Source organism: Ostrea edulis, chromosome 9, assembly GCF_947568905.1.
Source record: "Ostrea edulis chromosome 9, xbOstEdul1.1, whole genome shotgun sequence".
In the NCBI taxonomy this organism is placed as follows: Eukaryota; Metazoa; Mollusca; class Bivalvia; order Ostreida; family Ostreidae; genus Ostrea; species Ostrea edulis.
The window spans coordinates 66174263-66246351 of record NC_079172.1 but is presented as its reverse complement, the minus strand read 5'-3'; the positions used below and the strand labels follow the sequence as shown (position 1 = coordinate 66246351).

Sequence of the window (72089 nt, the reverse complement as noted above, 5' to 3'; positions counted from 1 at the left end):
CTAGACACGCTTCAAGACGCGAATCGGTCTGCTGTCGAAATGTTCTTAATTTCTGATTCTTTTAATTTTGTCGTTATACATTTCGTCAAAGCCTGTGTAGTAGCAACTATGAACCCACGAAAACAAAATATAGCAGTCGATCTAAGAGACAGGAAGTAAGCATTGCGTTGCATTATGGTTGGTTGGTTGTATATTCTGCTGGTGGACTGTTATTTCCCGAGGGTCTCTACAGCCCAGTAGCTAAGTACTTCGTTACTAGCTTGAAAATACGGATGTATATTTAATTGCTGTTATAAAATTTAGAAATTCATTTCAAAATTAAGGATTATCTCCCTCATGCATAACTCTTATCCTTGGACGAATTTGGCTCCACTTGTTTGGCACGCTGTTTTTGGCTACATTTAGATCTAAAACTTCATAGTTATTTCGGATTTCAAACATTTCGGTTGAACATCACTGAAGAGGCATTATTTGTCGAAATGCGCATCTGGTGCATCAAAATTGGTACCGTATAAGTTTTACATTCTTTAACGTCCCTCTCGAGAAATGTTCACTCATATGGAGACGTCACCATAGCCCGTGGAGGGCTGGAAAATTTAGACCTAAGCTCGGAGCTTACGCACTTTGAGCAGGAAGCGATCTTTATCGTGCCACACCTGCTGTGACACGGGTCTTCGAATTTCGCGGTCTCATCCGAAGGACCATCCCCTTTAGTATTACGACAAGCAAGGGGTATTAACGACCTACTCTAACCTGGATCCCCACGGGATCGTTGCATTATGTTATTGTTATTAAACGGTAATTCTTAATTAATGAGAGTTTTTATATTTAATAGCACATTAGCTAATTCGAGTTAATAAAGGTTTCACGCAACAATATTTAATGAATCCATTAACTTATGCCACATTAAGGATTTAATAACTCATAAGGGTTGATGTCACATTAAACTTTGATATAGTCGAGTCCCTGTCATAAACTGTATATAGTTTAGGTGAAGAATACCGGTATATTTCTAGCTTATAGTAACGATGGATTCCCATTGTAACCAATGAATACCCATCTAACATGTTTTGGATGACAAAGAACCGTTGCGTTAGATTACCGAGGTTCCTAGTGGACAGTTTTCATTCAAACTTATTCCCCTCACCAGTAAACGGCTGTAGATTAAAGTTATTCTAGATTATAATGGTTGTCTCCCTTATTGGTAAATCGTTATTATGAAATGCGAATATAACGAACAGTGATTAATATCATGACTACTATAATCAATATAACATATAAAGTTAGGCAAACAACGGACCATATTAAACTTCCTATCCCGCTTACTAGTGAACATCTCATATTAAACTTCTTATCCCGCTTACTTGTGAACAACTCATATTAAACTTCCTCTCCCGCTTACTTGTGAACAGCTCAGATTAAACTCCTTACCCTGCTTACTTGTGAACAGCTCATATTAAACTTCCTATCCCGCTTACTTGTGAACAGCTCAGATTAAACTCCTTATCCCGCTTACTTGTGAACAACTCATGTTAAACTTCCTATCCCGCTTACTTGTGAACAGCTCATATTAAACTTCTTACCCCGCTTACTTATGAATAGCTCAGATTAAACTTCTATCCCGCTTACTTGTCAACAGCTCAAGATTAAACTTCTTATTCTGCTCAAGGAAACAAACATTTTCGAATAATTTAATCATAAATCATAATGATGTGTTCTTCCGTCTCTTATTCTTGATAATGACATTGTCTATTTGGGAAATTCGTCTTTTAACATCAATTCATTTATATTTCTTATGAACATTTTTTGATAATTAAAGAATGACCATTTTCCTTCTAAATTAGAGAAAGAAAAAACTGTTGGTATGATTATAGTGATTTTAACAAATCAGACTAAACTTGTCTACCGTCTGGTAAGTAATAGATATTTTTTTTAATAAATGGTTGTCTCGCTTGCTATTGTACAGGTCTATAAACTTGCTGGTGAACAGCTCTTGATTAAACTTTATCTCCTCACTTACTAGGGTACAGTTTTAAATTAAACTCGTATCACTTACTAGTAAGTTGTCTATCTTGCTTAGGAACATCAGTAGATGTTTTTAAAAGATTGTCACATCACTTGCTGGTGATCAGGTTGAAATTTAACTTGTTGTCTCGTTTGCTTGTGAACAGCTCTAGATTAAATTTCTCATCTTACTTGCTTTTGACTAGGTCTAGATTAAATTGTGTTCTCGTTTGTTCATGGGCAGCTCAATATCAAACTTGTTATTTCACTTGCTAATGAACATTTCAATATTAACCTTCTTAGCTCACTTTCTAATGAACAGTTCTAGATTAAAGTTTTCGTCTCACTTGCTAATGAACAGCTCAATAATAAACTAGCTATCTCACTTGTTAATAAACAGTTCTAGATTAAACATATCGTCTCACTTGCTAATGAACAGCTCTAAAGTAAAATTTAAATATTATTTTACTTAGATCAAATTGACCTTTCATTATGATATATTTTCACACAAGTTATTAGACACAATTGGAAAACAATTTAAAGTTGTCTAAATCTCTTTCCATCTGTGTCTTTTGTATATGGATATACCAGATGTGAGATCAGCGGAGCGAGCAGTAATCATTCACTTTCTGGTCTCTCTGAATGCAACGTCACATTTCATAAATTAGTGAAATGGCGTAGTTTTGGCCCCAGAGCGATCTCCCGGCAACTTTCTCAAACATTACTCAATGAGGAAATTTTATTACTTAGACTAAGTATTTAACATGATAAAAATATTTACACGACAAGCATGCACCGCATCCTACCAAAAACAACAGATCCAAAACTGGAAAACTCTGAATAGATTTCGTGAAATAAAGAATTATTCAAACCCTAGTTAGATTTGGGGATGGAACTGTCACTACCTGTTTGAACGACTTCGGTCTGTCGCAGCCGGGATACGAACCCCGGCCTTCCGCATGCAGGGCGAACGCTCTAACCAGTACGCCACCGCGTATGTTTCCTTTCATTTTTATTATGACATGCATTTTTTATATGTACCGAGCTGTGTATGACCAAGACCACACTGAAAAACCTTTCCGATTAAAAACTATATATTCCTGTTATAAATAAACGTTCCATCTATTTTTAATGGAAATGTTTTCAAGCATATAAGTTAATTTTCTAAACCAATTCAGCTTCATTGATAATAATTCTTTATGCTTTGGAAGATAAACAATGAGTCGTAATGCTTTGAAAGTTTATTTCATAATTGATTAAACAAGTGCTAGCAGGATGTCCTCATTTAAACACTCCCCATTCTCCGTGTCCAAGCTGAAATAAAAAGGAACGATGTGATGTGAATTATTACGATATCGACATGTTATAGAGTACTTGTAATTTCTATAAGACGGTTAGCTGTGGTGTTTATTTGTTTGTCACGTTTCAGTTTCTCCTCCACATCAACACAAAAAACATCTGAAAGGTGAAGATAACGAACAGTGATCAATCCCATAACTCCCACAAGCAAAACAAAATAAACGTCAATACGTGTAGGCACTATTCTTCCCAAAGGCCTTCCACTTGATACATACAATTATATACAAAAAGTATCAAAAACACGAGCTCAAGGTTATGTTACAAGCTTCAGTCTATATCACTTAATATAATTGAATATCAGTAATAAACAATCAAAAATTTTATTATTCCAGATTGCGATTAAAAGACAAATGCATATAATTTTTATAAGTAAAACATGCTGAAATAGTGGTACGGCAGTTAATAATGTATTTCTCAACATTATTGTTAAAACAATGTTGAGACTGGGAGAGCCTTATGTGTTGTGGTAGTTTGTTCCAAAGGTTTACACCTGAGTATTGTAAAGAGGTCTTGAATAATTGGACTTAATAGGACTTATCACGACATACCTACACAATGAATCTGATCTAACACAGCCATGGGACTTATCCCGATATACCAACACAATAAATCTGTTCTAACACAGCCACAGGACTTATCACGACGTACCTACCCAATACTTTCTGTTCTAACACAGCCATATGACTTATCACGACAATCCTACACAATAGTTATGTTCCAATGCTTTTAGAATATTTATACTCGTTTTTCATTCGCTTTGTAAGAGTTCTTATTTTGACAGATTGTCCTAGAGATACTCCTTCTACACATTCAGGCTCCATTAAGACAAAGATATGGAAGTAAAAGACCATACTTTTCCTGTAAGACTTCATGAAAGATGAAGATAACGAACAGTGATTAATATCATCTTTTGCAGTAGTTTTCTTACATAGTGATTTGGGGAAGTCATGCTACGTTTCGACACAATACTAATGAGTATCCCCTTGTATAAAAAGAAAATATTCACTTTGTAAATGTAAAAAAGAAATACGAAAAACATACGATTAAAGATCTACTTGTCATTTGTTTTCTCCTTTTTCCTTCGTATTGTGATGATTAATATTGATAGTAAATTAAGTCCATGTCTTCCAAACGGAAGGGATTTATGATAGAATAGTCCAAAGATCTGCTCACCAATTTTGGATAGACATGGTCCAGTAGTATATAGTAACCCGAAGTAGGGAAATCAATCAGTCTATGTTCCAGCTCCAGAAGCGAGTAGAAGGAGTAGGTAAGCAGAAAATGGAAATCAGCAATAGGTTAGGGTGAAAACAAATAAGCATTTGTGGAAATAGCTTAAGGAATTGCAGTTGGATACTGGGTGCAATTATCCTAAATAAAGGTGAGGCAGCCTGTACTATCACTAAGAAATAGGAATTTAGCTCAGAAACGCGGTGCAAGTAGCCCAGCCAGCGAACTTCCCTCTGTATATGATTAGAAACCCGAGATAAGTAACTCAGTACCAATCAACGCTGAGACAGAGAAATAGAAACATTTATGTTAATGATCAATCAATAGCTCAAGTAGAGTAAGAGGAAAATTATAAATATATGACCCCATCTCTTGTAAAGAACCCGGTAACGCGATACAGTGTTAAATAAAGAATTGTTACTCGATATACCATCGGAATATCCTTCCGGTTGGGTGCACATGTATGTACGACTGCCTAATGTTCCTAAATAATATATGCAGCATTACATAAACTATTAAATGTTTTATATAGTTTTGGATAATACATGTGCCTAATCCAGGAGGACCCTAGTACCCCTGGTGAGGACGATGAACGGGGATTTCTGAGATTTTATCCAGATTATAGTATGATAAATGCAATTTGGAAAAAAATGTATACTATCAAAAGATAGAAAGAAAGTCAAACATGGACTTCTGGACCCGTTTCATCAACAAGTGTAAATTTTCAACTAACTAAGTCTTACGCCGACTACGTAAATCTAGTTACGTATAATCTTAGTTTAGCGCAAACCGCGTTTCACGAAACGACGTAAATACATGCGTACATTACTACTCGACTAAATTTTCAACTAAGCTTACGTGCTTAGTTACCACGTCCTGAGCATGCGTACATTATACTTTCTTTTTTTCACTTGTCGTCTGGACCAAAATAATGAATAAAAAGAACACAAAGAAAATGCACAAGCGGAATTGGTTGGAGACAGAGGTGGCCATGTTGGCAGAGGCAGTTAAATTTTCCTATACCATACTATTTGGGCATTGCATACTAAATCAAACATATCACTCCATAAACAAAATTTGTTTTTATCTAGGCCTATATAGGCCTATGTACATGTGTATATGTTCTACATCTCTTCTTCTACAAAAAGTAGTTTTATGATTTCAAGGGTTATTATATTTTAAGTGCATGTAGGTCGACACGATACATCTACATTGTATATAGATATTAACTGTACATTTATACTTTAATTGGATAATTAATGTAGACTCATAGGCCCAAATGTGTTTGAACAAATTGAATATGTGTGCATATTTTACAGTTCGCAATTATATACAGGCACGTACCATCGTTTTGCAAAGTGACTGGGGGGGGGTGCAGCTGGGACATAAATTAGATGTTGGCTTTTCAAATAATCTTTTGTCCTATCTGCAAAATCCTTATTCGGAGGTGGGGTGTAGTGGGTGGTGTTGGAATCTTTTGCAGTGATTTCCACATTATTTCTCTCTCTCACGTTTCATTTTCTTCAATCGTGGAGGTGCTAGAGTCTTCTATCATGAGTGCCTCAAAACATTTTCCTACAAACATCATGTGTCTGTGGGGCGGGGGGTGGGTGTTAAACTTCTGCTATTAATTCTCATTATCATACCTCACTAAATAGTTTTTATTCATAAATACCTCTCATTCACTTACTGTACAAAATTTTAAAAAATCGTATTGTTAAAAAAAAGTGGAGTAGCAATGCAGGGTGCCCCCCTCCGATTCACTCCGATTCGTACCTGATATACATGTACATGTAGATATTTTTCTTTATTTGATAACATAAAATCTATATCTGCACGGATTATCCTGCACATCACTTATCACCGAAATTTGTCAAGTATCAAACTGTTACGAAGACCTTTTTTTTTTATATTTGGAAGAACTTAATTATCATAATATAGTTATATGATGTATCTGTTAAGACGGGATATTCTTTTCAAGATTTAAGATATACAATGGAAAATAGTAGATCTTAAAGTCACTGTTCATGAAATATACACTACACTCCCGTAAATCCACCCACCATACGACAGAGATCGAATTAAATCGGGTTCGCTAGTCATTTGTTCCAAGTTAGTCAGAGCGGAAGTTTTGAAGAGATTTATAAATAGCCTACATATAATACAACAAAGTGAATGTTCCCTTTACGGTGGATTACTTTACAAAGGGATTTAGGAATGACATTGTACATTTATCATTCATGTACAGATAGATACGTGTGAGAAATAATCATACAGTAAAGGCAAGGCATACATTTACTAGTTTTCAAAGGGAAGAAACCCTTATAGCCTTACATATTTATCGTTGTAAACGTCTAAAAGCATCCTGTCTAGAAAAAATTGATCACGACGCAAAGCTCGTCGGTAAAAATTCCATATATATTTACAAACAGCTAACAGTCGGCCATGATTTTTGCTTGCGTAGGTACTTACGTATGGGTTCGATCTGACGTAGTGTTTCTACTAGTTAGTAGAAAACTTGCGTAAATTCTAATTTTACGCCATTTGATGAAACGGACTTACGTAAAATATTTAGTCTAGTCAGAAAGTTACGCCAAACCAAGCTTACGCAACTAGTTACGATGTTTGATGAAACGGTGTCCTGGATATACTAGTGGTGGTATCTGGTGTCTGGGAGGAGTATACATCCCATGTTGACTGGTCATACCAACCGTGGAAGTCTATGTGTTGAAAAGGTATAAAGTTTATGAATTATAGCACACTTTCGTGTGATAATTCTTAGGTATATTTCAAGGTATTTGATGATGAAATATAAGCAATGAATATTCATCAAACATTTTACGTGTCACTTCAAATGATACACAATGAATATTCATCAACATTTTACGTGTCACTTCAAATGAGAAGGAGGCTGAACCAGTCTGAATCACATGTCCTGTTTGTCAAAATAAATAAATGATAAATTAACGTTCGGAAATATTTCACTTTTCAGGAGAACTTATGATACTAGTATTAGTAATGTAATTTTTATATAGTGTATAATAATGCGTTGTACATTCAATTTGGTGTTGGTGTTGAATGGTTTATTTGTGATATCAGATGCTCAGACAGTGAATCTTGGAGTCTGTTCAAAGTATGTTAACGTTTTATTGTATGTTTCTACATGTACCTTTATGATTTTTATATATATATGTATTCTGTTTTTAAATTCTCCATTCATTGCTTTATGAAAACTTTTCCTCCAAACAGTAAAGACGAACCTCTACAATGTTGTCGAAATTACAAAAGACGTGGAGATTCATATGAAGATAAAAATCAAAATATCATCTGAGAATTCTGAACTTACTGAATTCGTTTTATTATGGTAATAGATGTATTACATAAGTAATGTCTTCTAACAGAATGTTGGCCAGGCACCTTTGGCATATATTGTAAGTAGGACTGTCCTGACGGTTTCTATGGACGTTTTTGTATAGAAGTCTGTGATTGTTCTTCATGTGACAAGGTCTCGGGGTGTCAGCCGAATTCAACTCAGACTGGTCAGAAAAATATGTCATAGTAGTTTTCAGTGTCATTTCTCTCGATTTCCACACGTTTGAGTTTCACATTGAGAATTTCATAATTCTAACCAATAAGCTTTACAAATCCACTTTTATCTTAAACCAAGATTAGATAATGTCCCTAGAAAAAATATTCATCCCATGTTAATTAGACACACACGCTGTCAGCCCTCTTCATATTTGACAGATTCTATTTGATCATATAAACTACCTAGATTTAATATAAGTACCTATGTCAGAGAATTTTTATCAGATTTAAAACTCATGTATTTCATATGCTAAGGATATCAATCGGATTACAGAAACAACAAAACAAGAAAATTCCTATAATAGGGGCGTGATTAGTGCTTCATCACTGACAGGAAGTCTGACTTTCATAATAATAATTATCGTCATCTACCGCAAACAGAGGTAAATATATATACTACATGTGGTATTGGATGAGCGCTGGGCGAATCTTCTGAATTATTTGATAAAATACGTTGATTTTGCGGTTTCTGAAAAGAAGTTTATTTTTTGTTTGCGGAAATATCAATGATTTCTATACTTTCTGATAGCATATAAAATATCATGAAGACTATCTTGTGATGCTAATCATGTTTTCTGAATAATTCACAAGTATTTCTATATTGTTTAAAACGCCCATCATTAAATTCTTTTAAAGATGCTTCCTTTTTCTTTCGAATTGTCGGTTATCATTCATATTAACAATATTCTTTTCTTATATTACAGCAGAAATAGAATCTTAATAAGTCCAAATTCATCGATTCATAAAGGTGGGGATCACTTATATTCCGTATCAAAGATTTTTTAAAGAAGATATATACGATAGAATGAAGTAAATGTTTTTCTAGAAAATTCATTAAACTATACAGGCGGTGTACTAGCCAGAACGACACCATTGGGTGGATTTTCTCAACGCAGTCCATCTTCCAGTAATGCAACTGGTGGTGGTGGTCCAGCATTAACATTTGAAGGCGGGAAATTTGAACTGTTAGACCCTCGGATGTGTTGGCAGCAAATCGATTTTGCTGATAATTCAATAAATGCAAAAGATAATAGCCTTGCTAAGCTGTCGACTCTAGACAGTGTGTACAATCATCTCAACATAGATGTGGGCGATTACAACATATTAAGTCTGACAATCAACAACAGTCAAGGGACTGATGAGGAATATTACTTTGCACAGACTTCTAGCAGTTGTTGCAAGAATACAGAATGGGGGTGTTCATTGAGAAACAAAGATAATGGATGTTTATTGTCAGAAAAGGAGTGTAGCAACACTCTAAACAAAACTTCACAAAGAGAAGATATATTTGAAACCCACAGTGTCCCAGAACCAGAAAATTTTAAAATCAGTATGATGAAGAAAGATGGAATTTCATCAGTAAAGGGGAAGATAGATGCAATGCTCTTGGACGAATTGTCAAAAAACTAAATAGCTTTAAACCGAAAGCTCAAGATATTGAATTCAATGATTCAGTTTAGTGTAAAGTCGCATTGGTGCATGAAGAACATCATACAAAGAGACAAATTGGAGATTCAAATTAGATGGTCGTTATAACGATGTAGTTCGTCAATACAACCTATCGTTGAGTCAAGTGCTGTCTGACGTGCTTCATACCGATTGTTAGGCCGTTCTTGGCACATTGATTTTGACTACGGATAACTCCGTTTACCTGTTCAGGATATGCGGCTCACGGCGGGTGTAACCGATCGACAGGGGGTGCTTCCTCCTCGTACGCACCTAACCCCACCTATGGTGTGTCCAGGAGTCTGTTTTTGCCCAACTCTCAATTTTTTATTGCTTATATGACTTATGAGATTGTTCGCTGTTCGTTATCTTCACCTTTCATTTAGGAGAACCTCAAACATAGAAATACCGTATTACAGAAAAACCTTATACAGAAAAACACTGACATAAATCTTGGTTCCTTCCGCAGAGGTCGATGGCATCAATAGATAAATATTAAATATTTCACTTTGTTTTACAAACTTTATAACATAAGAGTTTTGAATTAGCATTAACAGGATTGCACTTTTTAAAATGATATAATCTATATAGGGTTATCCCATCAAACATTGGTTTAGTATGTATACAGCAAATCACACCTAAATCAGTGGATTTCTGGGTTATGACTTCGAGGATATACTAAATATTTAGATATTCATCTGTATATTTCACAATAATCTACACCACGAACCTTTTATTCCACAACAAAACCAAGTGTTTTTTAGAAGTGGGAGTCATGGTCCTTCCTGAAGAGACGTTGTAAACCGAAGTGCCGTGTTCTGGTAGGCGTTGACACAAGAAAACCACCCACTCTTAGCGCCCCGAGCGCCACGCATATGTCTAAAATTAAGGCACTTCGTTTGCAGCTGGTGACACCTCAATACGAGTGGAAAAACTTCAAAGGGACGTAAAAACCGATTCAAAGCATGCCGGTTTTTTTGTAATCATCGTGCAAATAACATGAAACAAATTTTCAGATATATTTTCACAACACGCTTGCCTTAATCAATATTTTCTTTTAATTTTCATACTTCATATTTATCATTTACATTGCTTATTTAGAGCATAACAGGAAACAACTTTGTTCGTTAATAATTTGTACAGTCACGAAAATTGGACTTTGTAATATTACACTTTTTAGATCAAATTACATAAAATTCATATGATAAATGACACTCATTATGACATCTCATCAACACTACAGATATCTACTCAGTCAATGAAACCTCCGAAAGTGTATTTGAACCGCCATCTGTTGTACGTTTTAGCTGGTAGTAACTAGAGATTCACATTGTACTCAGTAGAGATCCCCTGGGAATTCCGGTTAGAATAGTTCCTCAGTACCTTTTGCGTGTTGTACATGTAAGAGGCGACAAAATGGGGGCGGTCCTTTGGATGAGACCGCAGTAACTGAGACTCCGTGTCACAGGAGGTGCGGCTTGATAGAGATCACTACCTGCTCAAAGTCTTAATACGCCGAGCATAGGCCTAAATTTTGCAGTCCTTCACCTACAATGGTCTCTACATCAGTAAAAACAATTTCGAATGGGACATTAAACAATATACAACCTACCAATCAATGAATATCCATCTAACATATCTAGGATGACAAAGAATCATTCCGTTAGAATACCGAGCTTGCAAGTAAACAGTTATCATTCAAATTGGTTTCCCTTATTAGTAAACAGCTCTAAATTAAACTTGTTGTCTCGCTTACTAGTGAATGATTCTACTCTTCTTCTTTTTTAAATTTCATCATTTATTAAAAAGTATACATATTATTATTTGGGATAAAATATCCTCGGATACTCCCGCATAATCCTCACCAATGGTGCTAGGGGCCCATTAGATTTAATGTATTTTATGATTATTTTATACAAGGCATATATATGATTTATATGAAAATACATAATATCACTATATGTATGATAACAAATATTTTTCGAAGTCATAGGAAAATCATGTACAACGTTGATGTAGATATATCAACATTAGAATAACACAGAAATTATTTAAGGAATGATATATAAACATCATAGTCCTAAGTTGACCGTATAGTTATAATGATAACTATTTAAGAATAGTATATACTTGTATCTTCACAGTAGTCAAGTTACATTAATTTACAAAGATCTATGTGACAGCATTGACCCAATGATAGGTTGTATTGACGAACTAGATCGTTAGAACGACCATAGAATTTGCGAAATACTTACTTTAAACAAGATTGTGAAATCCCTGCACCATCAACTTGTTTGTCAGTAGCGTGCCTCGATTTAAAAACTGATCATACGCAGAACAAGCTCTAGCGTATCGAATCAGTTGAGAAATATAAACACCATATGCAGCTGATAATGGAATATTGCTACATAAATGTTGGAAGTTGACAACGGAGAAGCTGAAATCATAACGTTTTTCGTAAAGTTGAGTTGTTAGTTTGACGTTAATATCTACTTTCAATAAAATATCTAAGTATGAAGCAGAAGTGGACGACTCTGTGGTGTCTTTTATTTCGAGTTCACAGGTATATATCGTATCGACATATGAATGAGAAGTATTATTGTTAATAGATAAAACATCGTCGATATATCTAAATATCGAATTGAAGGCCACAGGAAGATATTTTTTTCTTGTCACACTTTGATCCCCAAATACATTTAAACAATTCTCTTGTCAAGATAGATATAACACTGTGATTGGGGTTTGGTAAAGAAATAAAAAGATTATTAAGTTTTGGTAAAATCAATGTTTTTGCAACTGATCCTACCTATAGAGTTTAAATTCGTCTACTCTATCTTTGAAGAAGTGCATAGAGATTTGCAACAAATACTTTTACGAAGGATGTACTGGAGTGATCCCCACACTTATGGACACTGTACATGTCCACGAGTCAATCCCTGTTATTCCTAAATGAGTTAACACTAAAATTAAAGTTGATTAAAAAGTGTTTCATACCAATTGTTAAGCCGTTACACACTGATTTTGATAGGGCGTGCTTCCTCCTCCTAGACACGCTGAAAGACGCGAATCGGTCTGCTGCCGAAATGCTCTTAATTTCTGATTCTTTTAATTTGGTCATTATATATTTTGTTAAAGCCTGTGTTGTAGCAACTCTGAACGCACGAAAACAAAATATAGCAGTCGATGTAAGAGACAGGAAGTGAGCATTGCGTTGCATTATGGTTGGTTGGTTGTATATTCTTTAACGTCCCTCTCGAGAAATGTTCACTCATATTGAGACTTCACCGTAACCCGTGGAGGACTGCAAAATTTAGGCCTAAGCTCAGCGCTTACGGACTTTAAGCAGGAAGTTATCGTGCTGCACCTACTGTGACACAGGGCCTCGATTTTTGCGGTCTCATCCGAAGGACTACCCCGTTTAGTATTACAAGCAAAGGGTATTAAGGACCTATATTGTATTCTAACTCGGATCCCTACGGGATCGTTGCATTATGTGATTGTTACTAAACTTTAATGTTTCATTAATGAGAGTTTAGATATCTAATAGCACATTAGCTAATTTAAGGAATGAATTAATTACTTTTGCGTTGGATGGAGGAATTCCACCAAAAAAGACGGAAAACTGCATCATTGCGCGCAGCACATGATGCAAAAGTTTTCCGTCCTTTTTTGTGAAATTCCTCCATCCAACGAAAAAAAATTCATTCACTCCTTATCATTTGATATTTTAAAACATTGAGTTTATATGATAAAACATTATTTGATTTGAATTGAATTAACAAGTTATTCTTGGACTACATTCTATGTCATTTCGAGATGGGCGTAGTAATTTCTGAATACAAGTACACAACTTTAAAAAAAAACTAAATCCGTTAGGCCTAATGGTGACTTCCACGAACTGTTGTTCACTGTTGAACAAACGGGTTTCTTGTTGACTGAAGAATGCAGTTTTAAAAGGATGAGTTAGAGATAACTCCTGCTGAGAGAAAATTACAGGAATTTTGTTGAGTGGAACTGGAATTAAGTGCAAAGTTCGATAGCCAGGTAGAGTTCTCTTGAGGGATGTCACAGCTTCCAGGTGGACAAGTGAGTGTTACAGATGGTTTTTCGAGTTTTATCAGTGAATTCCTAAGACCTCACAGCTGTTGTAACGTCGTACGGAAGCCTCGTGTCGGTGCCCACTCATAAACATATTTAGTCCAAAATATCTGACGTTTTCCTGGCTTTTTTATGATTTTGATATTTACCATGCCTGGCAGGATTATGAAAGAAAATATTATGTTGGATTACGAAACCATAGTCGTTTTAAAGGACTACGATATTGTAGTATTTCTGAGGAGGCAGTGTGCGGTGTATCTGGTATTTGGGTTCGTGACATGAATGAAGTTGTCGCAAGGTGCAAACTGGACTATTGTCATCCCTGGTTGAATACATCTAACTCTCAGTCCGGAATTCCAGAAGCCACGGGCCTCTGCATTTCTATCAATAAGCCGTTATATGATTGATAAGAGTGATATATATATATATATATATATATATATATATATATATATATATATATAAAGCACAAACAAGGGAAGTCGTTGTGGCCGAGTGGAGTTACGCACTGGTTTGACAATCTTGCTAGGCGGTGGGTGCCGTACGTCGCTGGTTCGAAAATTTTCAGTACCTAGTTGTGATTATTTAGTGCTTTATATGTATATATATATATATATATATATATATATATATATATATATATATATATATATATATATACCCCCTGTTGCAGAAGCAGACATGTGTTGTTATATTTGGGGGGTCCTCAAATAGCCATGTTTATTTCATTTTGCATAATTAATCATTATTTATATTTGATAATTGTGTGTTTTTGTTTAATAGATTTATATAGATCGACAGATTTGTTAAGTTTTTCTTTTCAGGATTCTCTAATCTATATATAAATACGAAACATCCAGAGGAATCCCCAACATTCCAATAGAAAGTAGTTCCGGCCATATTTTTTTTCGTTGGATACAATATTCCAATAATTTTTCAACCAATGAAAAAGCGTGTAACATGTAAAATTAAATGATTTTTGAGTTTAAGAAAGATTTCAAAACACAATATTTAATGAATCCATTAACTTATGCCACATTAAGGATTTACTAACTCATAAGGGTTAATGTCACATTAAACTTTGATACAGTCGTGTTCACATCATAAACTGTATATAATTTCGGTGGAGAATACCGGTATATTTCTAGCTGGAAGTAACTGTAGATTCACATTGTAACCAATGAATACCCATCTAACATGTTTTGGATGACAAAGAACGGTTGCGTTAGATTTCCGAGGTTGGTAATAGAAAGTTACCATTCAAACGTATTCCCCTCACTTGTAAACGGCTGTAGATTAAAATTATTCTAGATTATAATGGTTGTCTCCCTTACTGGTTAACCGCTATTATGAAATGCAAAGATAACGAACAATGATTAATATCATGATTCCTGTAAAGGTAACGAACAGTGATCAATCTGATAACTCTTATAATGTAAAACTTATACGGTACCAATTTTGATCCACCAGATGCGCATTTCGACAAATGTATCTTCAGTGATGCTCAACAGAAATTTTTGAAATCTGAAATAACAGTAAACTTGTAGGCCCTAAGAGCTATTTCAGTGGAAAACAGAGTGCCAAGAAGGTGGAGTCAAATTCGTCGAAGGATAGCAGCTACGCATGAGGGAGATACTCCTTAATTTTGAAATGATTTTCTAAATTTTATTACAGTAAATAAATATACATCCGTATTTTCAAGCTAGTAACGAAGTACTTAGCTACTGCGCTGTAGAGACCCTCGGGGACTAACAGTCCACCAGCAGAGGCCTCGACCCAGGAGTCATAATGTAAAACTTATACGGTACTAATTTTGATGCACCAGATGCGCATTTCTACCCCTGGATATATCTGAAGTTGTATCATTTATGAGTGAAAATCTCTATCTTAAAGTTATTGTCATGCTTGCTTGTCGACAGCTCTAGACCAAAACTGTATCCACTTGTTAGTGAACAGTTCTAGGTAGAACTTCTCGTCCTACTAGCTAGTGAGCAGCTCAAATTAAACTTATTATCCTGCTTACTAGTGAGCAGCTCAGGTAAAACATCTTATCCGGCTTACCAGTGAATAGCTCATATTAAACTTCTTATCCCGCTTACTAATGAACATATCCGATTAAACTTCTTATCCTGCTCACTAATAAACAGCTCAGATTACACTATTTATCCCGCTTACTAGTGAACATATCCGACTATACTTCTTATCCTACTTATTAGTGAGCAGCTCGGATTAAACTTCTTATCCCGCTTACTAGTGATTAGCTCAGATAAAACATCTTATCCTGCTTACTAGTGAACAGCTCAGATTGAATTTTTTATCCTGCTTACTAGTGAAAATATCATACTTCTTATCCTGCTTACTAGTGAACAGCTCAGATTATGCTTCTCATCCCGTTCACTAGTGAACAGCTCAGATTAAACTTCTTATCCCGCTTACTAGTGAACAGCTCAGATTATACTTCTTATCCCACTTACTAGTGAACATATCCGATTAAACTTCTTATCCTGCTTACTAGTGAACAGCTCAGATTAAACTTCTTATCCCGCTCACCAGTGAACATCTCAGATTAAATTCCATATCCTGCTTATTAGTGAGCAGCTCAGATTAACTTGTAATCTCGCTTGCTTGTGAACAGTTCTAGATGCATGTACATGTAATATTTATTACTTGCTTTTAAATGAATACTTACTTTTAAAGGGATTGGTTCACTATTTTCGAAAGAAAGATTTTTCATTTTTGATGTTAAGAATTAGAAATATAACTAATTTAATGTTGACAAATAAAATTTGGACCGTATCAATGCAAGGATAAGAGCAGTATTTTAGTTAGATTATGTGTTATATAAACAAAGACTCGAGTCTTTTTATGTAAAAAAAAAAAACAAAAAAAAAAAAAGAAAAAAAAACGAGGAAACGTTAATTTAATAATCTAAAGCATTTTCATTTTGTACAATCACAAATTTAACTTTTTTTTAAATGACACATTTTACCGAAAGTATACTTGAGATGTAATATATATAGTAATCTTTGATCAATATCTATTTGTTTTGAAAACTTCGTAAACAATAACACACTTCAATCTTTGTTTTCAAAACAAATAATAAACGTTCTATAATGAGGTTCTGTCATGATGAATAACTTTAATTTTTTTGTGAAACCTTGTAAACATATTAGAATGTAGGTTTTGATCATTTAAAGAGAATCAAAATTTGAGGGTGGAGGAATAGTGAATCAGTCCTTTTAAATGAGAACTTATCTTTATTTGTAATATCAGGCTAAATGTTTGTGCAAAAAAGAATAAACAATTGTTATCAGTCCTATGCCATACATTTACCACTATTAACGCATAATTATTAGATATTATTATATATTCTGAATACAACCGTATAATGGTTGAAAGACATGTACGGCAGGTACAACGTGAATTCAAAAACTCAAGGAAACAAACAGTTTTGAATAAATTAATCATAAATTCATAATGATATGTTCTTCCGTCTCTTATTCTTGATAATGACATTGTCTATTTGGGAAATTCGTATTTTAACATCAATTCATTTATATTTCTTATGAACACTTTTTGATAATTAAATAAGTACCATTTTCCTTCTAAATTAAAGAAAAGAAAAATAACTGTTGATATGATTGTAGTGATTTTAATAAATCAGATTAAACTTGTCTACCTTCTGGTAAGTAATAGATATTTTTTTTATAAATGGTTGTCTCGCTTGCTATTGTACAGGTCTATAAACTTGCTGGTGAACAGCTCTTGATTAAACTTTCTCTCCTCACTTACTAGGGAACAGTTTTAAATTCAACTCGTCTCACTTACTAGTAAGTTGTCTATCTTGCTTAGGAACATCAGTAGAAGTTTTTAAAAGATTGTCATCTCACTTGCAAGTGAACAGGTTGAAATTGAACTTGTTGTCTCGTTTGCTTGTAAACAGCTCTAGATTAAACTTCTCATCTTACTTGCTTTGGCTAGGTCTAAATTAAATTGTGTTCTCGTTTGTTCATGGACAGCTCAATATCAAACTTGTTATCTCACTTGCTTATGAACATCTCAATATTAAACTTCTTAGCTCACTTTCTAATGAACATTTCTAGATCAAACTTTTCGTCTCACTTGCTATTGAACAGTCTAGAGTAAAATTGAAATATTATTTTATTTAGATCAAACTGAACTTTCATTATGGTATATTTTCACACAAGTTATTGGACACAATTGGAAAACAATTTAAAGTTGTCTTAGTCTCTTTCCATCTGTCACTTTTGTATATGGATATACCAGAGGTGAGATCAGCGATGCGAGCAGTAATCACTCACTTTCTGGTCTCTCTGAATGCAACGTCACATTTCATAAATCAGTGAAATGGCGTAATTTTGGCCCCAGAGCGATCTCCCGGCAAATTGCTAAAACATTAATTTCTACTCTATGAGGAAATATTATTGCTTGGACTACGTACTTAACATGATGAAAATATTTACACGACAAGCATGCATCGCATCCTACCAAATTAAGAGATCCAAAACTGGAAAACTCTGATTAGATTTCGTGAAATAAAGAATTATTCAAACCCTAGTAAGATTGATTGTATCTTGCTTAACGTCTCTCTGGAGAATTTTTCACTCATATGTAGACGTCACTAGGACCGTGAACAGTGTGGGTTCGTTACCGTGCCTATCTACTTTGACACGGGACATCCGCTTTTAAGGTCATCTCCGAGGACCCGTGACATTCACACCTGATGCCGAGCTATTGGGGATGGAACTGTCACTACCTATTTGAACGACTTCGGTCTGTCGCGGCCGTGATTCGAACCCCAGCCTTCCGTGTGTGGGGCGAATGCTCTAACCACTAGACCACCGCGTGTGTTTCCTTCATTTATGTTATGACTTATGCATTTTTTATATGTACCGAGTTGTGTATCACTAAGACCACACTGAAAAACCATCCCGATTAGAAAATATCGAAGTGCTAACGCATGCGCAGGAGTTCCCCACATCATCAGGCGTACTTATTCTGTTAGTTCAATATATTCCTGTTACAGATAAACGTTCCATCTATTTTTAATGCAAATGTTTTTAAGCATATAAGTTAATTTTCTAAACCAATTCAGCTTCATTAATAATAATTCTTTATGCTTAGGAAGATAAATAATGAGTCGTAATGCAAAGTAATGAAAGTTTATTTCATAATTGATTAAACAAGTGCTAGCAGGATGTCTTCATTTAAACCCTCCCCATTCTCCGTTTCCAAGCTGAAATAAAAAGGAACGATGTGATGTAAATTATTACGATCTCGACATGTTATAGAGTACTTGTAATTTCTATAAGACGGTTAGCTGTGGTGTTTATTTGTTTGTCACGTTTCAGTTTCTCCTCCACATCAACACAAAAAACATCTGAAAGGTAAAGATAACGAACAGTGATCAATCCCATAACTCCCACAAGAAAACAAAATAGACGTCAATACGTGCAGGCACTATTCTTCCCAAAGGCCTTCCACTTGATACATACAATTATATACAAAAAGTATCAAAAACACGAGCTCAAGGTTATGTAACAAGATTCAGTCTATATCACTTAATATAATTGAATATCAGTAATAAACAATCAAAACCTTTATTGTTCCAGATTGCGATTAAAAGACAAATGCATAGAATTTTTATACGAGAAGAAAAACATCCTTAAATAGTGGTACGGCAGCTGATAATGTATTTCTCAAAATTATTGTTAAAACAATGTTGAGAATGGGAGAGCCTTATGTGTTGTGGTAGTTTGTTCCAAAGGTTTACACCTGAGTTTTGTAAAGAGGTCTTGAATAATTGGACTTAAGTATGGTTCCATGTAAAAATCAGGCAGAGGGTGATAAGTCGACCGTCAGGGATCGAGCCGATACTTATATATATAGTAACATGGTTTATAGGAAATCATTCGGTGATAATATTTTTTTCATATGACGCACCTTCACAGAGCTATGTTGCTAAAAATAGAATACCCATGTTTTGACCAAAATTGACTCATAAAAATGCTATATATTCTTAAAGGTTTTGTTAAATGAAAAGATCATACATTTTCAAGTGGCTTATATAAAATGAAGAAGAAGAAGGCTACTGTTTACGAATTTCTGTTGTCATAGTGAGTATTTGTTATGTGTTACCGTGGTAACCGTTCCTGTAGTTAACGAAAGGATTTTCTAACGGGAAAACATTCCAACTTTAAGACCATTTTTCTCGAAACAGCAAACACTTTCAAAAAAGTTTTATGATTAGACGGATGAAGTACATGCTATTGAATAATTTTTACTCAATATTTTTTTTGAAAGTTTTTACTGTAAAAAATATATGAAGATTGTGAAAAATGGCTGGAAAATAATATATTTTCATGTTTTTAAATTTTCTTCTACTTAGAAACTATTCAACAAGCACACTTTTTTGTCATCTTCTAGTAATTATCATATTTATAAATATCTAAAATGATCTTCTTTATGTGTTTACATACCATAATGATATGTCTATAGATGTAAATGCAAGAAACGATGCATAGCATTTTGGGTCGGGATCGAAAGTCCGTTTATTATTAACCCATTTCTTTCAGATTTCCTCAGGTTTTTGTAAACAACTTACTAGACCGGTCTTTATAGGATATTTTGCACTGAATGGAGAGTTTAACTTGCAAGTATTTTTGGCTGGATAGTTGTGAGTTTGTTGGTAATTAACAGATTAAAGAAAAAATGCTTGGTTGGCAATTGTTTTTCATTTTGAAATTCACCTATCAACAACTCTTGTGAGGCTGGTCAACGACGTACGTTGTAGGTTGCTGGAATAACAAGAGATTGGCATTTTAGTCCCAAGTATAAAGAGAATGAATGCCCATGTTCTTTAAAAACGTATATCTTTAGAAAAACAAAACTGAAAATACATTGAACATGTTCAAGGGAATCCTATGATAAAACATTAAAACATAATTTATCAACTTTTGTGTTTTACCCTAAATAATTCATTGAAAATATCTTTTATTTGAAAAATCATTTTGAATTCATTTTTGCTCTGTGTAATATGAAATTTAATACATTTATTACAAAGCATTTGGACATTTTAAACTTTGGCTAACAATTCTAGAAACATGATATGGCTCAAATTTTAAAATAAAACTGTTTAGCACTTGATTTCCTTATGAATCCTTTGTAAGAGTGGAACAAAAACTTTTAGTGAAATGTACGTTTTTACAGTCGTATAATATATATGTTTGTTCAGGAAAAAATAAAAATCAGAACAGAAACTGCAGACATTTGTGTCATTAATATTGTAAAATTTGGACAGTTTATATTGACTTTATATAATTTTATGAAAATACATGTAATGTAGAAATGGGATTGTTTTAAAATTCAATAATGTAGTTTAAAAAATGTAAGTTGACTCATTTATCATATCTATGGCACTATCTTTTACCAAGTATGATTACAGGTTGCTTTCAGATGACAAAACAACTGTTTTACATAATCCATGTAGATATTAGTGTCTGTAAAGTTAATTGAAAATGAATTCTTAATTATTTCATCAATACATTCCATTATCTATAAGATTTTTTAACAGTTGCAACTTGTAAGTTTAGATCCTTTATAAACTATATACTGAAAGATGTACGCGGAAGAGTTCTTTGAAGCTTAAAAATTTTATTTCAAAATCATACTTTTTTAAAAAGTGTAACCCCAAACAAGGCATAAACATGATAAAGGAACAAATGAGCACAGAAATATATTTGCTACGAACATATTTACAAAACGGAGGCAGATCCAGAAAAAAATATAAGGGTGGGAATGGAGGTTTTGTGACTCGTGTATTTACCTTCTCCATCCAGAAAGGGGTGGGTGAAGAGCCCAATAATTGCATAAAATAGACCATTTGAGCTATTCTATGATGCATCACATTATACATGTATTTTTGCATGTCAACACAACTTCATTACACAGTTCAGCCCATTGGTGTTTATTTTTTTCATAAGTTGTTTCCCTTTCGAATTTAGGTACATTAGGAATTTCAGTTGAAATAATTTGAATAAAACACCATATATAAGAATGCTTTCATGTTTATTTGACAATTTGTCATTTATTTCTTCATAGAGTTTTGATATTTTGTTTGGATTCAATATTTTAGACTGTCTTGATGTTCAACATTGAATTTATGGACTCCTTTGCTTTCCTTTTGTAATAGTGTCTTGTACTTTCATTTGATTTGATTGATTTTCCTCCTGTTACCACTTTAAGTATATCCTTGTCTTTTACAGAGACCTACAATACAATAAGATAGACACTGATTTTCAGGACACAAGAATTTACTTATTTTTCTCTCCTCAATATACGTGTATATAATATTTATTTCTCTATTTTTTGAGAATGTTTGAACATTTTATATCATAAAACTTTCAATAAAGTACACGACTCAGAGCCTAGTAGTCATAGTACACATTGATTTTTAAATTATACATGTAGTTAGAAAGAATAAAATACTAAAACAGCATATAAAACTTTTGAAAACAAGAAATGTTTAAAGAAACTTGTATATGGCATTGAGAAGGTGTTCCAAATATTCTAAATCAGTGACAAGTAGGTTCGGGTACTAGTCAGGGCAACAGTTGTATCAGGTTTTGAGTCTGGTTTCTGAGTGACCAATATTTTCCTATAATGGTGGGTTGGGAGTTGGTTGACTTTGACCTCATTATCAGAAGGGGTCATATAGTGCTTGTATATCAGGATTATTATATAATATTATACTGCTCTACCAAGTTTGAGGTTTATAAAACATTTACACTTTAGATTCATTGGTACATATGTGCTACATGTATTTACCACAGAGGTTTCCAATGCATGTAGTGATGGTAATGACACTCCATGATGCTGGTATGAAAACTTTAAAGAAATATACATTAGCTAAATGACTTGATCTTTGTTATATTTATATATTATTATTAGAAATATAAATTCAAGAACCCATACATTAATCAGTCCCCATGACCATATCAGATTGAGGCAGACTTTAAATAGTAATATAATAGATATCTAATAAAAATGTCAAGATATAATTAACATTATGAATTGTTTTACAATAAAATGGAATTCTTTAAAAAACTACAGACCCTAAATATTTTCTTTGATATGTCTAATAGTATGCATATGTTTTTAAAATATGAATTCCGATTTGTCAAGAGCTGAATGGTGACCACTAAAAGAAATGATTTTGTGCATATGAAATAATATTTAAAAAATGTGTGTGTGTTTATATTGAACACCTTGAAGGAAAAAACAATGATGTGTATATAAAATAAATTGAAGAAAAAAATCCCATCCATTCTGAGATTTGAACCCGGTACCTCCGGCATGCTAATCCGGATACCCAACCACTTAGCTATCTGTGACTTGTAAAGAGTAGGATCACATTATATACTTAACATTGCATCTCACAAAGTTATATCATGTCTTAAATTTTTATATGCAAATTCGACTGAAATCTACATGTAGTACATAAAACCACACTCTTTTGAGATGATACCTACTCCTACTGATCCTCAGTTAGGCATAATCTACATTTCTATCTGAGACAAGAGGCGTTTGTGTGGAGGATACGTAGATGTCTGCTATTATTGCAGACCATTACAAATGAAACATGCCGTCGACTAGCCTAGGCCTAAAACATATCATAGCGTAACTGTTGAAAGTATGACTTTTTGAAACAAGAGAGTGGGTGTCATCTGCACACAGTCGTCTCATACAATGCTACATTGTATAATACAACATTCGTTATGATTTTTATGCTAGTAATAACATGAATAATAAATATTGCGAATTTTGACTTATTAAATATGTAAATCACACCATTTGAAATTACCGGAATGCGCCGACTTGGTGACATGTCATATAAGATATGTTGCTCGGTCTTCGTTGTCGGCTGCTCCACACACGTTCTATCTTCAGTGACGCCATATACATCAATGTATTTCTGACACTCTCCGAAGGTAAATATATTCGTTTCCTTTAGAGGAGGCTTGAGGGTAGTTCACACTCTGTCGGAATATTGTCCTACACGCCATTCAGTTTTGGATCCGCCATATTCCGCGCACTTAGTGTGTTGACAAAGCAGCGCCCCATGCGATCATCGAGGTTAAATTCAAGAACGATAACCGAAATTGCATTAAAATCGAAACATTCAGAGAGGTTTTAAAATGTTATATTGAAACTTTCAAAAATAATATTTATTTCAGAGCATGCCTTTTTTATTTGTTTAATGTTATATAATGATATATTTTCATACCTGCTTTGCTGTTTTTAGATTTCAAAGGGATTACAAGTAGTGTTTTGTATAGATTTGCACTAAGCGTGAATTCTCCATGTTCATAATTATCTGTCCATAATTTTGGAACAAGGCGAAATAAATCAAAACTACTTTGTATATTTACCAAACATATTACGGTGAGTTAGTATGCTAAGTTTGGGTTCATTTCCTGAACATGGACTTATCACGAAAATGCGATTTTGCCTGATTTTTACGTGGAACCATACTTAATAGGACTTATCACGACATACCTACACAATGAATCTGATCTAACACAGCCATAGGACTTCTCATGACATACCTACCCAATACTTTCTGTGCTAACACAGCCATAGGACTTATCACGATATACCTACACAGTCGGTATGTTCTAACACTGCCATAGCTATGTTCCAATGCTTTAAAAATATTGATACTCGTTCTTCATTCGCTTTGTAAGAGTTGTTATTTTGACATATTGTCCTAGAGATACTCCTTCTACACATTCAGGCTCCATTAAGACGAAGATATGGAAGTAAAAGACCATACCTTTCCTGTAAGACTTCATGAAAGATGAAGATAACGAACAGTGATTAATCTCATCTTTTGCAGTAGAGTTTTCTTACATAGTGATTTGTGGAAATCATGCTATGTTTCGACACAATACTAATGAGTATCCCCTTGTATAAAAAGAAAATCTTCACTTTGTAAATGTAAAAAAAAAATACGAAAAAAAAACTACGATCAAAGATCAACGATTTCTTTTCCCCTTTCTCCTTTGTATTGTGATGATTAATATTGATAGTAAATTAAGTCCATGTCTTCCAAACTGAAGTGATTTACGATAAAATAGTCCAAAGATCTGCTCGCCAATTTCGGATAGACATGGTCCAGTAGTATACAGGAGCCTGTAGTAGGGAAATCAATCAGTCTGATGGGAACAGCTCCAGAAGGGAACTCAATCAGTCTGATGGGAACAGCTCCAGAAGGGAATTCAATCAGTCTGATGGGAACAGCTCCAGAAGGGAGTAGAGGAAGGAGTAGGTAGGCGAAAAATAAAAAATAAGTAATAGGTTAGGGTGAAAAAAATAAGCATTAGTGGAAATAGCTTGAGGAATTGCAGTGGGGTACTGGGTGCAATTATCCTGAATAAGGGTTAGGCATCCTGTACTATCACTAAGAAATAGGAATTTAGCTCAGAAACGCGCTGCAAGTAGCCCAGCCAGCGAACTGCCCTCTGTATATGATTAGACACCCGAGATAAGTAACTCGGTACCAATCAACGCTCGGAGAGAGAAATAGAAACATTTATGTTAATGATCAATCAATCGCTCAAGTAGAGTAAGAGGAAAATTATAAATATATGACCCCATCTCTTGTAAAGAACCCGGTAACGCGTTACAGTATTTATATAAAGATTTGTTACTCGCTATACCATCAGAATATTCTTCCGGTTAGCTGCAGATGTTTGTACGACTGCCTTATTTTCCTTAATAAGTCATGCAGCATTACATAAATTATAGGGGCCTCCGTGGTTAGAGCATTGCGCTCAAAATCACACGGCCTCTCACCTCTGTCGGTGCGGGTTCGAATCCCGCTCGAATCGGTAAGTGAGAAAGTTTCCAAGATTACTTTCGGAAGGTCGGTGGTCTCTTCCCAGGTACATTGTAACTGGGTTCTCTCTTCCACCAATAAAAACTGGGCGCCACCATATAACTGAAAAATGGTTGAGTGTGGCAGAAAGCATAAAAAACAAACAAACAAGCATAAACTATAAAATATATGATGTGCCTAATCCAAGAGGACCCTAACACCCTAGCACCCCTGGTGAGGACTATGGACGGTGGGTTCTGGGGAGACTTTACCCTGATTATAGCATGATAAATGTAATTTGGAAAAAAAATTATATTATCAAAAATTAGAAAGAAAGGCAAAAATGGACTCCTGGACATACCAGTGGTGGGATCTGATGTTTGGGATTAGTAAACCTCCCCTGTTGACTGGTCATACCCACCGTGGAAGTCTGTGTGTTGAAAAGGTATAAAGGCTATGAATTATAGCACACTTTCGTGCGATAATTCTTAGGTATATTTCGAGGTATTTGATGATGAAAATTATACAAAATGAATATTCATCAAACATTTTACGTGTCACTTCAAATGATACACAATGAATATTCATAAACATATTACATGTCACTTCAAATGATACACAATGAATATTCATAAACATATTACGTGTCACTTCAAATGATACACAATGAATATTCATCAACATTTTACGTGTCACTTCAAATGATACACAATGAATATTCATCAACATTTTACGTGTCACTTCAAATGATACACAATGAATATTCATCAACATATGATGTGTCACTTCAAATGATACACAATGAATATTCATCAACATTTTACGTGTCATTTCAAATGATACACAATGAATATTCATCAACGTTTTACGTGTCACTTCAAATAAGAAGTAGGCTGAACCAATCTGAATCACATGTCCTGTTTGTGAAAATAAATAAATAATAAATTAACATTCGGAAATATTTCATTTTTCAGGAGAGCTTATGATACTTGTATTGACAATGTAGTTTTTACATTGTGCATTATAATGCGTTGTACGTATACTTTGGTGTGGCTGCTGAATGGTTTATTTGTGATATCAGATGCTCAGACAGAGATTCATGGACTCTGCTCAAGGTATGTCAACATTTTATTGTATGTTACTACTTTTATGATTTTGTATATATTGTGTTTTTGAATTCTCTATTCATTGTTTAATGAAAACTTTTCCCCCAAACAGTGAAGGCGAACCTCTACAATGTTGTCGACATTACAAACTACGTGGTGATTCATGTGAAGGTAATTATCAGATTAATATCTGAGAATTCTGAACCTTTTGGACTCTTTTCAATTATGGTAATGAATGTATTACATGTATATAAGCAATATCTTCTAACAGAATGTTGGCCAGGCACTTTTGGCATAGGTTGTAATGAGGACTGTCCTGACGGGTTCTATAGGACGTTTGTGTACAGAATACTGTAATTGTTCTTCATGTGACAAGGTCTTGGGGTGTCAGCCGAATTCAACTCAGACTGGTAAGAAAAATATCTGTGCACAAGTTTCAGTGGATAGTGTATAGACATTAAGAATAAACAATTATGAGATATATCTCAACAAAGATACTCACTTAAATAAATACATGCTTATTCGGTATAGATGTACATACAAATATACATACATAGATACTAAGAATAACCCATGAAAGCTTAAAAGCTCATTTCCAATGGGTTCCTTTGATGCACGGATGTTGTCGCCAGGGGCATTGTGTGGGTGGAAACCGGAGTACCCGTAGGAAACCTACGTATCCATACCCTATGGAAAGGACTTGCACCCCACCCCACCCCACCCTAAATTAATATTTTTTATGATCACAAAGTTTATCTGCTATAATCACTGCACATGACAATCAATAAAATAGGTTTTTGGGTGGGATTTGTTTATTTCATTGAAATAATAGTAGGCCCATGGGCCACATCACTCACCTAGATACCATTGCTCTGCTTTTGTTCAGCTATTGTGATTTTTAAAGTGTTTTTTCCAATGTTCACTCCCATGAAAAATTGTTAACGCTACCTAGCCTAAAAGGAAAACCGAACTTGAATTCATACAACATGGATATGCCTCAATACCAATATTACTAACATCACGTTGCTGTTCTGAAAAAGTTTTTCATTCATGTATGCAATATGTCAAATTTTATACATCCTGACCCCAGAGTTAACAACACAAATAAAAAACTCCACAAAACTTTGGAACGTTTGCATTTTCATATGATTTAATGCGGTGCTCTTACTGTTGAAATTGAGTAGAATTTTTCTGATAAATTTCCTGTATATTCCCATGTAAAAATCCGATATTCTACTGTGGCCCAACTCTATCCCTGGGCTTCTAAATTAAAAAAAAATCCATTTCAACTACCTGAAAAAGTTTGCATAGTAATATTGTAAATCATGGTCCTGCTGTTGTTGAAATGAAGAACTTTAAATATGTTATCCCTACATACTTCTATTTGAATGTTTGAGCCCCTATGGTGGACAGGACCACAATGTGAAGAAACCTGAATTTGCACTAACTGGGGATGCTATCAATTTTTTATGACTAATCAGGGCCCTATCGTTCTTAGGGAATATATTTAAAGATTTGTTTTAAAATTCTATCTGAATGTGATCCCTATTGTGGACCCATGTCGCCCCCTGGGCATGGCTTGGTTATGGACCGCCTCACCTCCGTGGGCATGGCTTGGACACATTTGAATCTACACTATGTCACGAAGCCTTGTATTCTCTGTACCCAAGGGTGATTTGTACCAACATTGAAATTGGCGCAGTGGTTCTGACGAAGATGAAAATGTAGAAAATTTACAGACAGACGCCTGAAAATATGTGATCGGAAAAACTAATATGAAAGCTCTTTTAGCTGAAGTGAGGTCAAACACTAGCTCTTAAGTTGAATATTTTGTGAAAAATATACGCGAAATACCCAAGGCATTGAACATTTAAAACTACAGGGAAAAGGGTAGGGTTTTGGGATGCAGTCCTTTCTGGGTTTTTGTGTGACTCGACCATTTCTTTAAGGCAGGACAAAATGTAAAGTTTTTTGTTTACTTTGTTTTCTCACTTTGCATTGAGTTGTTTTAATTTTCCAAGTTTAAAAAAAAATATATATATTTATCAATATCTTCAACTTTATAGCTTACGAAACTTTAAATAAAACACCTCCTTCCAATTCTATCTGTGTTAAAAGTTAATCGCTAACCTTGCAAGCATGTCACATTTGACAAAATTGTTATCTGCATCAATTCATGTACTTTGAATGAACCAAATTTAACCGGAAATATCATTTAAACACATATGCAAATAAAATTTCCTGTTTGTGAAAGTAGATCAATACCAATAAAATGTTCGGAAACATTTTATTTTTAAAAAGTGCCTATGATTATTGGTTTGGTACATTTTCACAAGTCAAGGGTTATTGATTTATATACTTATAGTGAGAGGTAACGAATGGATAACCCTTGATTTGTGAAGATGGTCTTGGGAATGTGAATTTTTATGTTTTTATAATTTGGTGTTGCTGTTGAATGGCTCAGTTGTAACGTCAGATAATCAGACAGAGAATCCTGAAGTCTGCACAAAGCATGTAAACATTTTATTGCATGATACTCCCCTTGAAGTTTTTATATTTTCCAATGTTAAGATCTCCAATCATTGTTATATGAAAACTTTCTCCCAAACAGTAAAAGTTAACCTCTACAATGTTGTAAAAGTTACAACGGACGTGGTGATTCATGTGAGGTTAATTATCAAACTTTTTTCTGAGAACTTTGAACTTTCTGGACTATTTTCAACTATGGTAATAAATATGTAATGAGTAAAATCTTCTGACAGAATGCTCGTCAGGCACCTTTGGCATAGATTGTAATGAGGACTGTCTTGACGGGTTCTATGGACGTTTATAATTGTTATTTGTGTGACAAGGTCTCTGGATGTCAGGTGATTGGTAAGAAAAATGTTTGTGCATAAGTTTAAGTTTTATTCCTCGAATGGCTCAAGTTATTTACTATATAAATGTGTTTACATTAGCAATAAATAATTACGAGAGATATTTCAAAAAGATACTTAAATAAATAAATGTTTATTCAGTATATGCATACATAAGCTCTGTACCCAAGGATGATTTCTACCAAGTTTGAAATTGGCACAGTGCTTCTGCAGAAGTTAGAAATGTGAAAAGTTTATGTACAGACGGACGGGCGCCTGACAACCTGTGATCGGAAAAGCTCACCTGATCTGAAAGCTCAAATCATATGAGGTAAAACACTACTCTTAAGTTGAATATTTTGTGAAAAATGTACGTGAAATACCAAAGGCATTGAACATTTAAAAGTACAGGAAAAGGGGCGGGGGTGGGGTGTGAAAGTCCTTTATCCACAAGCACCTGTGTTCTCAAAGCAAGGGGTGTCCATGGCGTAGTGGTTAGAGCATCACGCTCAAAATCACATGGCCTTTCACTTCTGCTCGGTGCGGATTCGAAGTTTCCCAGTTCACCTGCGGAAGCTCGGTAGTCTTTTCCCAGGCTCATTGTATCTGGATTCTCTTCTTCCAAGAAAAACTGGGAGCATCCATATAACTGAAAAATTGTTGAGTGTGGCGGAAAACATCAATCAGTCAATCAATCAATCTCAAACCAAAATTAAGGGTTGTACATAATATGATTCGAGCACTTCTCTAAGGCAGGACAAACTATAAAATTTATTTGTTTAATTTGCTTTCTTCCGTTTCTTTGAGTTCTTTGAATTCCGCAAGTTTAAAAAACATGAATTAGTTAATACATGTACATGAAAGGTGAAAATAACGAACATTGATCAATTTCATAACTCCTATAAGCAATACAAAATAGAGAGTTGGGCAAACAAGGACCCCTGGTTATACCACAGGTGGGATGAGGTTCCTAGGAGGAGTAAACATCCCTTGTCGACCGGTAACACCCGCCGTGAACCTATATCTTGATCAGGTAAACGGAGTTATCGTAGTCAAAATCAGTGTGCCAAGAACAACCTAACAGTCGGTATGAAACATGTATCTTCAACTTCATAGCTTATTATCACAGATTGACTGAGTTCTTGTCAATATATATATAAATGACAAACTTCACAACACTTTACAATATACAGTTTTTCTCCACTTTTACATATTGCATTTTGTTTACTACAGTTAATTAAATTAATGAAATTAATGTTGGTTTCTGCTTCCACATCATATGTTCTTGTTCCCAAACTTTGGCGTGCAGAGGTGTAACTAGCGAATGGCAATGTTTCCTATATTTGATCTACTTGTACACTGGACATCAGAAGTGAAGTGAAGACAATCTGGTTTATTGAGAAATTATTAAGTGAAGTTTTCAATATACAAAACACTGGGTGCCAACTATATCTCTGTGTACGCTTTGCCTGCTACGCCCAAACCAACTCGCAACTGGTATTTCAAGTGAATATATACACAGGTATCTAAATGTAGACCTGGTGAACATCATTAACTTTACCTGTATGGAAGCAAGTTAGGAATAAAATTATATACATTTAATTCTTTTGTACAAGGTTAAAACTAGGGAAAGTAGTTTGGACATAAAATGTGACACTTAAAGAACTTTAAATAAGACAACTCATTCCAGTTCTGTATCTGTTACTTTTATACTGTTTTGCGAAAAGTTTATCGTTAACCTTGCAAGCGTGTCACATTTGAAACTATTGTGTTCTGAATCAATTTATGCATATTGGAACGAAATTTGTCTTAATTACTGATAACTGTTCAATCACATGTTTATTTTAAAAGAAATGAATTTCATGTTTGTATAGACAGGGAATAAATGTGACGCTTCACTCTCGGATACTTCATGAACAGCATCAGTTCGAACAAGACAAATACTAACCCCTGGATATACCAGTGGTGGGATTAGGTGCCTAGGAGGAGTACGCATCCCCTGTCGACCGGTCACACCCGCCGTAAATCTATCTTTATCAAGTATAAATGTTATGAATTATTACACACTTTCGTATGATGATTATGGTGCATATTTCGTAGTAATTAAAAATGAAATTTCTACAAAACAAATATATATTCCTCAATATTTTTAATTGTCACTTCAAATAGGAAGGAAGTTGTACCGGATATTTCATTTCAGCACATATCCAAATCAACGTTCCTGTTTGGGAAGGTAAATCAGTACTATTAGAATGTTAGGGAACGTTTCCATATTCAGAATAAGCTATGATACTGGTTTTGGTAATGTAATGTTATGATGTGCATAATAATCCGCTTTTATTTGGTGGTGCTGTTGAATAGTTTATTTGTGATATCACTTGCTCAGATATATAATCCTGGGGTCTGTTCAAAGTATGTAAACATTTTATTGTATGATTGATGATTTTTATACATTCTGATTTTAAATTCTCCATTCATTGCTTTAGAAAACTGTTCCTCCAAACAGTGAAGACGAACCTCTACAATGTTGTCAAAATTACAAAAGACGTGGTAATTCATGCGAAGGTAATTATCAAAATAATATCTGAGAATTCTAAACTGATTGGACTGTTTTCAAATATATAAATATGTATTATCAATCTGATCTTTGATCCGTTCCGTTTTTGTAATGTCGCTACAGAAACATTACAATAACGGAGCGGATCAAAGATCTGATTTTCATCACAGATTAATATATTATATAAGTAATATCTTCTGACAGAATGCTTGCCAGGCACGTTTGGTATAGATTGTGAGAAGGACTGTCCTGAAGGGTTCTATGGACGTTTGTGTGCAGAAGTCTGTAATTGTTCTTCGTGTGACAAGGTCTCTGGGTGTCAGCCGAATTCAACTCAGACTGGTAAGAAAAATATTTCTGAGTAGTTTTCAGTGTTATTTCTCTCGATTCGCACACGTTCGAGTTTGACTTTGAGAATTTCATAATTCTAACCAATAAGCTTTAGAAATCCACATTTATCTGAAACCAAGATTATATAATGTCCCATGTTGGTTGGGCCCACCCGCTTGCAGCCCTCTCAATCTTTGATAGATTTTAATTGATCATATAAACTACCTATATTTGATATAGTTACCTATGTCAGAGAATTTAAACTCGTGTATTTCACATGCTAAGGATATCGATCCGATTACAGAAACAACAAAACAAGAAAATTCCTATAATAGGGGCGTGATTATTGCTTCATCTCTGACAGGAAGTCTGACTTTCATAATAATAGTTATCGTCATCTACCGCAAACAGAGGTAAATATATATACTTCATGTGGCATTGGATGAAAACTTCTGAATCATTTGATAAAATACGTTAATTTTGCGGTTTCTGAAAACAAGATTATTTTTTGTTTACGGAAATATCAATGATTCCTATAATTTTTGATAGCTTGTAAAATATCATGAAGACTATCTTGTGATGCTAAGCCTGTTCACCGAAGAATTCACAAGTATTTCTATATTGTTTCAAACGCCCTTCATCAAATTCTTTTAAAGATGCTTCCTTTCTCTTTCGAATTTTCAGGGTATTTTCTTATCATTAAGATTAATGATAGTCTTTACTTATATTACAGCAGAAACAGAATCTTGATAAGTCCAGACTCATCCATTCGAAAAGGTGATACTAATATTCCGTATCAAAGATTTTTAAAGAAGATATATACATATATAGATATATACATATATAGATATGGGTCCCTACAGCCCAGTAGCTTAGTACTTCGTTACTAGCTTGAAAATACGGATGTATATATAATTCCTGTTACAAAATTTAGAAATTCATTTCAAAATTAAGGATTATCTCCCTCGTGCATAGCTCTTATCCTTGGACGAATTTGGCTCCACTTTTTTGGCACGCTGTTTTTGGCTATATTTAGCTCCAAAACCTCATAGTTATTTTGGATTTCAAACATTTCGGTTGAGCATCACTGAAGAGACATTATTTGTCGAAATGCGCATCTGGTGCATCAAAATTAGTACCGTATACGTTTTACATACAATAGAATGAAGTTTCTGTTTTTCTAGAAAATTCATTAAACTATACATTCAGGTGGTGTACTAGTCAAAACGACACCATTGGGTGGATTTCCTCAACTCCATTGATGCAGCTGGTGGTGGTGGTCCAGCATTAACATTTCAAGGCGGGAATTTTGAACTGTTAGATCCTCAGATGTGTTGGCAGCAAAACAATTTTGCTGATAATTCAATGAATTCAAAAGATAATAGCCATGCTAAGCTGTCGACTCTAGACGGTGTGTACAATCATCTCAACATGGATGTGGACGATTACAACATATTAAGCCTGACAATCAACAACAGTCATGTAATGAAGCTCTTTTGGATTTTGTGTAGGCAATAGAGAAAATGATAAATCGTAGAATAAATAAAAATAAAAATTTATTTATCAATAAGATAAGAAATATAGAGATGTTTGAAAAGCAAAGAAATCACATTTTCACATTCACACACCCATACTCTCTCACCGAGAAAGAAATATAAATTGGTATAATAAACCTGGCAATATTGACAATCAATATAACGTATAACTGTCAAGACAATTCAATAGTTAATACAACAAGTATGTCATTCCAGGCTGAAAACATAACTGGTAATAAATCTATTACATAATGGTTCGAATAATCGCTAATTCCGCTAACTACAGAAAAGGTTAAACAGTAGTAAATTACGTTTTGTACAAATTTCAAATTCCTTTTTGATAAAATGTTAATTTACTGAAACACAATATGAAAGTTTGGCTACTCAGCACAATTCAATATAACGCCAAATCACACTTGGCACCACCAGGCCTCCATACAGCGCGAACAACCCCTCCGCTTCCAGTCCCGGATTCACAGGTCTCTCACTGAACAACAATACTGGGTATAACGCCGACTTCGAACCAATGGCAACACTAGGCCCACAAACTAATTGCCGAGTCCACCACGTAGAATACCCATATACGTACAGCACTGTCTCACGTGTTCCGATTCCCACGCCGAACACCTACTGAAACGCTTAGAGTACTGCCTGATATGGCCGAGATAGCTTCTTAAATCCCCTCTGCACTGAAATAGCAATTACTTAACCTAAAACCTATACACAAAGTGACTTGGGTAACAACAAAATAGAAAACACAATACACGAGAAAATTAACCCGAAATCTTGCAAATATTTTCACACAAAAATAGCTTACCGGCTGGAGAAGACCTATGCCCACACAGTAAAATGTTTGTCTCTCTGGCTACCCATTACCCAGACTAACTTCTGGTATTCGCCAAGAAAAGACCCCTGCTGGACAGCATGAAAACGTGGCCGAACGCTTGACAAACAGCCGCTACTCTGACTGACCAAACCGGTATGCTAAAAATAGCCTTATCGACCAACACTCCCACTATGGAAACACCTTACAAGCATAAACAACTATTTACAGACAACACCACAAAAACTAACTAAAATGAAAATTAACTTCATCACAAGTCAGGAAATAGTAAAGAATTGGGGTGTTCATTGAGAAACAAAGAGAATGGATGTTTATTGTCAGAAAAGGAGTGCAGCAGCACTCTAAACAAAACTTCACAACGAGAAGATATACCTGAAACCCACAGTGTCCCAGAACCAGAAAATTGTAAAATCAGTATGACGAAGAAAGATGGATTTTCATTAGTAAAGGGGAAGAATGATGCAATGCACTTGGAAGAATTGTCAAAAAAAAACTAAATAGCTTTAAACCGAAAGCTCAAGATATTGAATTCAGTTATTCAATTTAGTGTAAAGTCGCATTGATGCGTGAAGAACCTCATACAAAGAGACAAATACTGATAGATGGTCGTTATAACGATAAAGTTCGTCAACACCACCTATCGTTGAGTCAAGTGCTGTCTGACATGCTTCATACCGATAGTTAGGCCGTTCTTGGCACACTGATTTTGACTACGGATAACTCCGTTTACCTGTTGAGGATATGGGGCTCACGGCGGGTGTCACCGATTGCCAGGGGATGCTTCCTCCTCGTAGGCACCTTATTCCACCTATGGTGTGTCCAGGAGTCCGTGTTTGCCCAACTATTTATTTTGTATTGCTTAAATGACTTATAAGATTGATCACTGGTCGTTATCTTCACATTTCATTCGGGAGAACCTCATACAGAGAATCACTGAGATGAAGTCTTTTTGTTTCCTTCCACAGAGGCTGACGGCATCAATAGATAGATATTAAAAGATTCCACTTTGTTTTACAAACTTTATAACATAGAATTTTGAATTGGTACTAACAGGATTACACCTTATAAAATGATAAAATCTATATAGAGTTATCCCATCAAACATTGTTTTCGTATGTATACACTAAAACACACGTAAATGAGTGGATTTCTGGGTTATGAGTTTGTGTATATACTAAATAGTTAGACATTCAAAACACACGTAAATGAGTGGATTTCTGGGTTATGAGTTCGTGTATATACTAAATAGTTAGACATTCAAAACACACGTAAATGAGTGGATTTCTGGGTTATGAGTTCGTGTATATACTAAATAGTTAAACATTCCTCTGTATATTTCCCAATAATCTAAATCTACATCATGAGCTTTTTGTTTCATTTCTTTTATTCCACAACAAAACCAAGAATATTATAGTTCCCGACCGTTACTCCAAACAAACGGAAAACAAAATTGCAGATTAAAGGTCCTATTACACTGCCAACCCTGAGGTACCCGGATTTAATGATGATATTGACACTGTGACTTGCACAGTGCAAATAGCTAATGTTGTATCAGTCCAGAGTTTTATTTTTACCGATCGTTTTTTATCAGTGGTCAAATCGTTCGCATCATGACATTGGCCGTGTCCAACTCAAAACGTAAAGAAGGGCAATGATTGATTACTTTTATTCACGAAAGGTAACTTTAGAAGTGGGAGTCGTGGTTCTTTCTGATGAAACCTTGCAAACCGAGGTGCCGTGTTCTGGTAGGCGTTGACACAAGGAAACCACCAACTCTTAGCACCCTGAGCGCCACGCACATGTCTAAAATTAAGGCACTTCATTTGCAGCTGGTGACACCTCAATACGAGTGGAAAAACTTCAAAGGGACATAAAAACCGATTCAAATCATTCGGGGTGTTTTAATCATTTTGCAAATAACATGAAACAAGTTTGCAGATATATTCTCACAACACCCTTGCGTTAATCAATATATTTTTTTTAATTTTCATACTTCATATTCTGACGTTTCATTAATACAATTGTTGATTTTTTACATCGCTTATCTAGAGCATAACAGGAAACAAATTTGTTCGTTAATAATAATATTTGGTACAGTCACGAACATTGGACTTTTTAGATGAAATTACATAAATTACATAAAATACATATGATAAATGAAAAGATTCTTCGAATCATTCAAACACTCATTATGACATCTCATAAACACTACAAATATCTACTCAATCATTGGAATCTTCGGAAGTGTAATTGATCTCCATCTGTTGAACGTTTTAGCTGGTATTACTTAAGGATTCACATTGTACAATGAAGATCCCGTAGGAATCCCGGTTCGAATAGGTCCAGAGTACCTTGCCAGCCGTAAGAGGCGATGGAATGGGGTGTTTCTTCGAATGAGATCACAAAAAGAGACTTCATGGAATATAAATACAGGTTAGCTAATAAAGGAGCTTGATTCGTGTCCATGGGTATTCAAACAGACCGTTGGAAGACCTGATTACCATTCAAGTATGTTAGATGGATATTCATTGGTTGGTTTGTTGCATATTGTTTAATGTCCTACTCGCGAATTTAAAGACTTTGCGCAGGGAGCGATCTTTATCAAGCCATACCTCCTGTGACAGGGGGCCTCGATTTTTGCGGTCTCATCCGAAGGAACACCCTGTTTAGAATTAAAACAAGAAATGGATATTAAGGACCTACTGTAACTCGGATCCCCACGGTATCGTTGCATTATGTGATTGTTACTAAACTTTAATGCTTAATTAATGAGAGTTTAAATATTTAATAGCACATTAGATAATTCGAGTTTAATAAAGATTTCACGTAACAGTATCTAATGAATCCATTTATGTATGCCACATTAAGGATTTAAAAACTCATAAGGGTTAATGTCACATTAAACTTTCATACAGTCGGGTTCACGTCATAAACTGTATATATTGTAGGTCGAGAATATATTTTTTAACCAAAAAGAAAGCCTATGTTGATTTTGCTACATTTACGCATAGAGTTTTGTGAAACAGAAACGCGAGAGACAAATTCACAGCATCCATTAGAAACTGCAGTGGAAAAGACAAAAGCTATTGGAACTAGTTTTGCAAAATGTTATCTAAAGAATATTCACCATTAGCATTTTATTTTCTAGACCAGGTTGTTTTTGCAAAGCTAAACACATAGATACGAACAAGCCCAGGAAGCTATGCATGGAGTTATAAGAAGAATTAGACCATTTAATTAACCAGTTAAGATATTAATGGAGTTATAAGACAAATCAGACAATTCAATTTACCAGTTAAGGACGAACTTGGCCTGTTTGACAAAGCCATTTTACCAGCTTTGATTTGCTGATGTGAGATTCGGGGATATGAAAACCTACCAAACTATACCCCAAATAGAATGAAATTTTTTGAAATTATGTCAACCAGTAATGTTTTTTTAAAACTGTATAGCTATTCTAAAGATACATGTATATGTATTAGTTTATTCTACTTAACACAAGTATTCACATTTTTGTACATATTATTTGCATAAATTTCACTATGATATTGTTTATTTGCATATTTACATGTCTATTAGCATATATATATGCATTCCTCTGACGTCACTTATATTAATGCAGGATATTTCTGTATCATACTTCATGTACCAATCCCATTGAGGTTTGACTGAATAAATTGAGTGGATGAATAATATGCTAAGCTCGCGTGTATGTTCAGGTCGCTTATGAAATGTTTTTAAATAGTAGAATAATTGATTGAATTGGAAGGTGTCAATTATATGATTTGTACTATAATTGCACATCTCAAAATTTTAAGATATCGGAAATTCCTCGTTTGTTTGAAATCGAGTGTAATTATTATTCTATTCCTGTTTAAATTTTCGTTTCTCGATAGTGTTTCCATACGTAGTCGTACTGATTTATTTCTTTACCTGTTTTTAGGGGGGGGGGGTCCAATGTGTTTGAAAACAGTGATTACTAATATATATGTATATGCAAATTACTAGTAACTTAATTATTCAGAAGCACAGGGAAAACGTTTATTTAATGTCATGATTTAGATTTTCCCTGAAACTTAATGTTATTCTCAAGAGTATTATTGACACCAGTAAGTGGCGGATCCTGAAATTCTCAAAGAGTACCGAAGGTTGAATATTCTGGAATGGTCTGGAGGAGAGAGAGAGAGAGAGAGAGAGAGAGAGAGAGAGAGAGAGAGAGAGAGAGATTTTCAAAAAATGGAGGCTATCATACGTTCTGAGAATTCATTATTACGAAGTAAATCCTTTTTCATCTCTAGAATGAAATAACTGGCAAATGAGTAAAAAGAATATTCATAAATAAGTTTTATATAATATAACAAAATGCAATTATAAAGTTATTTCATATATACTAATATTTACTTGGATAGAACATGAATTGTGTCTCAAAAGTTGGATGAACTAATTGTTTGTCATATCTTTTAATTATGTGCAAGGTGAAGATAACGAACAGTGATCAATATCATAACTATTGAATTCCATCCGAGAGAGGGTGGGGTTCTGAAACCTATTGAATCCCTCTGAGGAAGGGTGGGATTCTGACACCTATTGAATTCCCTCCGACGGAGTGTGGGATTCTGACACCTTTTGAATTCTTTCCGACGTAGGGTGGGGTTCTGACATCTTTTGAATTCCCTTCGAGGGAGGGTGGGGTTCTAACACAATGGACGGACGTGTGTTAGTCCTAAGCATCGCAAGTCGGCAAAATTTGTACATAGGTTAAATATGTTAGTTAGGTCCTCGTTTAAAGATTTATTTTCAATTTACAAGTAAATTCTGAATACAATTAAGCAGTTTCTGGTGTTTGTCACGTCTCATTTTGTTTTAAACATGATAGTTTCTATCAAGTAATCTGTATGTAAACAAAAGCATGGCACGAGCCTTGTTTACATACCAAAGAATTGTAAATTCTGCAACTCTTTCGTATCTCGACAACTGACATTCAAATTTGACTATTGGAAATTCCTTAGTTAACCATTGTAAACATTTAAAAAGGGGGAAAATATTATCAAGCATTGTCCATGCCCTTTTGACTCCTCTATTTCATACACAGAAAGTGAAAACGAAATGATGAAAGGTGAAGATAACGACTGGTGATCAATCTCATAATTTCCATAAGGAATACAAAATAGAGTTGGGCAAACACGCACAGAGGTGGGATCAGGTGCTTAGAAGGAATAAGCATCCCCTGTTGACCGATCAAATCCACCGTGAATCCTATATCTTTATCAGGTAATAAGCGTAGTCCGTAGTCAAAATCAGTGTGCCAGAAACGGCTTAACAATCGATATGAAACAAATCAGACAGCATTTGTCCAGGGGTCCGTGTTTGCCCAACTATCTATTTTGTATTGCTTGTAGGAGTTATGAGATTGATCACTGCTCGTTATCTTCACCTTGCATTTGACTCAGTGATAGGTTGTATTGACAATCTAGATCATTATAACGACGATAGAATTTGTGAAATGCTGACTTCAAATGAGACTGTTGAAATCTGCATCATTAACTTGTTTGTCAGTAGCCCGCCTCGATTTAAAAACGTACCATACGCAGAGCAATCTCTTGCACATTGAAACAGTTAAGAGATATAAACACAGTATGTAGGTAATAATAATAAACTTTATATATATATATATATATATATATATATATATATATATATATATATATATATGGTTTGGTTTTTTTTTTGTGGTTTGTTTTGATGTTTTCTGCCACACTCAACAATTTTTCAGTTATATGGTGGCGCCCAGTTTTTGTTGGTGGAAGAAAGAACCCAGATACAATGTACCTGGGAAGAGACCACCGACCTTCCGAAAGGAAACTGGTAAACTTTCTCACTTGTGTATATATATATATATATATATATATATATATATATATATATGAGTCGTGAGTTTGCCATTAACATCTATTCTCAATAAAATATCTAAATATAAAAGTACGAAGCCAATGTGGGGGACTTTGTGGTGTCTTTTATTTCGAGTTCAATTGGGGATTCAAAGCCGTATGTGTCTAATTAGCCTGAAACGCATCTACTCACTTTTGTTTAGCCTGAAGCGCAGATGCCCATGTTCTCTTTTTGTTTTCATCACTTTCTTTGATCAAGTTGATAACTTCTTGTTTTTCTTTATTTTTCATCACTGTCTTAGATCCAGTTGATAAGTGCTTGATTCTTTTTATTTTCTCATCACTATCTTAGATCCAGTTGACATTTTAACTATTAGAGCACGGTTCCTTTCAGCTTGTTTTTCATATATCAGGCTAATCAAATATATAAACTTTCTTTTTCTTTTTATCTCTCGATGATTAGACGGAATATATTGTGGGTATATCATTTTTGCTTATTCATAGAGAACGACGTCAGAGAGATATTCATTAATACCGACAGGAAATACTCTCATATTATCCAGATAGCATTCTAAACAACAGGGATAACTTCATAGACGTTTGACATTGGTGGTAGTCATAATTATGTTGAACGTATTAAGAATCGAAAAGTTTGAGCAGTTTGTAGGATCGGTAAATTACCTGAGGTGGGGGTTCTTTCATTAATTATATCATAAATTTTACACGTAGCTAGGATGACGACAAATGATGGATATATCACTTTGATGTGCACTAAATGTTGATCACATGAATCCATATAAAGTATTTGTATCTGCTTTGTCATACATTTAGGATAATGACATTGCAGGAGTTAAATAAGATCGGAATCAGAATATTCGGGTCTTACAGTATAAGCGTTTATCACCTCGGAATAAGTGTCGTTTATGATGATGGAATCAGAATATTGGGGTCTTACAGTACAAGTGTTCAGCACCTCAGAATAAGTGTCGTTTATGATGATGATCTCGAACAGAACAGACGAAGAAATAAATTGAGAAACACTTTTATGAATAGCCTCCTTATTATGTCATCTGTCAAAAATTCCAACCACCCATTTCATATTATGTAGCAGTGTGTTTTAACTTGTATATATTATATGATACCATATTTTAATAAACATGAATAGTGCATATGGAAATAAAAGCACATTTTAAGATTTAAGTCAAATTCCCAGATCCACCCCTTTCTTTACTTAGTGTAATAGGTGAGTGAAAAGGTTCACAGGTCTTTCTATTTCAATGGCTATAGAACTGAGTTTTATTCAGTTAGAATCTCTCGAGTTTTTGATCAGGTTGGTTGTGGTTTTGATTTAAACAGTTTTGATATCTTTGTGCTGATTTGGCATTTTGAATTTGACAAAGACATTATTAGACCTTCAAATCCAGACCTGACAGTAAGTACTAATTTTATTAACATTTATCTTCTATATATATATATATATATATATATATATATATATATATATATATATATATAGCTAATATCACTGTTTCAGAGAAGAGTGAAAGTCTAAATATTATGAAGAACAGTAAATATCAGTTTAAAGTTATTTCATCTCAGTATATGCTTATATTATATCTATAGTTATTATAGTGTATATAGTACTGTAATGATGTATTTGTTATAATTAGATTAGAAGCATCCAGGCAGCATTTTGATGTTTGCATGCATTGGGCCTTGTCCCATAGATAGGTAATTAAAAGATATTACCTTTTATTATATTTAAAACATGTAATTTCATAGTGTTACATTATTTGTAATGCAACTGTAAATATTTGAGTAAAGTATATTTTACTATATTTGAATTAAGGGAGATAACTCTTAAGGTTGAAATGTACTCTTTTGATTGTAAATCGCTGTGATATTCATTGTTACTATTTTGTCTTTTAGGGTCATTTTTTTGTAATGGACATTTTGTAATCAACATTATGTAATCATCCTTATTCGTTTTACCATGCAATGAATGACTGCATTGTGACCCCTAAGCCAGGAGTTGGTTATTTATACATTACAAACCACCACCCCTGCAACAATTATACATATTGAAAAGTTATGACACTGACTATTGTATTGAGTTTCGTTCTATGCCATAGTATTCCGTATGGTTCACTGTTTGGACCTGCTGTGTTGGGTTCCAGTATCCCGGACGGTTCACTGTTTGGACTGCTTTGTTTGGGTTTCGGTGTGTTGGACGGTTCACTGTTTACATTGCTTTTACCAGAATAAAGTTTAAAAAATGCGAAACTTTTAAATCCGGAAACTGATTAACACTTTCTTAAAATGGAGCTTGGTAGGAATAGAATAGAATATTCGACAAATGCTGTATTCATTAAAATGAACTATTGGATGAGGAACAAAACGTTTAAATGAATCGCAGTTAGGTGCATTGCATTTGTGTTGTCTGGTAGGTATTCCCTGTAGAACAGTAAGCCCTATATTTTGATTGAAGTAACAAAAAAATCCTTACTGAAAGTTAGTATATATAGAACAACTCAACAATTGGTATGAATCACGTCAGAGAGAATTCGAGCTGATGACAGGTAATTTGTAACTTAGTTCATTATAACAAATTGATATGGATAGATATGTGTTTGAATGCAAAGTTTCAATATTTCCAAATTCAATAAAAATTTATATTGTACTGTAAAGATTTCCTTTCTATGTTAAAAGGTGAGTGTTTTATGGCAACAGCATACTTTTTTAATTGAGAGATGATTGGTGAATGTTGGTGCGTTTGTTGTTTACGTCCCATTGAAAACACGGACATTTAAACCTTTCATACGAAACAGGTGGAGGAAACGAATAATAATCATCCCTATAATTCAATTCAAAAGAGTACAACATTGAGAGCAGGACAAACACTAAACCCTGGACTCACCGGTGGTGGGATTAGGCGCCTAGGAGGAGTCAGTATCCCTATTGACCGGTCATACCCGCCGTAAGCTCTACATCTTGATCAGTATCAATGGTGTCAATTGTAGCACACTTTCGTACGATATTTATGCTGTATATTCTGTAGTATCTGATGATGGGTCACTTCAAATGAGAGGGAAGTTCAACCAGAAATCTCATCTAAGCACTTTTCCAAATCCAATTCCTTGTTTGTGAAGGTAAATGAATACCGGTAGAACGTTCGGAAACATTTTGTTGTTCAGAAAACCTATGATACTGCCTTAGTAATGTGATCTTTTATATTGTGCATAATAATGCGTTCTACGTTTAATTTGGTGCTGCTGTTGATTGGTTTATTTGTGATATCACATGCCCAGACAGAGATTCCTGGAGTCTGCTCAACGTATGTAAACATTTTATTGTATAATACTCCCTTCATGATGTTTTATATATTTTAACATTCTGTTTTGGAATTTTCCATTCATTGCTTTATGAAAACTTTTCCTCCGAACAGAAATGGTAAACCTCTACAATGTTGTCGTAATTACAAAAGACATGGTGATTCATGTGAAGGTAATTATCAAAATATTTGATATATTACTGAACTCGTTTTATTATCGTAATAGATGCATTATATAAGTAATGTCTTCTAACAGAATGTTGGCCAGGCACGTTTGGCATAGCTTGCAAGGAGAACTGTCCTGACGGGTTCTATGGACGTTTGTGTGCAGAAGTATGTGATTGTCCATCGTGTGACAAGGTCTCTGGGTGTAATTTTTCAACTCAGACTGGTAAGAAAAATATTTGTGTGCAATTTTAAGTCTTATTTCTCTGAAATCGCAAACTTTCTAGTCTCTCATTGATAATTTCATATTCCTAACCAATAGCTCTTACAAATCCACTTTTATCTTAAACCACGAAATTGTTTGTTTGGTGCTGATTTATTTCATTTTAATACATCCAGGATATCCCTTTGTTGATAGTGTGGTATGGTTTATATTCAACGAGTTGTGCGTTTTCTATCGCTGAGCCTTGATGAGGGGATAGAAAACACAACGAGTTGGATATAGATCATATTAAACCACAAACCATGGAAGATAATTTTTATCACATGTTAACACTCCTCCCTTGAATATTCATTTAAGTTGTTGTTTTGTCGTGAATTTTGTTTCAAGACAGTTTGTAAACAAACTACGTAATATTGACGTTTGTTTGTGACGTGATAAACAGCGTAGGAAAACATTGTGTAATAATTAAACATTATGAAATAGGTGATATCCACGGGATAAAGGAATAAACACGTGATAAATTTTCATGTTGAATCCATCTATTGAAAGATAAAAAGTGAGCGTATGCAACATTATTTCTTCTCCCATCCTTTTATATTGACTGCAGAAGAGACAAATCTAAACATTGATGTTATAGTGGAATGTTCATATATGTGTGAAGTGATATGGGGGGGGGGGGTGCAATAATAACAAACAGTGATCAATCCTATAGGGAATACGATGTTGAAATTTGGGGAAACGCGAACACTAAATCACCAGAGATAGGATAATGTACCTAGGAAGAGTAAGCATCCCCTTATGAATGGTCACACCCACCGTAAGCCCTTTCCATCTTTAACCAGAATTAAAATTGGTCACATAAACTTAATAAATTAAATATGTGATACGATCAGTTACATGGCCTTCCCATTACCTCTGCCTAGTGCGTTGACCCTTTAGCTCCATCTTGTGCATTCATCCAGGGTTTGATTCCCAGCAGAGGCATATACCAGTTTCGCTTACAAATAGAGTTACCGATGTCAGATAAATTTAATCAGAAACTCATTTATCTCTTATACTTATATTACCATGTAAAACATATACGGTACCAATTTTGATGCACCAGATGCGCATTTCGACAAATAATGTCTCTTCAGTGATGCTCAACCGAAATGTTTGAAATCCGAAATAACTATGAAGCAGAATTTATTCAAAAACTTCTACGTGAGAAGAAAAAATCTCTCGCTGTGACCTTCAATTCGACTTTTAGATATATCGATGACGTTTTATCTATTAACAATGATAGCTTTCATTCATATGTCGATTTGATATATCCCTGTGAGCTCGAAATAAAGGACACCACAGAGTCGTCCACTTCTGCTTCATACTTAGATATTTTATTGAAAGTAGACATTAACGGCAAACTAACAACTCAACTGTATGACAAACGGGATGATTTCAGCTTCTCCATCGTCAACTTCCCACATTTATGTAGCAATATTCCATTATCACCTGCATGTGGTGTTTATATATCTCAACTGATTCGATATGCAAAAGCTTGTTCTGGGTATAGTGAGTTTTTAAATCGAGGTAAGCTACTGACAAACAAGTTGATGGTACAGGGATTTCAACAGTCTCGATTGAAGTCAGCATTTCGCAAATTCTATGGTCGTTATAACGATCTAGTTCGTCAATACAACCTCGCATTGGGTCAAATGCTGTCTGACGTGTTTCATACCGATTGTTAAGCTGTTCTTGGCACACTGATTTTGACAGCGGATAACTCCGTTTACCTGATCAGGATATGGGGCTCATGTCGGGTGTGACCGGTCAACAGGGGATGCTTACTCCTCCTAGGCACCTGATCCCACCTCTGGTGTGTCCAGGGGTCCGTGTTTGCCCAACCATCTAATTTGTATTGCTTGTAGGAGTTATGAGATTGATCACTGTTCGTTATCTTCACCTTGCATCTAAATATAGCCAAAAACAGCGTGCCAAACAAGTGGAGCCAAATTCGTCCAAGGATAAGAGCTATGTATGAGGAAGATAATCCTTAATTTTGAAATGAATTTCTAAATTTTATAACAGCAATTAAATATACATCCGTATATAAGGATATTAATCTTATTGCAGACAATTCCAATAATGAGAGCGCTATCATTGGTTCATCATTGGCAGGAAGTCTTACTTTCATAATAGTTATCGTCATCTACTGAAAAAAGAGGTAAAATGGGAAAATTTCAATTGGTGTTGGATAAGAGCTTTGAGAGTCTTCAGAATCATTTAATGATTTGATAATTTTACGGTTTCTATAAAAGAAATTTCTCTCGTGTTTGCGGAAATATAAATGTTTCTAGAATTTTTGAATACATAATATGGCGATTCAAATGCCATGTGAAATGACTTGCATCGTTCTGGCTGTATATCTACCTAACTCAGTAAATGAGTATCGGGGTACTGGCACGTATATCTCGAGTTTAAATCCGCAAGCGTCTTTTTTGTTTTTTGTTGAAATAATTTTTTGAAACTCATGCCTTTTTTCTCCAAATTACTTTTTTACCCTTTTGACATATGTACTTATTGCCTATCATCATATATTTCAAGACTACAGCATTCCGTGCTGATTTGATAAACTTTTGCAAGGTATAATGAGGCAAATTGATGTTTTTTCTTCCGTTCCAATTGTCAGTTTATTTCCAATGGTTTTGATTAAGAATGTACTTTTCTTGTATTACAGCAGAAACAGAACATTAATGACTTCAGATTCATGATTCAAAAAGGTGATTCTAACTTATATTCCGTATCAAAGATGTTTAAAGTAAATGAATATTATAGGAGAAGTTTACATTTTTCTAGAAATGTACTAAACTATACACACATGTGGATTACAAGTCAGTAGGATACTATTGAATGGATTCCCTCAACTCAGTCCATCTTCCATTAACGAATCTAATAGTGGTGATCCAGAATCAACATTTCATGGCGAGAAAGGACTAAGACCATGTTTAGCTATATCAGCCCTGTGGTGTGTTAAAAAATAAAGCAGAATGAATTGAAATAAAATTGTTATCATTTGATAATATAATCTTTATACCATCGCGACGTGCCAAGATTTCCCCGCCAAAACGTCAGCTTGTGGAATTCTATACAAGACAAAACCGGTATCGGTCTGGTTTTCTGCAGAAATCTCCACTTTTTTCAAATTTAGTTATATAATTCATATAAAACACGACCTTCGATCCAGAAACTGACTGTAGTCTATCAAAATCTATCAATACAAATAAATTTTGCACGAACGATTTTTTGGATCGAAAGGTGTGCTGTTGATGAATATCAACTTGGAATTAAATCGAGAGCAATCCGGAATTATTTATTTTTGTGAGAGTTGTGGGTATTTTATTAATTATGTTGCTTTGAAAAATTAAAACAATATACTTATGTGGAGTCTACATCATTTCCATGCAGAATACATCCCTATGTGGTGTTTTTATCACAAGTTTGTGCAGGAATTCTAAAAGCTATAGAATTTTAATGCGTAAACAAACGAATCTGTTGTCCGACAAATCGGACCTTTAATGCTATAGAAAGTTTTTATTTAGACGACACCAACAGAATTACTAAGATCAAAATGAAAAGAATTTATAGAACATGCATTGATATAACTAAAACTATTGCCGACATATCGAAAGTATAACGTTAACTAGGGCAAGTAAATGTATGAAGGATTTTTGAGCGAGTGACGTCATAGACTTCGTAGCTTAGTGGTAGAGAGCCCGTCCTTCAATCGGGAGATCCGGGTTCAATTCCTACCCGTGTCACTATTTTTTTTTTAAATCATAATGTTACCTACATTTTTCTTGGCGTCATTGAAAAAATTATTTCTTTAAAGATGAAATTATACCTGAATACAAATAAAAATCAATAGGCCTATGCAATCACAGAACACCAAGAAAATATGCAAGGATTACAGATTACATTTTTTAAAATTCATTGAAAAAAAAACCCAAAATTCTTTTTCGGACTTGATTTTATTTCAAAGTATGAACCAGCAAAAGATAATGGAAAGGAAAGTTTTTCCAATGCATCTAATGTACAGAAGAAAAGTCAGAAAAAATGTGAATCCATTAGCTATTCGTCATTTCCTGCAGAGTAAGAACTTTCTTGTTGAAACCACCACATGATATATTGTGTAGCAAGTGTAGACATGTGTGTCAGTAAATTCACTTCCAACAAAATTGTCACAATCAATCTCGGCCACTTCCTGAGACAAAATCCCTACAGACAATTTCAATACCTCTCGACAGAACCAGGCCTGGGGTAATGGTAATAAATGACAGCCAGTTTCAATGTAATGGGGGTGTAATGGACCATTTTTGCATTACAAGTAATGGTAATGTAGTGCATAATGTACTGCACATTATTTTCCATTACATTTACACTACTTCAAATATTTGATGATATTTTGAAGATTTAGAATAATTCATTATATTAGTGATTGACTGAAGCATTTGAAACATTGATGACAATCAAATGCAATGAATAACTTAATAGATATGTTTCCTAACATTGCTGAATATTTTGTGTACTTATGTTAATGTATAATTAAAAATCATAATACAGAAATAATTTTTCTGCCATTTCTTTAATATCTGACAGTATGTTATGTAAATGTGTAATGTAAATTCACGCTCAAGTAATGTAATACATTATATTTCAAAATAGGAGTAATGGTAATGTGAAATTTTCTAGGTAATGTAAGGTGTTACATTGCTATGTAATTGACCTCAAGCCTAGATAGAACACCTTCTCATGCATATATGCCTTGGACCCCAACTTGTCATTTCCTCTTTTGCAAGATTTTCAGCATTTCTTCATAGAGATCATAATTCCAACTGCAAGGTGTCCAAGATGATGAATTCAGACCTGACCAGTGTTTTTGACAATTTGTTAACTTTTGACTCTGCACTTTTCATCAGGACAACCATTCTTGAACTCATTCAAAAAGTACATTATGACATTCATAATTCAACATGCAGATTTTCATTTGAATCATCAAATATGAATTCTTCCAATTAATAACCCCCCCCCCCCAAAAAAAAACCACTTAAAAAAACCTCCACAGGTATATTTCAAATGACATAGAACCATGGTATCAGGATGTCTCTGGAAGTGCCATGGATTAATAAGGTTTAAACTTCAGAGTCGACATGTTTCTTCCAAGAAATATAGTCTTGTTTGGATCCAGTTTTTCCAGTTCTGATATAACTGCCTGATACTGTACAATGTAGGTGTCAATCTGGTCCCCCTATTGTGGGAATCTGTTTCCACATAACTGCTGTATAATCTGGTACCTTGCTATTAGCAGGCACAACAATGATGTCCAACACTTATCTGCATGTGTCACTGATGCCACTATCATTGATGAATCTGATGGCAGTGATGAAAGCATTATTGAGGAGTAGGAATATGGATTCTTGTCAATCTAATTCATGTCACCCTTGCCATCAATTTTTGCTGGACATATTATATCATCCTGAAATTCAAATTACTCCAGTATTATATCATTATCAAAACTATATCAGAGATGAAAGGTGAAGATAACAAACAGTGATCAATCTCATAACTCCTACAAGCAATACAAAATGGAGAGTTGGGCAAAAACGGACACCTGTATTGTAATATTCATATAAAAGTTGTACTTTCATGCCCTCATGTATTTTCATTGATATAGAATTCAGAAAAATTACATTTATGTACTCGGTGGGAGATTGACATGTCTCCAACTAAACAATAGAGGACAGTTTAGCTACATGTACATTTCTGCATAAATAATTATATACACAAACATTTTATTTGAATTCGATTCCCCATCTAATAATTTTTGTTGTAGCTAATGTTGATATATTATCTTACTTCACAATTATCAGCAAATTCACAAAATATTTTTATCTTTCATACTCTTTCTTGTGGTAGATGTATGGAAAAATTTAATATTCAATAATATAAAGGAGATAAGCTAACAAAAAATTATATGCTTAAATCATGGTAGTACCCATGAAATTCAACATTCTCTGAGTGATTCTATATCTAATCCCAATGCAGGCATGTAAGTTGTAAGTGTAATTGTTGAAATTAAGTTTGACATGTTTACAATTTATCTTGAAATAAGGCATATTTAAATTAGAAAACCAAACTGTTCTTATGATTTTCCTGGCTTAATGGTGCTTTTAAGTATTTAAAAATTATTGAATGTAAAAATCATTCTGACTTTTCTAATCCATGTTTCCGCGTAAGGCCAATATATATATATATATATATATATATATATATATATATATATATATATATATGTTAATTGGTTTCCACTTTCCCGACCTACCCTAATTAAACATTTCTGTTGACCCTAACACATTTTTTTTCTATATTCTCACAGATTTTGCAAATGTCATCACTACAACAAGAATATATTTATTGACTTATGAAGTTATTTATTATGCACTAATACCAGACAGATTCCAAAACACAGAAACAGTTTTTGTTTACAGTAAATTGAAGAAATGTATCGATTCATCATATAACTTTTATTTGATTACTAAATAATCACTAAGTTAAGTTTAAACATAGTAGAATACTAGAATACTAAATCATTCGAAAATTATTCAACCTATAACCCCCCACAGGCCTACATGTTACCCCAGTGACCTATACCATTATGGAAATATACATCTATATACAATTATATGTCTCTTTAACCTATACAAATACTTTTTAGACCATACAATGATACATGGAAAGTTCAAAGAGTGTAAAGTGAGTCAAACATCATGTAAGAAAATTCAAATAGACCCGAGAAGGCCATGCACTCGGAATTGAAAATGGCATGATCGTGAAACAGCTGATTTTTCTGATCAGCTGATATACATACAATTTTAAATCTTAACAATATATAATTATAATAGATAAACAATTAATCTATGTTGACAACAGTTAACAGATTTGTTGTGGGATTTCCAACAGCCCAATGCGTGAATATTATGAGTTTATGTCAACACACCACAGGCGCACCATACTATTCGTTCCATGCGACTTGTTTATTATTTTTAAGAGCAATTGGTACACCTATTTGGTTATACAGTTTAACGAGTAGAGGTGAAGTATATTCATATTTCTAAAACTTACGTTGAAATGCGATGAGTACATCCTCTGCAACTTCCACGAACAGCGCAAACAGGCTAACGGCACGGCGTGTGAAAATGGCCGAATGAAGGATTGAAAAATATGGTGTGCCATTCGGGCTATAAGTAAAATAACCTTATTGCGTATTGGGAAAGAACATTTCTTTTTCAAGATCTTATTATATATTAAACCACTCATTGCATAATTATGTTTTACAATACGTTACCACTTCTAATAATATATAGCGACGTTGTATGACGCAATCTTAAAAAGTAGAGCACATTATAGGATTTATACTAGTAATGTAAACCTAAAAAGAGTGTTCTTTCACCAACTCTACATATAAAAACCAGTACATTATAGGAAAAGAACATGTTAGAGAATATTTCTAACAAAAAATTATTCACTTTGGACGTTAGGCCGAATTTTGATAAACATGGTCTTAGTCCTTTGAACCGTTAAAAACTCAAATGTGTTGTCAGCAAAATGATTTTACTGATAATTCAATAAATTCACAACATAATCGTCATGCTAATATGTCGACTCTAGACAGTGTGTACAGTCATCTGAACATGGAAGTCGGCCATTACGACAAAATAGATCTGCCATTCGACAATAGTCAGGAAACTGATGAGGACTTATTCTCTCCACACAGATCAAACAGTTGTTGCAATAATACAGACTCGGGGTGTTCATCGAGAAGCTACGAGAAGAGATCTTTATTGTCGGTAAAGAAGTACAGCGAGGCTCTAAACAACAATTCACAAACAACTGATATATTTGGAACTCAGGACACTCGAGAAACCGAAATATCTAAAATTGGTATGACGAAGAAAAGCGGAATTTAACCAGTAAAGGTGAAGGTAGAAGCAATACTCTTGGACGAATTGTCAAGAAAACTGCATAACTTTAAAACGAAACCTGAAGATATCGAATAATAATAATACTAAAGTACAAACGAACCTCATACAAATACTGAGATACAGAAGAACCTCATACAATCAAATACTGAGACACAGACCTACCTCATAAATTTGGGGTTATGAAAATCTACATATAATTCAACGTGTACATTCAAAATTTCTGAAAACTATTTTTAATTTGAAAACCTCAACTCCTAATTGTATGATATATGAAAAATCTGGGAGTTTTCCGATCTATATCAAGGTTTTTACAAGAATGGTTACATACTGGGCAAAGTTGTTATACTCAGAAAATAAAATTGTTAATATTCTTTAGGGATACTTTCGTACCCAGTATGATAAAGTTGGATATAAAAGCCCTTGGATTGACTGTGTTCCAAATTTTTCAGTCATGTGTGGACTTTCAAATTTCTGGAATGAGCAAGGTTATTGTGTTAAATGATTATCTACAGCAGTTAATCTGATTATGAAAGATCAATTTATTCAGAAATGGTCTTCTGATGTTGATGACTCTTCTAAGGGTCAGGTTTATAAACTTTTCAAACATTGTTATGGTTTAGAGAAATATGTAGTTATTTTGACTGTAAAATTAAGAAAATCCTTTATGAAAGAAGGTGTTGCACCGAAGCGGGAATGTTTCCTAATCGGAGCTCCAAGCCAGCACTCGTGACGTAGAACTGACCTTTATCCATATTTATTCTCTTATTGCGTATTTGCCATTTAAATACCTGTAGGATTCCCCAGCACTAAGGACAAGCCTAATACATTTTATGTGTCAATACATTATACATGTAGTCTAAACATAATTTTTGAAATCGTGAAAATTAAATTGTCTTTCTTTCCTAAGTACCAGATTCAATGTATAAGATTACATGTTACGAGTGTATCAAATATTTAATTGTTTGTACTTCTACAGTTTAAAATCACTTATACTCGTATGTATTATTTTCTACAACCAACAGTTGGCAACTGTATATAACTCTGACTATAAAACAAAACATGGAAAGTTTAATAAGCATTAATAAAGTTCAACATAATTCAAAGTACATTGATTCACCATTTTAGAAATTCGCTACTGGAATACATATAATCTTTTCCACTCAAACTGTTTGACAGTTGTTTACTTTGTTTGGCCTTAAAGTTTTTCTTTCAAAGCTTTGCAAAGTTCACAACGGTTTTTCGTAAAGGGCACCATGCTTTTGTCAACAACTTTCAGTAAGAAAAACATACAAATTCTCGTTAGCCACCTTGCTTATTAAAAACAAGTATTGCATACTGTATTCAGCTTGTTTGTTGCGAGTCCTATTCACAAACTAAACAGTGTCCTTAAAAAAGAAAACATCGTTACCCATTAAAGTTGATGACCTTTTTTAATTTATGTTAAAGTCGATGACCTTAACCACTGAACCACGCAGTAGACCTTACATTACTATGGAAAATTAACATACAGGTGAAGTTGAAAATAATATGAGTGAAATTGTTTCGATTTTTTGAAATTTACAAAAAATGCCCTTGTAAAACAGAATATTAAAAACAGTGCGACATTTAACTCTGGACACGACAAAAGTCCGGAGTTTCGCCAACCCTTTTATTAAGGATACAAATAAACCCTTTACAAAAAAAGATGGGATTTTATGTTCACAAGACATGCACCAACATTTACACTTGTAACTATTGTAGTTTTTAAGATATTTCACCTGAAATCAAAAAATCCCATGGGATTTTGGAGGGATTTTTAATCCCACTTGGGGGATTTTCACTCCCACCAAAAATCCTGTGGGAGAAAAAATATAATTTCTCCCATAGGATTTTAACTCCCATATTTAAACTTATTATGGGATACAATGTCCCATAGGAGGAAATGTCCCATAATGAACATGAAATGGCAGTAAATATCCTATTTGAGCATGAATGGGAATAGATATCCCAAATAAAGCACAGGATGGGATTTTTATTCCATGAATATAACAATAAAACAGAAAATTGTATCTTAAAAAGTGTTGTTTGTCATGATTCTTAAAATATACTTAAAAGCCAAGGCATGACATTAATTTTTAAATATATATAGTAATTATAAACTCTTATGTGTCGGCCTATGTGTTTGTGAATAAATGTCTAAAAAACATGAGAGATAATAAAGGATATTAGAGCTCTGCATTACTAAACTTTTCCCCATGCAATTTTAATTGTATACATATAACCTTGCACAAAAATCTCCATATAAAATTGGACGGGACTATATTATTGCAACAAGCAGACAAGAACACTATGAAATACTCATTCACACACGGGCACTGTAAGTTAATGTAAATATATAGTATGTGCATGTATAAATATATATACATGCACATACTACATGTATCTATTTACATCAACTTCCATTGCCCGTGCATTCACATGCAGTTGCTCACATTCACTATTCACAACCCTTCATATGTCGTCAGGTGTTAAAATATGTTCACAGGAACCGGTAATTTGTCAGTGTATTAATAATAGTGTGGGTATACCATATACCGTACCATCCCCTAATCAGCTGCTATTGGGGGGGGGGGGGGGAGGGGGGGCTACAAGGGCTGATACTTCACTCAAAACTTCGTTTCAAAATAGTTCTTAAAATTATCGTCACCCACCATCCTTGTGGTTTTATAAAGGGTAGCAGTATTATTACTACATATTAAATTACCAGTTCCTGTGATATGTTGTTGAATTACGGAATAGGCCTAACTTACAACTTGTTTACATATTCTAAAATTAGTGTTAAGTGCTTACGGTGAAAGATGAACTCTGCTAGGTGATGCTAAGTTGTTTAGTGAACCGAATCAGACATCTCAAATAAGATTCTCGATTATTTAACAACACAAGAATCGTTTTACAAAGACTTTGACAGGCGTGTCAGAATAAAATGTTAACAGACGTCTCGACTCTAGGGAAGTTCGGCTCTAAGTGTTCTAAACATCTCGAGCGATTTTATAGTGATAAACTTCTATGATTTTCGACATTTGTGTATCAATGTTTTATGAATATTGTAGACTTTTTTACTTATAAAGCAAAGCAATGTTATCGCAAATTTTTAGGTCTACTTACAAATGTATTAACCCCGAGATCCGCCACTAATTAGTTACACAAGTTGTGTGGTTACAACAGTCTTCACTTATCATTTTAATTTCATTGGATGATAAAATAGATGACGTTAATATTTTGAATACCTTGTATACGCAAAAGAATTTAACTATACGATGTTTATTTTTCAAATTATAACTTCAGTGGCGAATGGGCGGATCCCCCGTCCCATTCCCATCCCTCACGCATAATACTAATTATTTCCCCAGCCACTTAATGACCAGATATACACGACTATTGAATGTAAAGCACTTTTCAGTCATTGTGTACTCCCAATTAATTAACAATCTACCCTCGTAAATCATAATCGTTACGCTTCGTTGGACATGAAACCTTAAATCAATCCATTGACACTACTTAGTCAACGATTTTGTATTGTGATACATTTCTATGATTTCGGACATTTATATATCAGGATTATCTGATTTATTTATCAGTGTTCAAAAAGCAAAGTACATGTACCGTTACAACGATTTTATACCTACTTCTTATAATACCCCCCTGGATCCGCCACTAGCTAAATTAATTCTGGTGATGCCTATAACAGCGGTACGTACATGTACTCACCTATCATTCTAACTTATTGAAAGTTAAAATAAATGTAGATATAATGTAAACATTTTGAATACTATATATATATATATATCATATGATGAAGGCATGCCTTCATCATATGATGTTATGATGTTTATTAACTTTAGTGGTGGATAACCGAGAACGACACCCCACCCCTACTTCGCACAATTCAATTTCTAATATTGACAAGCGGCCCATTTTGACCAGATAGACATTACCCTTGAACGTAAAACACTGGTCAGTCATTGTGTATTTCTAATAAACAAACTTCATCATTGAATACAGACCGTTATGTTGCCACTGACACTGCTTAGTCGTGAGTTGATTTTGTAGGTGATAGATTCCTATGATCTTTACTCGTATGTTTCATTGCTTATTTGGAGTTTTTATTTGTTTGGTTTTTCCCCCTTCTTCTTCTTCTTCAAGAGCAAAGTATTGATATTGCAGTTTAACCCCCTGGAACCGCCAGTTATTAGGTAGACGTATTGTGTTGATCTACTAATTAGGTAAATGAAGTCAATGGATATCTGCGGTAATATTTAGCGTTATTCACTTAATATTAGCTTCCTAACTATATTGAAAGTTGAAATAAACAACGTTAACATTTCGAATACTTTAAATATCTAGGATACATAATCATACGAGGATTATTTTTTAATATTTTGAAATTAGAAAAACAACTTTAGAGGCGGAGGAGCGGAAGCCATCCCTCTTCCTGCAGGATTTATGGTCCAAAATTGACAAAAGGCTCGTTTTGACCAGATAGAAATGGCACTTTCAAACGGAAAATATTGGTCAGTCATTGTGTACTTCCAATTAAAAAAACTACTCCCATTGTAACTCTACTTAGTCCCTGGTATTCTACAATGTACAATTTGAATATTTCATATCTGTATGGTATAAACAGTCACACGATGTTTAGTTCGGAAATAAAAAAAAAAAAATGTAGTGGGGACACTGGTCAGTCATTGTGTATTCCCAATTAACAAACTACCCTTTTAAATCCTACTCGTTACGGTTCGTCAGACATGACAACATATCCGAACTAGTCTTGTATGTATGGATGTACTTGTTTATTGTAATTAAGGTCTGCTTCGCAATGAAAACCTGTTATCATTGACAATTAATTGTTATTCCACTTAGTCATCGATTTTTTATGTGATACATTTCTATGATCACGGACATTTATATATATATCAGGGTTGTCTTGTCAGGGTTTATTTATCATTATTCCAAAAGCAAAGTACTGTTATCACGATTTTATGCCTACTTCTTACCCCTCTGGATCCGCCACTAGCTAGATAATTTTGGTGATGCCTATAACAGCGGTACTCATCTATCATTGTAACATTATTGGAAGTTAAAATACAAGTAGATATAATGTTAACATTTTGAATACTTTACATATATACATGTTAAGGAATTCATCATATGATGTTTATTAACTTTAGTGGTGGATGACTGAGAGCGAACATCCCCCTCTCCCTCGCACAATTCAATTTCTAGAATTGACAAGTGGCCCATTTTTACCCTTGAACGTAAAGCACTGGTCAGTCATTGTGTAATTCCAATTAACGAACTTCACCATTGAGTCCTGACCGTTACGCTTCGTCAGACACTAACCCACTAATACTACCTAGATACTGATTTTGTACGTGATAAATTCCTGTGATCTTTACTAGTATGTTTCATTGTTTATTTGGAGTTTCTATTTGTTTGGGTTTTCTATTTTCTTCTTCTTCAAAAGTAAAGTATTCATATTGCAATTTAACCCCCTGGATCCGCCACTTTTTTAAGTAAATGTATAAATATAATTGTGTTGATCTATAATAATTAGGTAAATGAAGTCAATGGATATCTGCGGTAATATTCAGCGTTATTCACTTAGCTTCCTAACTATATTGGAAGTTGAAATAGACAACGTTAACATTTTGAATAATTTAAATATTTAGAATAGATAATCGTGTTTATTTTTGAATATTTTGAAATTTAAAAAAAAAAAAAACTTTAGCGGCGGAGGAGCAGAAGCCACCCCTCCTCCTGCAGGATTTATTGTCCAAAATTGACAAAAGGCTCGTTTTGACCAGATAGAAATGGCACTTGAACGGAAAATACTGATCAATCACTCTACTTAGTCCCTGATATTCTATACAATGTACAATTTCAATACTATATGTACAGGAAATAATCACACGGATATAAAAAAAAAAAATATAGTGGCCCAACTGGTCAGTCATTGTGTATTCTCAATTAACAAACTATCCTTTTAAATCCTAGTCGTTACGCTTCGTCAGACACGACAACATAACAGATTGACCCTAACCGAACAAGTCTTGTAATTAAGGTCTTCTGCTCCCAAATGGAAACCTGAATAATATATCATTAAGGTCTTCCGTTTCCAACGAAAGATTCCGTTGTTCTTGACACTACTTAAATAATAATAATAAAATTTAAAAAAATAGTGGTCTCACTAGTCAGTCATTTTGTATTCCCAATTAACAAACTACCCTATTAAATTCTACACGTTACGCTTCGTCAGATACGAGATCATAAGTCATTGACCCTAACCTATCTAGTCTAGTATATATGGGTTTTTTGATTACTGTAATTCAGGTCCTCCGCTTCCAACTGAAGACCTCATTGTTATCTCTGTTATCATTATGGTCTTCCGCTTCCAAAGAAAGATTTCGTTGTTATTTTTGACACTACCTAGAGACATAATCTCGAACATTTATGTATTGATGATTTGTTGTTTGTTGTAATTTTTGGTGGAAGCTTTACTGGAGTTGAAATAGTTACGGTTGATATTGGAAATAGATTATACAATGAAGAACTAATACTGTCTTCATTACTAGGAAAACTTTAGTAGCGGACTGATCAAAGCACCCACCCTTTCCCCAACCCCTCGACCAGCCATCACGTATAGTTCATTTTCCAAAATATATAGATGCAACACTTGATCGTAAAATAGTGATCAATCAATGCATATTCCTAATCAACAAAATACCTTTAAAAGTGCGACATTTAACTCTGGACACGATAAAAGTGCGGAGTTTTTTGTCTATGACAACCACATATTTTCTTCAATAAAAACACTGAAATTTCACTCTGTCATTAAATGTACGTAAACGACGCGATCTAATCAAGCCGGCATAGAGGCGCCCCATGCGAAAATTACCCTTATCAAATGTTACATACTTCGGATTTTTATTGAGCTTAATCCTAAATATTGCACATCTAGATAATTTTCCAAAAATATATGAAACTTTTTACTTGTATCAAAATTCTTTCTGTTTTATATCTTCTAAATTTTACCATAGAGTTAACTAACAGTCTCACTTGCGGAATTAAGGGGTGTGGAGATCGCACCCCCCCCCCACCCCCCATCATTTCAAAGATAAGAATTTAATGTGCTTGAAATTGCTCTGCTTCAATATTTTCTCCCGTAAGGGAGGGGGACAACCCCTCCCGAACCACCCTAACCGTGATTTGGTTAGTCCTCAATTGCAAAGCCCCTGTAGTCCAATATCCAGTATCCAGTTAATGTAGGGCTTTTACATGTAATATGTATATCAGATATGTTTTATCCCGTGGGGATCCGGTGTTGTATCATAGACCCCCCCCCCCCCGGAAAAACGGGCCCGGAATTGCGCCCCAGCATATAATTTCCCCCTATGTACAAAGTCAGTAAAGAGTCTCCCCTTTGGCGGAAAAATCACCCTGGTATATATAGAACCCCCCCCCCCCCTGTTTCCGGATTTCATTTGTTATAATAGTTTAAGGAAATAGATATGCGCTCATTAATATTACGATATTCATAAAACAAACGAATATTTTTTGTTGTTGACATGATGAAGTTGGATTTACACGCTGAAAACTTTGAAATGCATATTGTAAATACAATATGCTTACCAAAAGACTTTAACGATGGTCAATATAAGTAGGATTTTTCGTAAAAAATCGACTATAAGATGTATAATTAAAATATTTGAAAAGTAAAATAGATGAACTGTATAAATAAAAGTTATTAAATTTTCTCGTTTATTTAAATTAAAAAAATCATTTAAGTTCTTCCCAACTTTACTAATTCAAATGTTAGATACTAGTAAATAACGATAAAGACTTTTAAGATGTCTGAATGAATTTTGATATACCATTACACGATTTGAGCAATTTCCTTTTTATAAAAAATCATAAGATGATGATTGTTCACGATACACACACACAAAAATAATCAGAAGAATTACTGGGTCTAAATAAGCAAGAGAATTCTAGTAATAGAAATGGAAACAGATACATAGCTAAAATGTAAGAATGGGGGTGTACTGTCATTTAGGGGGAATTTCTATATTGGGACGGTTTTTCCAAGGGGGGTTGGGTTGGACCCGGGTTAATTCTTCGTAAGGGGAAATTCTATTCCAGGCCCATCTTTCCGGGGGGAATGTCTATCCCGGGCCCGTTTTTCCGGAGGGAAAGTCTATGCGGGGGGAGAATCTTATGCTTTACAACACCGGGTAGAATAGGTCCTCAGTACTCCTTGCCTGTCGTAAGAGACGACCCAATGGGACAGTCCTTCGGATGAGAACGCAAAAACCGAGGCCCACTGTCTCAACTTCTGTGGCACGATAAATTCCCTCCATGCTCAAAGGCCGTAAGCACCGAGCATAGGCCTATGTTTTCAGCCCTTCACCGGTAATGGTGACGTCTTCATATGAGTGAAAAATTCTCGAGAGGAAACTTAAACAATATCCTATCAATCAAATCTGAGTCTGTTTTCATATCCATGTAACGTGTGTCTCTAGTACTTAATACATTCTAAGGAACTAAAGATCATGCACCCAATGTTGGGAATGAACTAAGTAAACTTAATTTCTACACTTTTAATGCGATATAGTTTTATACTTTTTTTTCATTAATGTATATTAAATATGCGCATGCCAAATATACAGCTTTTAAGAATAAAGATATGCAATCAAAATACTTTAGAGAGTACTGGTGCTAGTTTTTGCAATAAAAAGAAGAGAGAAAAAAGCGGGAGCATTCATAGGCATTGTCCCCTGGAACCACCCAGGACTTTGTCCTGGACTTACTGAGGTCTAAAAGCGGTCTTTAGACCCACCCACCCAGCAATTTCTCCGGGCCCCAAACTGAAATATTGCACCCGCCTCTGAATACAATACATAATTCATGGTTATCTTGCTTTAAAATCAACAAATGTAAATTCATGTAATACTACACAATTGTCTATTACTTGAATGTGGCCATTTGCATGGATCTTGAGAGATAATTCAATTATCCCCTAGATTATAACGCGAGAGTCTGAAGGATAGAGCCAGTCAGACAGCAGAAAGGCATGCGCATGTGCACGCGTGTAAATTCTTCTTTTCCAATATAATTTCATACTAGAGCATTACACACCCGTTTTTATTTGTCAAACTGCGTTTTGGAAATCTTCAATTCAAAATACCCAGTCTAAGCTTCGATGATTCGGGCTGTATGAACTTCGTAATATTAGGGGTGGGTCCAGGAAATGCGGTTACAGGGAGGGGGCGCCACTTTATGAGGCAGGGGGTCTGGGGGCCGCCTTGAGGCCCACAGTGGATCCAGAGCAAAGCGCTGGTGGAGTTCAGGGGGGCGAAGCCCCTGGAAGCTCCGGGATTTTACAGGGCTTGAAATATGTCTTCTATTTAGTCATTTGTGAAATTAATAAATTGACTCAAATTTTATGGGTTTTAGAACAAAATTAAGTTCTCCCAATAAAGTAATGCAAGAAATCAAAAGATTTTGTCATTTATTTCTCCGGGAGTGGAAGAAATTATTGCTTCTTTTATCGTTTAGTACATTTTTCTAAACAAGATACCGCGATTTACCTTAAATTTGAAAATTTTAGGGGGGGGGGGGTTGCACTGAATATAGGTGTATGGAAATGTATAGATCTATGTACGTGCATTTTAATAACCAATTGGGACTTCACTTCAGAGTAACACAAACTGGGACTAAAGCATGCAATTCCTAACACTAAAAGCTGGTCTGAATCCCCCCCCCCCCCACTCGCTTATATACCCTACAAAATTTACCTGCAATATTACATAGTATTTACTAATGTCAATTATTATAAGTTCTTTTCATTAAAAACATGGAATTTACAAATGGATGAAAAATACAAATTTCACTACATAGACTTAGGTGTACAAGTGGTTTTCGTCAAGTTTCCGCACTCATTTTTCATCTTGATAGCTTTCTCCCTGCAAAAACTTGGTGTGTCCTGCTGAAACTTGATATATCTACGTTGTTTTCAAGTAGTTTCCGCAACGACAATTTGCTGAAAGCTGATCAAGTTTGCGCAAATTTCGGTTTGCAGAAACTGTTCTGTTTTAGTATGCACATTGCTATACTGATAGTCTACCGCAAAGTTTTGATAAGTTTCCGCAATATTTTAGTTCTGTATCAGTTTGTACAATATGGTGTATACCAATTTTCAGCTTTGTGGAAACTTACTGAGACTTTATCATCGCCATGTAATTATAATAGGATGTTTGTGTTGCAATCAATATATAGAATTTTTAAAAAGATAACTGAAAACACTCGGACTAAATGCAAAGACAGCCTGTTACATGTATATTATAATTTGCGGAATGTGTTTTTCCCCTTTCGTTGTTAGTCTCACCCCCTCCCTTTGGAGGGATGGTGGTGGTGGTGGTGTCCATTTATACTAATGAAGTATCACCTATAAGGTGTCAGTATATTCTGGTAGATTATTGCAATATACATCAGTGGCGGATTTAGAGGGGGCGTAGGCGGAGAAATAAATGACAAAATCTTTTAATTTTTTTAATTACTTTATTGGGAGAACTTAATATTTCCCCCCCAAAAAACCTTAAAATTTGGGTCATTTTATTAATTTCACCTTATTAAATTGATAGAAAATACATGTAGTACAAATGACTAAATAGGAGGAATATTTCAAGCCCCATAAAATTTGTAAAACCCAGGAGTTTCCGGGGGCTTCGCCCCCTGGGCCCCAACCAGGGCTTCGGCATGGACCCACTGCCTCATAAAGTGGCGCCCCGTAACCACAATTCCTGGATCCGCCCCTGTACATGTAGATATGAGGAGATACTGTCTGTATAAGTTGATAGCTCATCAAACGCACCTCCTGCGATGTGAAAGTGAAAATAGCTGCAATCCTCGCCGGCGGAATTATGGTAAGGTTCAATTTCAGCAACTATTTGCGATAATGTGCTCCACGAAGATTTCCTTAAAGATTACAATTATTCTAAATGAACCCTGTGCTTCCTAATCCCCGTAATGTAGTTCTTGTTCATCAGTGGCGGATCGAGAGGGTTGTAGTCACTCCACTTTACTTCCATAGTTTTAAACAAAACTGGTCATTTTACCAGTTTGCGATATTCACCCCTCTTTGGGGCCGGGGCGGAATAGGCACAAACTTGGGTCGCAATCCGCTCATCCTTTAAACAATTCCTGGATGCGCCCTTGCCCACAGGCACCTTAAATATGGATATTACTACCCCCCCCCCTCAACTTTTTTTCATATTTTTTTTTATGGGAATAATTTCTCTGAAGTGTATGAATTCGTAGTCTATTTCATCCCTCTTCGATTCATGTAATCGTTTCACTTTTTTTTTTTTTGTAAGCTTTAGAGATTGTCCTTCTACCGGTATAGAGATTGGCCTTCTACCGGTATAATAAAATTCATTTTATTATATACCAGTAGAAGGCCAATCTCTAAATACATGTATCCATACTTCCGGTGCCTGTGCCCTTGCCCGTGGAGAACAATACGTAAAGTGCACTTGTAAATATATTACCATTTTGTCTGTAATGATATTTCAGGGCCGTAAATTAACCTTCAATTTGGAGGAGGCAGGAAATTAGGCGGGGGTCTGGGGGCCGCCGAGGCCCCCAGACGTTGAGCACATTTTGTGCACACTGAACACGTTTCGTGCAAAATCCTTGATTCTAGGGCCTTCTAAGATGTTACTTGACTAACTCATTCTAAAAGAAAGATTTGGAATGCTTTTTAAGGGAGGTATCATGTTCTTAGTTATTGGAAACAACATAAATTCTAATGAACTTTAAATTTTAATTTTTTTTGGCTCAAAAGTTGGAGGAGGCAGCTGCCTCCTCCGCCTCCATGTAATTTACGGCCCTGTATTTACGGGTGTATTCAATACCACCTCCTAATAAAAACACGGGGGTGGGGGGTGGGGTGGTATCGTATAGACTCTCATTATTATCATTACAAACAAAATTACCGGTTCCTGTGATTAGACAAATATTGATTTATATTCACAAAATAAAAATTAAATCAAAATTGGAACCAGGAAAGCTTAATTGATTCCCAACTACATGGAAATGGACATAAGATTTTAATAGTGATATTGTTTAGCTACAGTTCATAATGCATAAGATATAATTGCAAAAGTCTATCTGTTAGTTGGATAATATCTTGTATACAATATAAGAATTTCATAAGTTAACATCAGGGACCTATATACTAACTAGTATATGGGTCCCTGTTAACATCAACACTGTTCCAAGTATCTGATTTAAATCATTACTTCTTTTTACTGGCTAACAATTTATATTTCTATTAATTTGTCTTGAAAATGAAAAATCCATCGTACCACTGGACTTGTTTATAAAATGAAATTGATCCAACTTCGCCCCAAAATCACAGATTAAACAGTGGCGGATCTAGACCTCACTGTGTGTGTGTGGAGGGGGGGCTTTTTTGGTCAAGCAAAGGAGATATGGTTTTGGTATTAAATGTTAATGAAAATTGAAACATCCATACTTCTTCATTATACTAGCCCGAATATTTAGAAATAATTGTCAAAGTGCACAAATGATCTTACAAAGATTTGGCCTAAAAGCAAAATATGCTTGACCTGGACCATTTAAATTGGCTTTAAAAGTGTTTCAGGTGTTTTCCCCCAAAAAGTCACTAAAATGATTTTAAAAGATTTGAGATGACCTTATAGAAATTAACAAATTTTGCACTAATCAAAATTTATAATCCATAGTTTTGAAATGTTTGAGTGGAGTATAATGAATGGTTGGTATGAGTGATTATATATCAATTGTACATCTTACCTTTAAAAGTATATATTATGACGCACTTAATTTCTATTTGTACAAATAAATTAAAAAAAAATTAAGCCTAAAAAAAATAATTTAAAAAAATTATTATAATCCGAGGATTAATGTGCATTAAATTATACTTTGTTGTACAATATGAAAAAGGTACAAATTAAACAAATATTAGAAAGAGATTTTATATCTTAATGGTAGTATAAGTTAACCACATTCACTAACTGCAAAATTGTAGCTCGCTGAGAAAATATTGGGACAGATCTGTACCAATTAATATTTTCTCAGAGAGCTACAGTTCTGCAGCTATTGCATTCACATGATTATGAATTTCACAATATTTCATATGAATTTAAACGTAAAAATTAAAATGTATCCTTTGTCTTTGTATTGGGTGATGTATATTGCAACATAATTTTCAATGTTCATGCTGAGAATTGCTTTGCCATTATTTTCCAAATATCACCATATAAGCCTACAATATTACATATTATGTATCAAATGAATTATTTATAATATTGACTGAAATAGCATGATATGTTGATCATGATATGAAATGCTTATAAAAGTATTAGATGGCAAATTACAACCTCACAAAGTCATTCACCCAGTAATTGTAGATAAGGAACAATGAGAAACAAAGTCAGGGGCTTGCTGAGCTGTAAAGAACATCCCATGTGTATTATACACAAAGGGATTAGTTGGGGTAAAATTCACCAGACAAAACCTGGGTACAGATATAAAAAAAAAAATGGACAAAATGACCATGCAAGGACAAAGTCAATATTAGAAGTTTATTAAAGCATAATAACAAAATGTCACAGGACATAATACTGATTTTTATATAAATTCAGGGGGGAAATCTGTTCCTTTTGTAAAGTTTACAAAAATGCATGTGTAAAATATATGTTATATTTTTATGAGATTGTTTTTCAATTTTATACTATAGATTTTGATAATCATTATTAAATGCTTATTCCTTTTATCATATCTATTGCAAAATATGAATTAAAATAGGATTTTCTTTTACTGATATAGAATACTAATAGGCTTTGTAATCATTGGGTTTACAAATTGCTACACAAGATCTGACATTTTTCACATAGCTTCTGCGTGCATGCATGTCATTTGATTCCATATCAATATATCAATTAATAAGCAAGATTCAAAATGTGAAATTACTTTGAAAAAAAAAAAAAAAAAAAAAAAAACTTGATGACTGATAATCTATAATATGCATGATAGTTCAAATTTTCTTATGAATATATATGTATATCAAATGATATGTCAGAACAATCAATTTGCTAATATTGTACGTACATGTATATGCTTTCATAATTTTGCTGTTGTGTGATAATGAAATATTGTCAAATTAAAAAAAAATGTGAAATTACAATTTATTGTCCTTAGGTTTGTAATCAAGAATGAAGGAGTAAATGATAACCTAGTGGTGGATCCAGAGGGGGTGCTGGTTCAGGAAATTTTGCTAAAATAAAGTAAAAATAACACATTTTGAGGGTGGACCCCCCTCCCTTGATAACCAAAATTAATGGTAAAATTCCCCTCTCTCAAAAATTCCTGGATCCATCCCTGTAAGCATTAGACAATCATTAATTTGTCATTCCATTATTCATAATTTCTTCATTGGACACATGGAGGCCAACTCTCACATGTGTGTATATAGACATAATTCCAATTATTTTGAAAATAAAGAGGTCAAAGTACCAATTGAATTCAATATAAAATATATAAAGAATATCTTATCATGGATATAAAGATTAAAACATTTCAATCATGTTAATTAATAGATTTTTAGGTCAATTGATTCTCTCATGTGACCTATTGCTAGTGGTCAGCTTCTGTTGTGACAGTAAACAAAACATCAAGCTTGAAAATATCATGATTCCTAGGGTAGAAATTCTGACTCCAGGAGGAACCAAACTTGATATATAGTGTTTATGTGTAAAACATTTAAATTTAGATAACATCTTCCTTAATGCTATTGATACTTTTAGGTAAAGAAGGAACAGGTAATTGTAAATTTCATGACCTCTATCAGTGATAATAATAATAAAATTTATATACATGCAGCCTTATATAAAACAGTTTATTACTCTAAGGCGCTTTACACAATATGATTAAAATAAGATCTTTGATCCGCTCCGTTATTGTTATGTCGTTTCAATAAGATCTTTGATCCGCTCCGTTATTGTTATGGAGAGGATCAAAGATCTTATTTATAACAATAACGGAGCGGATCAAAGATCTTATTTTAATGAGATTGTGCTTTACAAGGGCAAGAAGAGGAATGCAACAATAAAATAGAATTAAATGACATTGTGACAACTTATACATGTATCTGTAAATTAAATTATCAAAATAAAACACTAATGGCTAAAAGTTGGTTGGTTTTTTGGGTGGTTTTTTTTTTGGTATTTGATAATTAAAAACACAGTTTATATATACATGTTAGAATCTAAAGGTTTTGATACTAGCTTTAAAATAGATGGAACCAAAAATGGTCATAGTAATTACATGTCTTTATGATTTAAAAGAATCCTTCTTTAATTTTGTTGACACTAGAATATTATAAATGATGGATGCATTGTCAAGAAAAACAGAAAGATGTACAAAAATTGTGACACTTGCAACTCCAGGGTTCTGATTCAAGGTCAGATCCAAATAGTGTTAAAAGTGTATATCAAGTTTATAATTGTAAAATGTTTCATCAGTATAGATGCTTTTGGGGGAATGAATTACACATTATATTATACTTCTACTGAATATTAGAATTTAGCATATAAATGCATGCCTAGAGCAAGAAAAGTTACTGTATTATATAGATTTCATTCATATTGAGGTTAGTAATACTTTTAACTAAATAACTCAGGTGACTGGTAAGGTCAGTGTCTTGTTGATATTTTTGATGTGTGTATGCATGTACGTGTATGTGTGCGTGTGTGTGTGAAATACAAAAAAATCCATAAAGATTTGTTTCAGAGTTTTGAGTAGTGATCAGTTTTAGCAATCATCAACAGCTAGGGTATGAATCTGTACACTCATCTTTGTTAATTTCTAAAAAGACTTAAATTGCATTTCAAAAGTAGTCAAGTGTTATGTGAAGGAGATTTGAGGAACATATGTTCCTGCTAAATGTGTGTGATCATACATTTGGGGTGTCAATGGATGGAAAATCATCTGAAGATCGAAGTTTTGAAGAAATTGAAATACTTCATTGAATATTAATCTTATTTTCATTCTAAAATCATGTACTCAAAGGAATTTTCTTTCAATTACATATGTAAGTGCATTAAATTGAATTATTTTTCTATTTCTTACTTACATTTAAAACAGTTATGTTTGTCATTTTGTTTCTCAAAGTAGAAAATATTTTCATGTAGATTTTTCTTCCAAGATTATTATTCCTTAGATTTCAATTTAGAACATTCAAGTAAAAGAAAATAAGACTCTAAAAAAGGAGGTCTCCATGTGAATTGAGAGAAAGAAACGGAAATTATAAATTCTGTGGTGACATTAAATTTCATTTCATAATTTTGCCAGCTATAATAAGGTATGATATGAGATTCAGGGTGGTACATTTATGTGCATACATGTACCTTGTATCTCCAATTGAAAATTGATTGCTTTAAATCAATTTCAACATTATGAATATCCTACAAAAGTAAAACATAATGATTTTAAAGTTTAAAAAACACATTGTTTCACTCCTGAAACCTTGACCTCACATGGATATATATTGGTATTTAGTGTTGGTAGGTTTTGGTTCTTTTTGGGTGGATTTTGGATAATGTAGTGAATTTCAGTTAGTTGTAGCACAGTAACATGGAGTGAGCTTGCTTGCTTCCTGATATCTAGTCAATCACTTTTTAAGACATACATATTTTTCAAACTTGCATTGCACATATTTGTTTACATTTTTGGTAGGAGTGTTTTATATGCTCACTATATATGTCATCTTCATATATAGATGTGTAATTGTTTGCAAAAAGAGGAGACATCTAAATTCCTAATAAAAATGATAATTACATTTAAATCATAATTGTGCACTTCATGTACTTTTTACATGCAAAATCATTTCATATAATTATATGGTTTTTGTATTTTCTGTCCATATCTGTAAGTCTGTCTGTCACAAAGTCTTAAATTGTGCATTAAAATGCTTCTCCTCCTGTATGGATTATCTGATAAACTTGAAACTTTGTACAATGCTTCATTGCCATTTGCAGATGTGCACATTGTTGGGAGAGGATTTATTGTTATCCTAAAAGTTATAGTGGTTCGATCCAAGAGGGATGCGGGTGTAAAATAGCTTGTGACCATTTCTCCTAGTTGCAAACATTGCAGAGTCTTGAATTTTTTTTTTTTTTATTTTTTTTTTATTTTTTTTTTATACAATACTTCATTATCATTTAATGATGTCTAGATTTCTCTGACCCAGGAATCTAATATTTTCCTAAAATCTACAGTGGATCAAAAACAAGTATTTTAAGTGTTGTTTTTTTTTTTACCCTTTATTGAATAATCTTTGTAAAATTGCATGTGCAAAAGTAAAGATGCTTTGAAAATTCAATTACAAAATTAAACATTTCACTGGTTTGTTAAGGTACTCACTACATTAAAGCTTTATGACACTATGTTACAAGATGGCGATTTAAATGTTTTGGGAAAGTATTTGTATTGATCGATTTATTCGTCTATAACACCATAGCTAAGTGGTTAATTAATAAAGCATTGGGCAAGAGAGAGAGAGAGAGAGAGAGAGAGAGAGAGAGAGAGAGAGAGAGAGAGCGTTGGGCTGGTGAACTACAGATCTTGAGCTCAAATCCACCAGTCTTTTGTTCATGTGTTGAAATAATATTTTTGAAAATCATGTTTTTATCCAAATTTGCATTTTTTGCTGTTTTTGGCATACACACTTATTGTATATCATCAGATCTTTTTTAAAATATTAAATCTATTTGTACTGATTTGAGAAACTATTTCCCGGTGTAGTGAGCCACCTTAAATGTAAACATAAAAAGACTCCAGTCTTTGTTTACATAACACAGAATGAAGGCTAAAATATTGCTTTTATTCCTGCATCCAGAAGGTTAAAATTTTGGCTGTGAACACAGATTCAGTTATACTTTTCATGTTTAACATTTAAAAAAATGAAAACAAAATTAAAAAAAAAACAAAACAAAAAAAACGTAAACGTCCTGTTTGAGAATTTTTCACTTGTATGGAGACGTCACCATTGCCAGTGAAGGGCTGCAACATTTAGGTCTATGCTCGGTGCTTATGCCCCTTTGAACAGGGGTGGATTAATATTGTGTCACACATTTAGGTAATGTCATATAACTGTAAACAATGTCTCTAGAGGATTTGGGTGTTGCTCAACCGGAAATGTAATAAATGAATGCATAAGATTGGATCGTACTTCTTTTTGGACTAGAACATCCAGGACTGAACTTTCTTAGGGTCGAGATGTCTGTTAACCGTTTATTCGTATTTCCCTGTCAAAGTCTTTTTGACGCTTCAGGTATAGGAGAAAGTACTTTGACTTCAGAATGAATGTGATTGTCAGAGGGAGAATGATGGACCGAAGCATGCATTTTGTAAAATGATTCTTGTGTTGTTAAATCTTCGAGAATCTTGTTGGAGATGTCTGATTCGGTTCACGAAACAACTTAGCATCATCTAGCAGTAGCAGATTTCACCGTAAGCACTTAATTAACACTAATTTTAATATATTGTAAACAAATTGTAACTGTAAGCTAGGCTATTCCAAAATTCCACAACATATCAGAGGAACCGGTAATTTAGCCTGTACATAATGATAAGAGTAGGGGTATATACCACACACCCCTAATAAAAGCACTGGGATTACTGAATCAGAATGACAATTGGGGTGGGGACGATAAAAGCAGAATTTTCGAATTATTTTGAAGCGAAGTTTTGAGTAAGAAATGGTGCCATTCCTTTTGGGTTATTTTTTTCATTGGGGATGGTACCATAGGGCCTACTATTATTATTACAGACAAAAATACCGGTTCCTGTGAATATTCACACCTGACGACCTGTAAAGGGTTGTAAATAGAGAATGTGAACAGCTGCATGTAAATAAGTTAGTGTTCTAACTGCATAATTTAATACCGTTCAATTTTATTCTAATATTTTTGTGATAGGGTTATATGTATACAATTGAAATTGCATGGGAAAGAGTTTAGTAATGCAGAGCTCTAATATAATTTAATTTCTCATGTTGTTTAAACATTTATCCATTAACACATGTATAGGTCTACATAATTTAGGAATGTAATTACTAGATATAAAGTTAATGTCATTCCTTAGCTTGCAAGTACATTCTTAAGAATCATGACAAACAACACTCTTTAAGATACAATTTTCTGCTTTATTACTATATTCATGGGATAAAAGTCCCCATCCTGTGTTTTATTTGGGATATTTATTCCCATTCATGCTCAAATAGGATATTCACTGCCATTTCATGTTCATTATGGGACATTTCCTCCTATGGGACATTGTATCCCATTTTGAATTTAAATATGGGAGTTAAAATCCTATGGGAGAAATTATATTTTTTCTCCCATGGGATTTTTGGTAGGAGTGAAAATCCCCCAAGTGGGATTAAAAATCCCTCCAAAATCCCATGGGATTTTTTGATTTCAGGTGAAATATCTTAAAAACTACAATAGTTACAAGTGTAAATGTTGGTGCAT

At 34.1% G+C, this 72089-nt stretch overlaps 1 protein-coding gene and 3 long non-coding RNA genes across 8 annotated transcripts; 2 read left to right on the top strand and 2 right to left on the bottom strand.

Annotated features, from left to right (window-relative positions):
• Window positions 1-29107: 29107 nt before the first annotated feature.
• Window positions 29108-34042, top strand: LOC125660447 (multiple epidermal growth factor-like domains protein 10). Of its 5 annotated transcripts, XM_056150354.1 has the most exons (8): window positions 29108-29399; window positions 29493-29604; window positions 29809-31997; window positions 32092-32150; window positions 32347-32484; window positions 32777-32885; window positions 33206-33249; window positions 33682-34042. In XM_056150354.1, exons 3-8 carry the CDS (start codon window positions 31900-31902, stop codon window positions 33732-33734), a joined length of 501 nt encoding a protein of 166 aa, XP_056006329.1. In that variant the 5' UTR covers window positions 29108-29399; window positions 29493-29604; window positions 29809-31899; the 3' UTR covers window positions 33735-34042. The 5 variants fall into 5 exon arrangements, 1 of the variants encoding a protein (XP_056006329.1); XR_008798812.1 differs by having other exon boundaries at window positions 29114-31625; window positions 31755-31818; window positions 32072-32150; XR_008798810.1 differs by having other exon boundaries at window positions 29148-31625; window positions 31755-31818.
• Window positions 34011-35091, bottom strand: LOC130050386 (uncharacterized). Its single transcript, XR_008798823.1, has 2 exons — window positions 34825-35091; window positions 34011-34696 (listed from the first exon to the last, which is right to left on the bottom strand). It is a non-coding gene; the product is annotated as an uncharacterized LOC130050386 (long non-coding RNA).
• Window positions 35092-44079: 8988 nt separating this feature from the next.
• On the top strand, window positions 44080-47500 carry LOC130050389 (uncharacterized). The gene is made up of 4 exons (XR_008798829.1): window positions 44080-44243; window positions 44327-44461; window positions 46571-46661; window positions 47175-47500. It is a non-coding gene; the product is annotated as an uncharacterized LOC130050389 (long non-coding RNA).
• Window positions 47501-48446: 946 nt separating this feature from the next.
• On the bottom strand, window positions 48447-52058 carry LOC130050382 (uncharacterized). The gene is made up of 2 exons (XR_008798819.1): window positions 51617-52058; window positions 48447-49970 (listed from the first exon to the last, which is right to left on the bottom strand). It is a non-coding gene; the product is annotated as an uncharacterized LOC130050382 (long non-coding RNA).
• Between the last annotated feature and the right edge of the window lie 20031 nt (window positions 52059-72089).

Bases quoted from the DNA above. Each gene is read 5' to 3' on its own strand.
- LOC125660447 (XM_056150354.1), top strand. From the start codon at position 31,900: ATGATGTGCATAATAATCCGCTTTTATTTGGTGGTGCTGTTGAATAGT. The intron at 32,151-32,346 runs GTAATTATCAAA...ATCTTCTGACAG, and splicing joins ACGTGGTAATTCATGCGAAG to AATGCTTGCCAGGCACGTTT. The intron at 32,886-33,205 runs GTAAATATATAT...CTTATATTACAG, and splicing joins GTCATCTACCGCAAACAGAG to CAGAAACAGAATCTTGATAA.